General features: G+C 42.2%; 4 protein-coding genes across 13 annotated transcripts; all 4 read right to left on the bottom strand.

Moving 5' to 3' along the window:
* Positions 1 to 4,799: 4,799 nt before the first annotated feature.
* Positions 4,800 to 7,697, bottom strand: TAAR5 (trace amine associated receptor 5). Its single transcript, XM_030022787.1, is given in 6 exon segments — positions 4,800 to 4,874; positions 4,876 to 4,965; positions 4,967 to 5,525; positions 5,527 to 5,883; positions 7,308 to 7,390; positions 7,632 to 7,697. Coding segments are annotated over 6 exon segments (1,230 nt in total).
* An 8,513-nt stretch (positions 7,698 to 16,210) lies between these two features.
* Positions 16,211 to 17,314, bottom strand: TAAR2 (trace amine associated receptor 2). Its single transcript, XM_030023043.2, has one exon. The coding sequence runs from the start codon at positions 17,237 to 17,239 to the stop codon at positions 16,211 to 16,213; it is 1,029 nt and encodes a 342-aa protein (XP_029878903.1). The 5' UTR covers positions 17,240 to 17,314.
* A 9,203-nt stretch (positions 17,315 to 26,517) lies between these two features.
* Positions 26,518 to 35,459, bottom strand: TAAR1 (trace amine associated receptor 1). 2 transcript variants are annotated; one of them, XM_030023382.2, is made up of 2 exons: positions 35,360 to 35,459; positions 26,518 to 27,714 (listed from the first exon to the last, which is right to left on the bottom strand). In XM_030023382.2, exon 2 carries the CDS (start codon positions 27,677 to 27,679, stop codon positions 26,609 to 26,611), a length of 1,071 nt encoding a protein of 356 aa, XP_029879242.1. In that variant the 5' UTR covers positions 27,680 to 27,714; positions 35,360 to 35,459; the 3' UTR covers positions 26,518 to 26,608. The 2 variants fall into 2 exon arrangements, with proteins under 2 accessions (XP_029879242.1, XP_029879243.1); XM_030023383.2 differs by lacking the exon at positions 35,360 to 35,459 and adding an exon at positions 29,941 to 30,189.
* An 8,505-nt stretch (positions 35,460 to 43,964) lies between these two features.
* VNN1 (vanin 1) lies at positions 43,965 to 66,896 on the bottom strand. 9 transcript variants are annotated; one of them, XM_030021772.2, is made up of 8 exons: positions 52,422 to 53,716; positions 50,259 to 50,490; positions 50,024 to 50,154; positions 48,738 to 48,930; positions 47,852 to 48,143; positions 46,471 to 46,844; positions 46,130 to 46,300; positions 43,965 to 44,830 (listed from the first exon to the last, which is right to left on the bottom strand). In XM_030021772.2, the coding sequence occupies exons 2-8, from the start codon at positions 50,469 to 50,471 to the stop codon at positions 44,711 to 44,713; spliced, it is 1,494 nt and encodes a 497-aa protein (XP_029877632.1). In that variant the 5' UTR covers positions 50,472 to 50,490; positions 52,422 to 53,716; the 3' UTR covers positions 43,965 to 44,710. The 9 variants fall into 9 exon arrangements, with proteins under 9 accessions (XP_029877632.1, XP_029877629.1, XP_029877623.1 ...); XM_030021769.2 differs by lacking the exon at positions 52,422 to 53,716 and adding an exon at positions 50,868 to 51,665; XM_030021763.2 differs by lacking the exon at positions 52,422 to 53,716 and adding an exon at positions 51,382 to 51,665.
* Positions 66,897 to 67,942: the final 1,046 nt, after the last annotated feature.

Raw genomic sequence — 67,942 nt, 5'->3', positions numbered from 1 at the left:
TCTCTAAACGCATTTCATTGGCTTCTTTCTAGAGCTCCCACACCAGTGTTACCTGGGGACTGAGTTCAGAATCATGTGTTCACTTACCTTTCCTGTTGCTTTTGGAGAGTGATCAGATTTCAGTTGATTAAATGAAATGCGGAAAGCTCTGGGGAAAGAAAGGGGAAAACGCTGAGACCCTGCAATGCATAGGCACAGCGTACCGCAAAGGATGCTCTGGATCTTCACTGACTGAAGATCAGAGTATTTGCCAATTATATTCCTGTTATTTTGTGTAAAACTGAACTAAAAGCGGTGTCACTTCAAACACACACTGTTTGAGGATCCATACTCAGTATGGTGTCTGATGTTTGAAAGAGTTGGAAGTTAAATCGCACCAGCATAGTGCGATTTTGAAAGAGCACACCTTCCTCCTAGCCCAGTATCTGAATCTGCCCCACCTTCCTGTCTCTGTATTTCTGCCTCCCACCTCCTGCTCCTGTCCCGGCACCTAACTGGCAGGCATGCGGGCTCAGCGGGGTGGGTGGCACAAACATCGGGGCTGCCGGTGACACAGGAACGAGGCACTCATTTCCGTACAGCTCCCCATGCCTGCCCGATGCATGATGAAATGAAGGGGAAGCAGCCCAACCCTGGCCTCATATTCCTGATGAGTGTCCTCTTTCTAAGGCGTGAGCGGTGCCTAAGTGGTGTGTAATTTACCTTATGGGCAAATTTCATTCTCTGCTATCACAATCCACTTGCGCGCCTCTAACTTTAGATAGGAAGAGCAATGCCGCCAGTATTTGGTACTGATGGCAAACCGCCTGGCAGAGCTTACCAGGTGGTTGTTACTGATGCATTCTACCATCAGGAATTCCTGTTATTGTTGTCGTCATCACCGTTTGCTAATTTAATTAAAATACCCGCTCCAGAACCTGAAATGAGATTAAGTTCCTATTACACTCAGTGCTGTACAAAATTATGATGGGTGATGGTTTCCAGCCTGAACAAGCTTATGGGTTAATTACATTGCAGAATGGCCAGTAAAACCTATTTGTTTTAAAAAATATGTATTGGCCATTTGCTCTCCAGCAGCAGTAATTAACATGGTAGCATATGTTTTAAATAAACAGAAAAAGATTCTCTTCCCAATATTGATAATGTTTCCTTAAAAACAAGCAAAAAGTTTACTAGCAACTTATTTGCAAATCTTTCTTTGCCTTTCTGTTTAATTTTCAAAGACCATATTATACTTTCATCTGCAGTAGTGAAATGAGCTGACATTATTATTTCAAAGCCCAGACTTCAGTTAAGTAGTACCTGCAAATACATAATCTTTCTAACTTCAGCCAGACCATTTTGAAATGATAGAGTTATAAAGGGTACAAACTTAAATGGAAATGTTTTGTTCAGATAATGAAATACAAATCTACAGAAGGAAAGATACTAAAAATAAGAAAATCTATGGACTTTGTGGTCAGCAACTAGGTCTAATAGAATCCAATAGATTTTCATTTGTAAAATGAGGTCATTGTTGAGCAATCAGTCTTCAGTTTCAATCTTCATTTTACAGCTCCTCCTCCTTCTCATTTTACAATTCATAATTACCTTCATTGCTTTCTGAAACCGTGGAGAAGAAAAAAAAAAAACACGCAAGGGGATCCTGACAGAATTTGGCTAGGTAAACCAAACAGACATCAAAGGCAAGGGGGTAGAGGGGGAGTTTTAAGATGAGGAAAACATCATTAAATGATAGGTGCAAAATGCAGTGTCAGAAAATCAGGAAAACGATCCTGGCTACTCCCAGAGTTTTAGCAGCTTTTCCTTCTCACTTGTTTGCTGTGCCACTGTCACTGTACACATCAGTACTCTGGGTTCTGCTTTTCCCTCTCTCCATCATTTCAGCCTGCTGTTTAGCCAAAAGGAGATCTAGCAACAATCACCGATGTTATGGCGTAGTCCTTATATGGCGGCATAGACGGTGGTAATCCATCGATGGAATAAGGCTCATCAGCTTCCATAGAAGAAAAGAAAACCATAAAGACAGATTATGCAATGGGACTCACAAAAGAAGCGGCCAATTGAATGCATTTGTGGCATATACCCACTGTAATCTGTTGAGGACTGGTAGAATATATCTCAAAAACCAACTGGAAACTCAGTGGAAGTTCCCTTTCTCTATTGCTTTGGCTGCAGTGAGTTCAGAGCAAAAGGTGTCAATGAAAGATGTTGTTAAGATGGCCCTAGGACATCACCTAGTTTGAGACTTGCAGATTTCTACATAGCTAAATGTCTAAACTTCTATTATATGCCTTGCTTAAGCTTTATGCCCCACAGATGGGTATCTGGTGCCATTTTAGATGCCCAGATGTGTCCCACTTGGCTCTCAGCTGCTGCTTCATTGGTGCTGGATACTAGCCCTGTGTAAACATCTCAGGTTCCCTAAGGCACCTTAGGTGGCACTAGGCAAATGATTCATATCCTCTAAATATCCGCTGACTACAGCCTGAGCTTAAACAGCCATTCTGGCTGTAGCTATAATCAGTGCTTAGACATTTACCATAATTATAAACAACTAACCATACACATTAAAGAGTCTTAATCTTGAAACTTGTCCCACAGTCTAGGTCTTTCAAGATGTACCACATCTTTCCTATATATTTCTGTGGTAATTTGGCACCTGAATTTTTCTAAGAATCCGATTCTGCCTTTCACTCTTTAGCCTGGTCCTTTGGGTTTGGTACCCTTATTATAGAAAATCTACAGCTGTATGCAGTAGGGGTCAGGTTTTTGCCTTCTGCTACAGCATGAGTAGACAGAAGAACAGTAAAAGCAGCCTTGGCTTCTGTCCTAAGAAACAATGAAGATTAGTACAGCAAACTGGCAGGATATCAGACACTGGGAGAATGAAGTCAGATTGAATGACACTCCAACTCCAGGCATAAGGCTTTATAAATGCCTCAGTTTAAAAACACCAACATTTTATGGTCACTCTCTATTCAGGACATCCCTGAAAATAACACATAAGCCCTCTTTCTCTTCTCCTTCCTCCAGATATATGCTTTAGCTTTAAATATTTTGAATACTGGTATTTTTTCTGACCGAGGTCTTAGGATTATGGACAAAACCAAGAAGGGTTTGAGATAAACAGATGTCAGAACAGATTACAACATCCCAAAGCTGTAGCTCGTGTACTAATGGAGGAAACTGTTCTTGCCGTGCAAAAATCATAACAATAAGATAAAAAAGAGGGGAAAGAGTTTTACCATTTAGTTTATTGCATACATTAAAATATGCAGCTGCTGCACAATCACTGTATTGCACTGATTTCCTAGAGAATATCTGCAATTCCATTCTTTTATTCTTAAACATGTAGGGCCTCATTCAATTGCCTGCTGCATGTAGTGAAAAATTGGCCACTCTTCAGAAGGCTATGGGGCATCTGCTGGTCTTTTACTGTTAGTTACATGGTTTCTGTAGCTGTTTGTTCTTTTAGTGTTTGTCACTCAGAAAATATGCAGCTGACTATAGGAAGGAATGACTTTTTTTAGAAGGCACTAAAAATTTGAACAACCTTCAAATCTAATAATAGTTTTACAAACCATTAAGAGAAAAAGAAGACAACTTATTAGTTGTTATTTGGCTGCTTGTTAACTTTGTATAGAAGAGTTACTACTGCTTACTACAGTTTAATTTTTTTTCTGATAAAATGTTCATAATAGTGAGGTAGAAAATATCTCCCTTATGAATAGTACAAAATTTTACCATGCAGCTTGCTGCTGAACAGACATCTCAACTTACCAGCATCTACAGTTTTAAAATTGACCTCGTGAAAGCACATAACTGAAAAAAACAGACAACCTATGCTGACATTTTTTGCTCAGCCCAAGTATGTAAGCATATGTTACATCTGTAAGCAGACATACTCATTTCTTTGGAAACAAGCAAACAAAAGAGCATGTGGAATCTCAGGATTGTCAGGGAAAAGAAAATAAAAGAACAAGACATAAAACATCGTAACACCTATTGATATCCTGAGTTGGAGTACCCAGTGCGGTTCCTGTCCTCCATCTTCCCCCTTCTTCTAATTCCCTTTATGCAGCAGGAGTAGAAAAGATACAGAGCAAGGCAAAAAGGGCATTCAAAGGTATGGATCAGCCTCCTTGCACACACAGATCAAACAGGCAAAGATTCCACGGATTTCAGTGGGCACTGCTGAGGAATTCAGGATAGTATCTATCTCCCATATGTAGCGTTTGGCTCAGGGGCATGTCCCTGTGGGCTAGAAAAATAATGTAAAAAATATCGATACAACCTTGCTCTCTCCTCTACTGTTTGCTGCTAGCTTAGGCAGACGTTTGCTCTCACCTGTAGTTGCATCCTTATGCCTTTTTGTATTTAAATACTGACATACACCCTATGTAACTTTAAATCAGCACTACCTGCTTTGTGTAAAAATTAGGCAATTGCCTGTGAAGAAAGTCTCTTCAGAAACAGGCAGCAACTATTTCAGGATATCTGGGGAATAGTATGGACACGGTCCTCTTTGGAACTGATTACAGCCAATTTTCAAACTCTTGTCAGCATCACATAACAATCGCAAGACTTTAATAAGGTGTGTGTGCTGGGACAAATGTTGTGGAAGGTGAGTCACAGAATGGCATGTGTATTTAAACTGGGGATCTGCCCAAGCCAGCTGTTCGAAAAAATTAGAAAATAAGAAGAGAAATACCAGCTAAGTGGATGTTGAAGAATATTAATGAGAAATGTTATGATATAGTCTATAATATTTTCTACAGTGCACATGAAGGCTCTGGTCATTCCTGGTACAAGTCTACTGTAGGTGTCCTGGAACAAAAGATCCCACGAGTTAAGACTAGTTTCACAGCTTTTCCTGAACCAACGGTAGGAAAACACATAGATCAGGGGATTGCAGGCAGAACTGAAGTAAGCAAACCAAATTAGGTCAAACAGAACTGGGGCGGGTAATGAAATCCAGAAGACTGTCTACCATGGTGTCAATAGTAAAGGGCAACCAGCACAGGAGGTAGACTCCTACAGTTACCCCAAGAGTCCTTGCTGCTTTGGATGCTCCTACATGTAGCTGAGACCTGATACTCATACTCATGTTGTTTATTGGCCTGGCTTGCTTGTTAGCCACAGTAAATATTTTTACATACAGAACTACCATTACGAGGCAAGGGAAGAAGAATACTGGAAAGTTCAGCCACCCCCAGATCTTGTTGAACAGCAGCTGACAGCTACCAACACAAGGCAAGTCTTGCAAAAAACGGCCCGGTCCTTCTGCAGTCGCTTTAGTGTAGAGGAAGACAGAGGTATAAGCCACAGACACTGCCCACCCCACCCCAATGTAAATGCAGGCCACTCTTACGGTGAACTTGGTGGGGTAGAGCAAAGGGTCACAGATGGCACAGTGCCAATCAATGGAAATGAAACACAGGTGAAATATGGAGGTCAAGCAGAAGAGTGTGTCCAGAAAGGTGTGCGGCCTACAGAAGTCATCTCTAAAATACCAGCAGGTATAATACTCTAAGCCCCAGGAGGAGGTCGGCAAGGGCGAGGGAGAGGAGCAGGGGGTTGGTGGGCTTGTGCAGGGCTTTGAAATGGGAAACGACAATGACGACAAGCAGCTTCCCCAGCACTGTGATCAGCGTGCCCAAGGCACAAGCCAGATAAATGGCCAGCTGGACCCCGAAGGGGTGTAAGGTCCTGTAGCAGGAGCCGTTCGCCTTGTAGCACAAGGAGACAAGCATCCCCTTCTCAGCACTGGGAACCCAGGCTGAGCTCACGCCAAGCCTGCCCAGGTCCCACTGCCTACCCCGGCTCTGCCACAAGCCTGGAAAAGGATTCACCTTCCAGCAGAGGTGCCAAATCACTAACCTGAAAAAAAGGTAATAAAAAGGCAGGTTAGAGGGAGAGATGTCTTTTAATCAAGTACTTTTATTAAAGCCATCGGATAGTTTCCATATTTCAAGCGAAAAAATGAGCCTGATTTATCTGTTTTATATCTCTATTGAAATAAAACAGCTCTAGATCAGTGTATTCAATTTTCGTGGCATCACTTTTTATATTTTTTTGTTTTCTTTCAGCCAATACCACAAATAGTTCAGGAAATGCAGCAAGTCTAGAGGTGTGTGGGCAAGCAGTCAATAAAAAGAAGGTCTGCCTTAGAAGGCAAACCAGAGCTGAGTAAGAGGCATTGCAAGCCAAAGCTCCCTGAGGGATTTGAAAGCTGACTTTGGTATAATGGTACACTGGTTCCTGTGAATTTCCCTGGAAATGACGTTCCAATTTAGTTATGATTCTTTTTATTATGTAGAAGCTGTGAAGTGATTATTCTGAAACAAGTAATATCTGATTGCAAAGGAAAACCCCTCAGGGCAAGTTGCTCATTTTATAGTGTTCTGGCTATGGGGATATATATGGATATCCATTGTGTTGATGACAAAAGTATTCAGCAAGAAATATTGTTATATGCCCTAAAGATTGCTCCTGCTTTTTACTTATGAAATTGCTACTTAAGTTTTAGGTTACTTAATTTTTAATTTGAACTGTAAGAAATATACAATATTAATGGATTATAGTGCATTATTCCAGCAGTCTTTTTAATAAATTGGATAACTGAAAGGTATGATTTTTAACAGTAGGACAACTACAATTAAATACATGACATTCTTCTATATGTGTTTTTGTTCTTGAAATGACTGGTAAAATAGCTGGAAATTATTCCCACCTTTCCCATCCTTCCCAGCAGCAACAAAACATAATAGCAAATGTCTCTTAATTTTATTTCCAGAAACTTTTAAATCAGAAATACTTATGATAAAATATCTCTTTTCGTAGAATGGGAGCTGTACTGCAATGCACTGAAATCCTTTTCTAAGTACATGCCTACTGCCTGAGTGGAAAGCATGAGATGTTATATAAACCAGATGGAGAGAGAGTCCCTATAGGTGACTAATATACCCTAGGGGCATAGAGAGACTGTTGTGTATTTGGCAAAAATTGCCATTTTCTAAGAAGTTTAAATGCACACATGCTCAGTTGCTGTTGAATCAAAATTGCTGGGTATAGTCTAAAGCTGAACTTTTGTTGAATGTACTATGCAGCCTAGTAATCCACAGGAAAACACAAAAACCCCAGAAGGATAAGTGTGCTGATATGGTTCGATCTGCAGTGAACATGCATAGCCAATATCTTTTTTCACTGAAACTGCTGCATATAACGTCTAAGATCTAAATTCTTCTAAGTAACCTCTGAGTCTGAGTTCCTTAAAATAGAACAAGACAGTTTCAAAGGATTACGGACTTTCTAAGAGGGCCATCATCAGTGCCCCTGTGCCATGAAATTTTTCCTCACAGCTTCCAGGAGAGTCAGTCTGGGATCCCTAAAAAGAATATAATAGTATGAGAATGCTGTGGGCTTACTAAGTTGACCTATATTGAGCTAGTGAACCTAAACCTCAAATCTTCCGTCACATGTATTACAGCTGTATAGCCCATAGTGCAGCCTTTTGTTCTCCCTTGTACTAGTAAGCAGTTACCATCTCTGAAGAAGTCAGGGTCTCATATATGAGTGTTTTATCATTACTGCAGAGTGGCGGAAATGTTTACAGAGTAAATACTCACCCAGTCCAGCTTAAAATTCTGCCAGGTGTAGTGCACTCCACCTCCATGCAGACAGGGGGTCTCCATGGGGTGCGGTATGTATTTTTTCTTAATATTTTTTACACAAATAGCAATATTTGGCCTTCAGTTTTGTAACTATGGAAAATCCTTGTCCATAGCACTCACAAGAAATTGTTCCACCTGCTGTATCCCAGTTTTGTGTAACTTTTGCTTTTATGTTTTCCTGCTCTTTGTTACACTGGTCTGTGTTCTGTCCATTCAAGTGCTCATGTAGGACACACGTATATGAACAGTTTTAGAAACAGTACCTCTGTAAGTTAACTGTGCCAGCTTAAACTGTTAAAAGTGGAAGTGAAGATGGAGAGAGAAGAACTCACTGCTATTGACCCCATCTGTAGCATCTTTGTCCAAATTAGTCAGCTGAAGGATTACAACCAATGAGTCTGTGGATTAGAGAAGGAGTAAAAAATTATATTTTAGTTCAAGAAGTTAATAAAAAGAATTAAATCTGTTATCTTTGAAATTGAAAAATCATATATTTGTTTCAGTCTAGGATTGTCTTAACCCAATTTTTCTTTCAGTTTATTGATCTTGTTATCCTTTTATTGTCTCCTTTTTTCCATTTATGTCAAATTTGAAATTATTGATATCATAATAAAGTGAAAAATCCCAATACTTCATCATCTTCAAAACATTCCCTCTCATAATTTTTTTCTGTCTAAACTTTTTTCTGAATGTGAACCCAAAGTGCAGTTTTTAGCGAACTTAGTGTTTAGTGATGCAGCAGAGAAATTGTAAAAGGTATGGCAGAAAAAAGTCAAAATACACGCAGAAAAAAAGTTGAATGTGACATACTCTGGTTCAAGAGTTCTCTGCAGAAGAGTTCATTAATAACAGGTGTTAAAGGTAATCCCAAGACTGCAAAAGAGGGCTGCTGGTACAACCAATATAGCCCTTCCCCAGAGCTCCTGATTCCCTTTGCTGTTGTTTGCAGTGAGCAAAACACACGTCAAATGGGAATAATCTGACCGAAACAAGCAATATGTTAATAGAGCCTGTTAATTCACATTTCAGAAGAAAAATTAGAAACTTAAGATATTTTAAGCTGGTAAAAAAGGAAAGGAGAGGGAGAAGTAAGGTGGTGTACTGCACAGCACTGGCAGAACAAAATGAACAAAGAATTAATACTGAAATACAAGCCACCAAGTAGTCCAGCGTGTGAAAAGCATCAAATGGCCTTCAACCACCTGGATGTGGCTCACGCAAAGCTGCCTTTTTATACTGGGCAATTTTTTAGTGGCACAAAGTGGACAGAGGTGACCGAACTCCCCTGGGCAAGGAACAGGAGAGCACATGGCAGCTTAAAACAGACATCCCTATCACCCGTCTTCTGCTGATTCAAGGCACCTGCACAACACTGACCTGCAACCAGACCGCTGATCCCAGACTGGGCAGATATCACTCACTCCCTGCAATTTCCACCAAAGGAAACAGAAATGGCCAATATAATTGCCCACAATTTCTTGCCCAGCTGGTGTGGGGCCTGCAAGACTAGAGGGGATGTTCTGGTCCAGGGCTGCTCCATGGGCATCAAACATCACTTTCAAACCCTGTAGAATCACATTTTCTTCCTGTCTAACCTGGCAATGTTGCACTGCTGGTAGCGTTACTGGAATGAGATGCTGATTTCTGCTAAATTGTCACAACGAGGAATAAAAATCACTTTTTTGCCCAGAATAACATCGGACAAGCCAGATGCACTGGAATGTCCTGCATCACCAAACAGGAGCACGCTCCTTTTGTACTCACACAACACAGCAACTGCGTGGTAGCACCTGACCGTCACTTTGGTGTCCTGACTGTGGGGAAAGGGCACAGTGCAGTAACCACCGGGAAGACGGAACTGAAGATTTGCCCATGAAACCTTTGACAAATATGATGGGTTTTTTTAATTTATATTTGATTTACTCCCTTTTTAAAAATCTAACCTTTAATTCCTCTGAGGGAATGTACCCACCTTCATAGATGACTGTTTTGATGATCACTTATTTTCATTAGCAGTGCAGTGCAGCACATGGAGAGAGAGGCAGTTGTTCAGAGGCTAGACCATCATACCCTAAATCACCCACATTTAAGATATTTTTCAGCTACAGAATGAAAAATTATGTTTATAAAAGCAGGCTGAGGTTGGTTTACCAGCGCTTGTAAGACTGTGTCTGGAGTCCTATGAGTAGATAAAGATGACAGAGTGTTTTCAGCCGGAAAAAGTGTTTCGGCTCCATTCTGCTCCCCTGGTTCGTTTGGAAAGTTTGGCTAATAGATCGGGACGACTAGGGTCCTAATTTTCAGACAATGATATCTAAATAATTATGTCATGCGGCTTAAACATGAGAGTTCACACTGGCCCTTGGACACAATGGTTCTTCGGTGTTGTGGCCACGTTGCTTGTGTCTCTGTGCACACAGCAGAGAGTCTGGATGATGTATCCTGTATATGTTGTCAGTGTGCTGGTCCTTTCCTAGCATCCGGACACAACATTTCTTCAGATGTTGTATTACCTTGCTGAATCTAAGTCCACCCATAGGTTACCTGTTATTGTATTTTACAGTATATGCACATACTGTAAAGATAAAAGAACCATATAAATATTTGCAAAGTTTTCTGAAAGTAATTCCAGGAGTTGCTAATTCATTTATAAAGAATGTGACTAGTTAACCAAGTTTTTACAGGAAGGCAGTAGAGTACACTGAAAATAGCAGTCTGAATATTGCACCTGCAATGAACGTTTTCAAAGGTTTTTTGTAGCAGATGATAAACCCTAAGTGATGGGGCTGCAGGCAGAGCTGAAATAATCCAGCCAGCAGGTGGCATTGCACAAGCCCTTAAGTGCAGAGAAGTTAATAAAAAGATCAACTGTTAGGAGAAAGGCAGCCAAAACCAACAACAAACACAACCAACCAACCAACCAACCTCCCCCCCCCCCCCCCCCCCCCCCCCGCCAAATTTCCATGATTATGCATGGTGTTTCCATTACTTTGTTCTGGTTTTGAAGGAATTCTGATTCTTGTGACACAGAATTTTATTAAGTTTTCTGCAGTGTTTTCTTGCTACAGAAACTATGTGGACTTGCATCTCTACCATCACTGTGCCTGGAAAAGAGGAAGCAAACGGAGAAGCCAGCACTTCTCAGCATTTGTTAAGTATGAGAGAAACACAGAAACTGCTGCAGGAAATAGGTGCTGTATATTCTCCAATACTGTCAGTATTTAACCCTGAGAAAAACCATGCTAAAGGCAAACAAGAATAAAATTGACATGCTATCTAAGAAAATTACTTCTATCATAGGGATGGTCATTTTGGTGATGTAATGCTGTATTGGGTCTGGCACAAATGCAATGGGTCAAAGATGGTATAATTACAGCCGAGAGAGAGAAATCAGAGAGAATAGTGAGGTGCTACACACAACTGTCATCACAAGATGTGCAAAGTTTGCAGGAGAGATCCCCAAGGTACCAGCACAATTTGATGGAGCTGACTGCACTGTGGGGCATAACATGACACTGAGAAAAAGTCATTTTTGACCATGGAGCAGACCAGAAACTTGGTGGGAGAGTGGGTTGCTGGAGATGATGGATGGAAGCAGTCACAGATATATTTCCCTCTGTTTTGGACAGGACAGTTCCACCTGTGTACGTGTGCACAGCACAGGGGCAAAGCCCATGCCTTGCATTTCTAGGCCCTAAATTGTTAACTGTTTCTTGCATTTCTAACCCTAAAATCTTAACAAAGTCAAAGCAATACTACCCCAGCTGTGAGCCCCAGAGGCTAGATGAAGTCATGATTTGGCAGCATGAAGTATTCGCCAAAGTATTGCAAAACAACCAGTCCTGGGGCAGAAAACTAGGTGAAACAAAATTGCTTAAACATTGAAGAACAAGAACTGTAGGGGAAAGGGGTTTTTTGGGAAAAAGACATTCTTGAGCACGCAGTCCTTTCTTTGGGTCAAATCTTGCCTCTCCTGATTTATTTAAAACATATCTTTATATCTTCAGAAGCATCTTTAAACCATCATGATTACAGTGTCAGGTCTAGAGACAAATGCGACTGTCGCAAGTGCTGCGACTGTCATTTCTGTCACTCGGCATCTGAACTGAAGGATGAGGGGACAAAATCTGGCTCTTAGCTCCACTGGTGTCAGGTACCTGCAGCATCAGTGTACTTTGGCCATGCGCAGGCTCTGAAATTAAAGTGTCTGAGGGCAGGATCCCAAGCGCAGGATGGAGCTCAGGTGTCGCTAGCTGACTGGTATGAAAATGCTGATGGGGGCTGGTGGCACAGGCCAGCTGCCCACCTCCCGGCTGGCCTCGCCTGCGAGCTGCTGCAGCTGCAGCTTCTGCTTGCAGGCAGGGAGCAAGAGAAGGCTGCTCCCGGCCAGAGTCAAGCAAATATTTGCCTGTTTTCCTCTCCCCTCCTCCCTCAGAAGGCTCCCTTCCCCTGCCTTTCCATCTTGCTCCGGTCTACACCCCAGATCAATTTTTTTGTGTGTTTAAATATCCTTATTAAAATCCAAGGCTCCTTTGAGTGCTCTTTTTCTCCATCCTGCATTTTGGTGGAAATGTGCAAGTAAAAGCATGAGTGAAAGCACTCCTCCTTTCTTACAAGAAAAACTGGAATGTTCTTGGTTTATATATCGTTAAAAAGGTTCATGGCTGTCTCTTGAGAAAGTGCACATCCTTTTGTATGTGGGTTTTCTCTGTAATGCTTCATTGATGCTTTGTTGCTGCTGTAGCCATGAAGACTGACACGCAACTGATCCAGTGGGAAGATGATTTGATTAGGTTACATAAATGGAAGAATAAATAAATCAGTTTAATATATTACAGTTACAGCTGTATTCGCCCTTTCATCAGGAGTTTCTTGGAACAGTTACTTTCATTTACTTAATTTTCACTAAATCTGATTAAAATGTTGTGGATTTTTTTGTTAAAAAAACATTATAACTGAAAATTGGACGCTGACTATTGAGCATTAATTTACCTGAACTTATCTGACTTCTTTGGCGTATTTTCATTTTGAATAGAAAAATTAATGCCTGTAAACCAAAACCGTTAATTTAAATCTTGATTAATTTATTTTGGAAATGCTACTGCAGTGTCTCCAGATAATTGCCATTTGGATGTTTTATGTTATTGTTCACTTCCTTCACCTGCAAAACATGCCTGCCTTCAGAACCATGGTTATATCAGTGACTTCATGCTAAATACTTGTTAAGTGCTCTGCAGTATTAAGATATAAGATAAAAATCAGCACAGAGCTTGCAAAAATAAATCAATCTATTTCTCAAAAAGTTTTCAGCTGGTGTTGTTGCAACCCAAGGATTTAACTTTTTTTTTTTTTTACCCCTTTCTTAATAATAGATGTTGACTTTTTTCTTGAAAGCTGCCTTTGCCTGTGGACTCCACAAGGGGGTAGGAAATCCTTTCTCACAGTTTAGGCTGTGACAGAAATGACCAAAAGAAAAAAAAAAAAAAAAAAGTGCTGTCAGACTGAGGTCCCCACCTGGATGTGGGAGCTTGAACTCCCTTCTGAGTCCAGGATTGGAAATATATCCTCTGAGAGCAATGTTAGCTCTTGCTGGAATCATTAACAGTAAAAAAGATAGAAGAAGTCTTAACCCTTCTGGCTGCTGCCCTGTGGAGAAGAACATGGTCCGGATTTGATATAGACCAGAATTCAGGCTAAAACAGTTCACTGTGTAGCTTGGACCAACAGATTAATGGGTGAGCATGTGTTTCAGAAAAAAATAATACAAAACAATTTACCATGATATTTAAGGAGAGGAGGAAATGAAGAGATCTGCAGTGCTTGCATCTGAACATAAATGGTGTACCCCATTGAATTGGATGTGATTAATATGTTATAGCAAAACCCACAAGACACTCATGTTCTCCTGTGCACCAGCAGGTGTGGTCCACAAAAAAAAATCCCTGTTACTCTGATGCCCTAGGTTTTGTGCAAAGCAGTGCTTTGTTTAGCACCAGTATCAAGTTTAACAGCAGGTGGAACAGCATGACATGCCACAAAGTTGTTCAGGAACCAAATCCCACCATCTGACAGATCTGCAAGTCCCCTTGGCCAGAAGAACTACCGAAGAAGATGTAGGTGCAGGCTGCAAATTGGGTAGCAAGACTGACAAAGTAAGTAGATACTCCTTTAACATCCAAGGGCACACACTGGACACACACAAGGACATGACACATTGAAGCCTCACAGATAGCTCAAAATTATTCCCTGAAGATTTGCAGTCTGGAAGAAGTGTTGCCTTCGTAGGAGATGCCATGTACTGGGCTGACTCTAAATGATTTATGCTATGTGTTAATGAAGTAATTTAATCATTACTTAAAATGTCTCCAATTGCATCATGTGTTAACAGCTAGACATTTAATACATAGAAGAGTTTTCAGAAATGCCTAAATGTGGCCTTAGGGACTTAATTAGGCACCTAACATTAACTTATCACATTCTTGTGTAATGAACAGAAGGGATTAAAACTCACTTTGCAGAATATTTGAGTACAGTGGCAAATACTGCTGGCAGCAAACATTGTGAAGATGCTTAAAAAGGATCTGTAGTTGCCTCCAAGTCTAGCGTTATATCTAATTTTTTGGCCCATCATCAGACTCATGGCTTCACTGCTAGAAGAATGTCAGGGATATTTAGCATTTGTTAGCTTTCAGTAAAACCCCCTCATAGACTAGTTTTAACACAAAGACAGATCTGATGGCGCACAAGTTTCTCTGAAGAAGCCACACTGAGCCACATGCAGACATGACCTGGCACAGCTGGCTGCGACACCGTCTCTGCTGTGCTCCCCATCCCCTCACATGGAGCTCCCCTCTCCCTGCCAGCACCGGCCAACTGCAGGCTCTCCGTATCACCCCCGAACACCGTGTATTTCATGTGGCTGAGCTCCAGAAGGAGAAGCGGGAAGTTCCTGAGAGCATCCCAGATGGGACGCTGGCCAGGGAGGCGTCATGTGAAGTGTATGCAAAGGTTGCCCCCCACTTCACCAGAGCTTCCAGAGAGCTGGCCCCCAGGAAAGCACTGCAGGAGCAAAAACAGATAAGATGAGTCTAGACAAACCTGAGGCTCGGCTGGAAGCAACCTGCTGCTCAGTTTTCTCGCTCTCCCTGAGCCCCACTCCTGCTGCCCTCGTGTTTAATCTGGGGGTCTCCCTGGGCATGCTTTGAGCAACTATATGGGACAAAGTATTATCCAACTTCTAGGTGCCTAAAGTCTTTATTGCATCCAGCCCTGCTTTCTTCCCTGCTCTGGCTGTTCAGCTAGTGGCAACTGTGCACAGAGACAGTATTTGCAACAGCTTAAAGACCTTGGGGTTTATGTTTCTTTTTACGAAAGATGAGAGCCTTACACTTCAGCCCAGACAAATCTGTGACCTTCCAGCTCCTTTCTGTCTCAGATGTTTCAGGGTTAGGGTGAAATTGGGATTTTCCAGATTCCAAATAGAACGTGTTCATGTTATTACAAATCCATTAAAAAGTTTTCAGCAAAGAAAATGAGCAGCTATCACTGACATGACATCCTAATATAGATGCAATAAGCCAAGAAGTGAATAAACATGTGGGTGGCTTTTTGGTAGTCAGACTTTAATAAGGGTAGAGTATACACTGTATGCATACCACAAAAGGTAAGTCAGAGGTACAATTCACAATAAAAAGACTGCAGTATCTGGATTCAGTAACAACTCAGCCAACCTTATTTTAAGCGTGTAACTGATGTGGACCTGTCAGTGACTCTTACTGACTTCAGAGGGAGCTTAGCATGGGAAGGACCTCAGTGAGAGGCTCCAGTTCAGTGTGAAAGTGTGGTGGGGTGAATATGGGGTGGGCTGTCAGCAAGCATATTTTATAACATCTGGAGCCTGTCATCTAAACAAAGAAAGGACAAGCACGTACCTGAGTGTGAGCAGTACTCTTGTTCCTGAGTACTCCTCCCCAAGTACGAAGCACATGGAGGACAAGGGCTGAAAACCTGATTCTGTTGTCTTCAGGGAAAAAGATCATCTTCAAGCCAAAATTACACTTAAATTCTATTTGCTTGGGAATAACAGCGGAGTATATACTTCTGCTAATGCCCCAGTCACAAAAGGGTGACAAAGACTGTCACCATATTAGCCTGGGATGTATTCAGTTTAGGAGGTTATTTGGTGAACCTCAAGAAAGATTAGCTGCATGCATACAAGATTAGGTGAAATAGTGTTTATGGACTGTATGTAAATACTTTCTGAAATTAAAAAAACCCCAATACCTTAAGAGATTGTAGAAAGAAACTTCTGAAACACTATCAAGACATTAAGAGTGAACACAAGTGGTAAATAAGTATCATATGAAATGAGTCTGATTTTATTAAAGAAATATTTGATGGGATAATTCTGCAAGACTGACTCATAAATTTCATATTGCACATTTCAGGCTTTTACCGAACCATGAATATCCAGTAATCCACTCTTTCTTCTTCATTTCTAGAGCTGCTGTCAGTAGTAGAATCTATTACCATGATTAATCTTCAGATAAAATTTTTATTGTACGAAAATGTGGGTTAAATATTTTGCCTTTTAAAATATATTTAAATGTTTTCCAAAACCATGGATAGAAAAAGCCATATATTAATGGCTTGCAGAAAGAATTTAAATACCCAAGCCAGTTTAGAGCATCAAACAAAGGTAAAGGAGTAGAGAAATTTAAAAATGGATCAATTAACATTCCAAAAAACCAAGGAAACCAGCATATTAAGAAACCCAGCATAACTATACTCAAAGTCTTGGCAGCTTTCCTGTCTTTATTCTTAGAAAGCTCATTTTTCTTATCACTTTTTGTGTGCCTGTGCACCTGGCTCAACTCACATGTGTGCCTTTGGGAGACAGTAAAAATTTTAACATAAATCCCTATCATAATACAAGCAGGAGCAAATAAACCAACTGTAAATAAAACAGCTCCCCACAGTTTGTTGAACACAATAGGGCACAAGCTCGAGCGTTTAACCAGTGTTTCATAACCCTCAATTCCAGAAGCATAAGCTTCCGAGAAAACTACACCAAAAGCAAAAGCAGCAGGCACTGACCAGCACACTGCTATGATTTGTTTTATGGCCGCAACAGTCATGGTGCTGGCGTAATGCAGAGGGTGGCAGACTGCATAAAACCGATCCACGGCAATGGAACAAAGATGGAAAATGGAAGCTAAACAGAGCATCAGGTCAAAACTATAATTAACTTTGCAGAATGTCATCCCAAAATACCAGCAGTTCTCCACAGACCTCACCATGCTGTAAGGCATAATGGCAAAGCCCAGCAGGAAATCTGTGATGGCCATGTATAGGATGAGGAAATTGGTCAGAGAATGAAGCTGCTTGAAATACGAGGTGGAAACGATTATGGCCAGATTCCCTAAGATGGTGAGAATGAAGGCTGCTGTTATGGATAGATACATTACCCCTCGTACTCCTGCTGACCTCAAGCTCCCAGGACAGGATGTATTTCCAAACTCAGAGCAATCAGTCAAATCCCTCGAGATATTCGGAGAAAGCATAATCAATCTTTCATTGGACTTTTCTAATGGAGATGCAGTTCCATAGGCAGATTTAAGTTTCCAAAAGATTCCAAATCCTAACATGAGAATACAAGATAAAGTAAGGCAAGAACATGAACTCAATTACTAAGTGAAATGCAGAAATTCAGAAGCAGACTTTCTCTTGGGTTAAATAGGGACCAGTTGCTACCCATTATTTTTCTGAAATGGTACATGAAATCTGATAACTGGAAGCTATTATAAAATGCATTGCAAACAATATTTTTTTAAAAAGCAGTTGAAAGTAAACTTGATTATCTCTTAAATTAACTATATAATATGATAACATCATGTCCTAGTTTCAGCTGGGATAGAGTTAACTGTCTTCCTAGTAGCTGGTACGGTGCTATGTTTTGAGTTCAGTATGTGAAGAATGTTGATAACACTGATGTTTTCAGTTGCTGCTAGTAGTGTTTAGACTAAAGTCAAGGATTTTTCAGCTTCTCATCCCCAGCCAGCGAGAAAGCTGGAGGGGCACAAGAAGTTGGCACAGGACACAGCCAGGGCAGCTGACCCAAACTGGCCAACGGGGTATTCCATACCATGGGATGTCCCATCTAGTATAGGAACTGGGAAGTGGGGGTGGGGAATCGCCGCTCTGGGACTAGCTGGGTGCCAGTCGGCGGGTGGTGAGCAATTGCACTGCCCATCATTTGTACATTCCAATCCTTTCATTATTGCTGTTGTCATTTTATTAGTGTTATCATTATCATTATTCGTTTCTTCTTTTCTGTTCTATTAAACTGTTCTTATCTCAACCCGTGGGTTTTGCTTCTTTTTCCCGATTTTCTCCCCCATCCCACTGGGGGGGGGGGGGGGGAGTGAGTGAGCGGCTGCGTGGTGCTTAGTTGCTGGCTGGGGTTAAACCACGACACATCAATTTTAGTTTGTGCATTCTATCTGGAGCATTCTGTAAAATATGGTTCTTGTACTTTTTATACATCATAGTATTAGTAATTTTAAAGTGTTAGAAGAAAAAGATGCATAGACAAAGAAACCCCTCAAGTCACTTCAGTCTGTAAATACTATATAGGATTTCTTTTTGTCTTCAATCTTAGAATACTGATCTTTTTTCTATAGGAGAAATGTTATGCGAGCTGACATACCTCAGCTTTCTTGGAGATTTCAGTTAATGTGCTATTCACCTAAATGGTCATCTTAAGAGTCACAAATCAGCTGCCAAAACCCCTTTTTCCAAATTATTTATGATGCTAAACTCACCTGCTGTGGATTATGAAGTACTGGCAATGAATGCATCTGATGGAAATCGGTTGTAAAACTGGTGCGATAAGAAGTATTATTTTCTTTCCTACATAATGCACTTGTTTTCTATTCATTATAGTTCCACTAACTAAAAGGGAGTGGAGATAGGTCAAGTCTTGTCTCCTGTGATAGACTGAGTTCCAGCTGCAGTAGTTATAAATGAATATACGAGTGAATATTTTCAAGGGGTAAAAAATTCCCTTTGTTTATCTGGGGAGAACCAGACCCATTTCTTCCACCTCTTTTCCTGATAACTTTTTTTGGACAAAGAACAAATTTAGAAATAGGCACAGAAAGAGATACTCTCCTCCACAGCAATTTAACCCACTTAAAAGAAACTTGGGAAGCAGCTCAGTCCACTGACTTTTTCCAATAGGTATCACCCTGGAATGAAGAAAATACAGAAACAGATCATCACAAGATTAAAAAGAGTACTTGGTAGTTAGTTTTATAGGCTAGTCCTACCTGGTTCTCTTTTAATAATACCATCAATAGCTTCTCTAAGTAGACATTTTCCAGTTTTGTTTTTGTCTTGCAAAACTGCAATGTTGCTAAAAAGCAGACCCCCTCTGCATCTTGGCTCAGATTAATGAAAGGTGGGAATTTATTTTTCTTTTATGACATTACACTTAAGTCCCAGGAGATTCTGAGTGAAAAATATGTATATAATGTAGGGGTTTACATCAACAGGAGATAAACAAAGCCAAGTGTCTCTATTCCCAAGACCATTATTTTTGTTTGCTCTATTAATTCATCTACCCTTGTGTATAGAGGAGCTATTTTGGTGACTTAAGGTAGGTACAAGTTATATCAAAATGAGTCTCTGAAAGGAGAGGCTAAAGATAAAGGTGAAAGAAAGATGTTCTGGTTTTTATGTTTTAGTGGCTAATACATTCTTTCACATTTTTTAATGATTACCATTTCTAATGAAACTTAGAAATGAAATATTTAATAACCTTGAAGATTACCACCTTGTAATTTAATGGGCAGCAACAACACTTTCTCTCATGCTGGCTGTATCTGCAGCTTTCGCATAATATCCATTACAGAAACAGATAAAAAGAAGTGTAAATTTAGGTCAATCTATCATCTGTTATTGGACAATCTATTATTTATAAATAAATAAAAAGTAGGAAAGGTGGTATTTATTTTTTTACAAGAAAAGACAAAATTAATTCACTATTAATGTGAATAAGTGGAGTCCTCTGAGGTCAGAGGTGCCCTTATGCAGGTGTATTGAAGATGCATTACAAATCCAAGGGTAAATGACTGCTATTCAGGAGAAACTGCATTTTTATTGAATGCGATATGCAGTATGTTGTAAGAACAGGGCAGAAAATAAACATGTTTTTTAAAATGAATTAAGGGAAAAGTAAGAACATTTAAAGGAGTCTACCTTTATGGCAGCTGCTTTAAAGACAAACAAGGAAACATTTTGTTGGAAATAAAATGCAAACCTCTGGGATTATCTACAACAGAATCATTTACAGACTCCAAAAATAGTAAAATTTTGTCAGTGTGTATAGCAGAAATATTTTATCTTTGAGTTCTGTCAGTATTTTTGAGACAGGCATGTTTAGTAACTTTAAGTAATCAAGTGAGAGATATGCAAGATTCACACAGACAATCCTTTATTAAAAGAAGTTACTAAAACATAAATCTGTGCAGATATCTATGCAGACACAATTATATTAAATTTAAAAAAAAAATTTGTGGAAAGAGGCTACACTTGAAAAAGCATTACCTTCAGAAAGCAGTGTCCCATGTGTCTCACCATGGGTCCTCCTTTCAGCATGGGACAGAAGACAGTGGAGGAGGAACGGTTTGACACCTCACCTTTCAGAAATTAAATGTCTAAAACCTGCTAACAATTGTACAGGAATTGAAACCCTTATAAAAGAAACTCTTTGACTGGGTTAAAGCAAGACTACAGAAAGGACCTTAGAAATTGTCTCTGAGAATTAGTCATATGTGGCAATGCTCTACTGCAAAGGCAGTGTGGAGAGAAAATTGTTGTAGTCATAATTTTCACTGGTAAAACAGTTTAGTTTTATTACAGCCTACGAGTTTCCTTCATGTTGTACCTCATCGTTTCCATGTTGTTCTTAATTATTGATTGGAGAAAACTGTTTGGTTACTTATTACTAACTGCTGTTATTCCTCTGGGCTGGCTCCAGTAAAGCAGAAATCACAGCAGTAGAGAGCAAAAGACAAGCTCAAATTTTCTTAAAGAGCTGTCTTCTCCTGTTGGTAACTGAGAAAATCCAGAGGGTATAGGATGCACTCTGTATTCAGTGATCTCTCTTTAACTGACAGATGTCTTTTAGTCAGCATGTTGTGAGTACTCAGTATTTAAGGAGATGGACTTTTCCTGTACTTATGGGAATTAAGAAGTTGAGACACCTAGGAGTGGGTTATGGAGTTCCCACTGCCTAAGTTACCTGTGAATCCAGTCTCTTAGGAAATAAATTTGTTTTACAAAGGCTATTGCATAGTCATCACATATAAACATTTTCAACTACCCATGCAGTTGGTTGGATTTAAAATAGCAGCATGAAGGTGAAAATATCTTATTAAAACCCCTACAACGTAGGAAATTAAATTTAATTGGAATCTGATTATGCAAGACTACGTAACATTATGCAAGACTCAGTAAATATTATGGCAATTAAATTTCGTAGAATCACAGAATCACGGAATGATTGAGGTTGGAAGGGTACACTCTGCCCCATCATCCAGATCATTAATGAGATGTTGAACAGGATCGGACGCCGTATTAACCCCTGGGGTACACCACTAGTTGCTGGCCTCCAACTAGACTTTGTGCCAGTCATCACCACCCTCTGGGCCTGGCCGTTCAGCCGGTTTTCAACCCACTTCAGTGTCTGCTCATCCAGCCAATACTTCATTACCTTCTCTATGAAGATCTTATGGGAGACAGTGTCGAAAGCCCTGCTGAAGTCTAGGCAGACAATAACCACTGCTCTCTCCTTGTCTACCAGGGCAGTCATTTCATCATAGAAGTTTATAAAATTTAGGCTATGCGTAATGGAAACAGACTAGTCAAAAAGTGCTTACAGATAGGCATGGTCTTATTCCGAATTATGTCTTTAGATGCAGTAGTGTGGAAGTAGTGTTGCAGGTAACTAAGATGATCAGAAAAACTACAGAAGTAAAAGACTTTTTCAGAACACTAAGTATCTTATGTTTAACTGTATGTAGTATTTTCTTCCTTGTTGAATGGGTATTAATGCATTGTAGAGGACAGAGAGTGCACAGTGTGCACAACCTAGATGAGTTAATGATTTAAGGAAAGCCATACACTTTGCAATATTTACACAGTTTGAGAGCTCAATTTTTCTGTTTGAACACTGCACTAATGATTTTTTTATCTAGCAGTTTAGAATACTCCATTTTGGAGCGAGGCTTTCCTTGCGAGCCTTCTAGAAGGGTCCTGCTTGGACACTCAGTGCTCCTCCTCTTCCCCCATCCTGCTGCGTCTGCTGTCTGAGGGACAGACTGCAGGACTCAGCCACAGGTGGGACCGCCATGCATGAGGCCATAGCAGGTGGCAGCCCAGAAGCTGCAGCACCGTGTTACAACCACCCAAACACGAGCTACAGGCACTAAGGCAGAGGGGACAGGCAGCAGTCTACGACCCTGAAATGTACCGTCAGTTTTGTACAATGCATGAGAGGAAGGTGACATTGCAAATTGGGCTAGCTGGTGGCAAAATGAACAGACACAAGTTTACTGGTGAAACAGAGCCTTTCATCATGCTGGAGTAATTGCTTTGCACAAGTTTTCAGGGAAGTTAAAACATATGAAATCACCCACTGGAGACTCATTTGTTTTGAAAAAGGTAGCCATCTGGGAAGTGTTTAATAAGGTCACTAATTAAATGTGTTGATAAGGAATTTAACAATACCCTTTGCACTTCATTTACATGATAACACTTTGAGATTGCAGTAAGGTACATTCTCCTTCTCCAGACCTGACTCATAATCTGATCGGACAACAGCACGAAGCGTTTTTCTTGTGGTCTCCTAATTTATCAAAGTCTTGGGTTCAAACAGAGTCCTTGTGGCCTCATTAACATATCTCATTTGTACATCCCCTTCACAGTGAGAAATCGCTTTGCGCTGCCTGTGATTAGAGCTAAGGAGAGAAAGTAACCTGGGACTTCCTTAAAGTTGCTCTGCTGGAGAAGGCACTCTGTAAACAGAAGGCAAGGAGGCTCTTTGAGAAAGTGCCACCTTTAGGTAATAGGACACCAGAGGAAAAAGTTATTTCTGAAACTTTCTGAGCTGGACCGTGCACAAAGCTGACTTACATTGTAGGTTATTAAGAACAAGGAGGACTGCCTTCTAGGTGTGGGTGAAGGTCACCAGCAGTCTGTATGTGGAAGCCCCTTGTTACTTCTGCAGAGAATAAATACTGGTGACATCTTGGCTAGACTAGTTTGTGGGAGAGTTGTTGGTCTATGCACTGAAAATTTCTTCTTCCACTATTTCCATTTACACTAAATACATTGTGATCATCTTGGGCAGCCACAATGTTGGGATGCCCTCTCTACTGGTTTTGGCTGAGATATGGTTAATTTTCTTCATAGTAGCTTATATGGTGCTATGTTTTGGATTTGTGATGAAAACAGTGTTGATAAGCCCCCGTTGTTTTAGCTGTTGCTGAGCAGTGCTTCCACAGCCTCAAGGCCTTCTCTGCGGGTCGGCTGGGGGTGCACAAGAGGTTGGGAGGGGGCACAGCTGGGACAGCTGACCCCAACTGACCAAAGGGGTACCCCACACCATATGATGTCGTACTCAGCAGTAAAACCTTGGGGGAAGGAAGAAGGGGGACGTTTAGAGTTATGGTGTTCATCTTCGCAAGTAACCATTATGCGTGGTGGAGCCCTGCTTTCTTGGAAACTGCTGAAGATCTGCTTGCAGATGGGAAGTAGTGATGAATTCCTTAATTTGCTTTGCTTGTGCATGCAGCTTATTATTTTACCTATTAAACTGCCTTTATCTCAACCCACGAGTTTTATCACTTTTACCCTTCTGATTCTTTCCCCCATCCCACCGGGGCAGTGAATGAGGGTCTGTGTGGGGCTGAGCTGCCTACTGGGGTTAAACCACAACACCCTCCAAACTTCTGCACACCATGCACGGGATGGCTGAGGCTCCCCTGACCCAAGATGTCCCCTATCTGCCCTCCCTGGCAGGTCATCTCCTCCGGATGACCTACTGGCTGCTGAAAATTTTTGACCTGCTTCCCTCCTGATGTGCTCCAGGGCAGGACAAAGGGAACTGCATATGTGCCTCTGAGACTTCACAATCCACCATCATCTCCGAGCTGCAGCTATTCAGGGAAATCTTCAGTAGTAGCTCCATGGATCGCTGCCTAGATCCAAAATCTCATTTCAGGGCTCTTGCTAGTCAAGAGTTGGTCCTGAGAAGACATCTAACTGCTAGTTCCAGAAAACTGGCCTTTGATGCAAGCGTTTTTGGAGTCCAGGATCATCCCAACTTTTCCATAGTGTGGGATTCAGCTATGCTGAGTAAGCTTCATCTCAGCTACCTAAAAATTATATCTAAAATCATCAAAACATCTGTTCTAGTGACTGGAAGATCCCTGGTAGTAAGAGAAAGAATATCTGCAGGAACAATTCAACTTACCTAAAAACGGATAAGCTGGTGAGATAAAGCACCCTGTGAAGATGACTGTTTTTCTACAGTGAGTATAAAGAGAGCTACTAATGACTAGAGCAGATGTAGTGCCTAACTTTTAGATGTCTAAATTTAGACCAGATGGCTATCAGCCTTTAGGAGGGTGGGTATGATTTTTATGGTTTTACCTGGATTAGCTTTCCACTAGGGTCTAGGCACAGATTGCAGAGGCATGTGCTCTATTCGAATTGGAGGCTATCCTGCAAAGAAGCTGGGATCATATTCATTCACAAACTCCTCCTGCAACCAGAAAATAATGCCAGAAAGATGCCAAAACAAGTTATGAAGAGAGACCGACCAGTTGTGAACTCTGGTAGAGTTGAAATTCTCTGGAAACACAGTAACGTTTCCAGATTTTCAGGGAGATAGTGGATGAGGAGAAAGAAACTACTTCCCCGTTGACTTCCTGAAGGGACTATGTTAATATGTGCTGAACTTAGTAAATATATTCAAAAAGCCTCAGATGGGCACCAGTCCTCATAGGGAAAGATCACTTTCCTTCCATCTATAAGACCATCAGAAGAAAGGAGGTATCACCTGGCAGCACTTCTGAAACTGCTATTTTAAGAGAGATCAAGATGTCCAAGTGATCACACAGTTCATTTCAGAAGGTAACACTGAGCATGAGAGAATTAACTACATCAGGCCAGCTTCACTGGGCATGAAGGAAGAAGAGAATTACCCATTAATTTCTCAGAAAGATAGAGTTTTTTATCTTAACTTACTTTATTTCTCTGAGATAAAGTATTAAAGTAGTTATATTGTCACTAACAAGGATTACCTTCCACAGCGCAAGTGCTAGTGTGGTATATATTTCATTGCTCCTTTTTATGTCATTTTGGCGACTGCAAGCTTACAAGATGGCAATGAAACAGTAAAAGAGACTCTCTCAGATCCTGGTATTTTGCTCTGCTGAAATGTAGCATCATTCGACTTTTATGCCTGACAGCATAGAGTGCTTCAGTGCTCTACAAAGCACAGAAGAGAAAGGCAAGATACACATATGATATGCACTTATACAAGCAACATGAATGGAGGATATAATTTACTGACGAGCATAGCTCTTACTTCAGTACTGAGTCATCAAATTCTCTTCATAGTCTCTTCTCAGGTACTAATCCTTTGCTGTCCATTCCCAGGACTGGTCCTTCATAGTTCAACCGGATGTCACAGAATCAGGGCAGAGGTATTACTTCCATCTGTTTGGTAATATGTTAACTTTACAAAAGCCAGGTCATAGATTAAAAAATGACAGTCTGTGGGTCTTCTTCAGCTGGTGACCATGTGCTAGTTTTTGACTTACTTGCCTGCCCTTTGTGCCCCAGTCTGGGTGTCCTGAGAAGCTGCCCACAGATGAAACATTGACAGCCTGCTCACCCAGGTGCCTTCACCCCAAGCCATTCCTACAGCCCTTCTTCTGCTACTCCTCCTGGTGCTTCCACAGCCATCCTGCCCCATTCACCCTCCATTCAGGCCAACCATAGCATTTCTTCACGATTCTCTATATACTTTCCTCACCAGCTATCACAGCATTGCCATCAAAGTAACAGTATGTCCAAGCTAAGAAAAAGTTCTGTAATATGCAAATTGGCAAATATTTTACATTGAAACATTCATTAGACAAGCATCAGTTTCTGGCATTGTCAGGTTCAATGTTGCTTTTTGCTATTGTTTTTCATTCCATACATCACATTTTTCCTTGTCTTTGATCTCGTTAAACATGCTTTTGATCTCATTAAGCATCAAACCCTTTAAGTGACAGACTCATAAGTGACAAGCACTAGTTGAAATGGAAACAGAAGGAGCAGCATGGTTTTTCTCTGTCCCGTCTTCCCTCCATGGAGTGTGCTAGCGTGGCTTGTTATGGGCCTGTTTTGACCTCTGCACACATATTGAAGAGGAGGGACAAAACTTAAGAGCTTTGGGTTATTACTCAAAGATGTCTAGAAATTCAGAAGGAAAGTCTTTTCTGCTCTTTCTAGAGGACAATAAATAAACACAAATATTGTAATATAAACACATCTCGTTCAAGAAATTAATCTATTGTATCAGAATAATTTCTTAATGATTAAGAGCATGGATATAAACTGCTCTAAGTTTTTCTTTAACTTAAGTCTTGCTCTTCTGTGCATTGCATATAAATAGCTATAACCAAAACACCACATACAAATCCCAGTCTGGAATGAAAGAAGACGTAAAGCACAATAGTTGCTTATCTGCTTGAACCAGATTTGGTAAATGAGTAAACAAATAGGTGTTGCCTTCATTTTCAGCTCTTACATCCAGTAGTTCAGTCTCCAGGCAAAAATTCAAAGCCATGAATCCAACCATTTAAACCATGTTACTCTAAAAACAAATGAGTCCTGGAAGAGTCCTGTTGAAAAACTTTTCCAAACAGAATCATCTTTAATGCTCTGCGAAACCACATGTAAAAAAATGCATAAACAATTGGATTAAATGTAGAATTTAAGTAACCAAACCAAACCAAAGCATCAATGAGAATAGGAGGTATCGCATAATTCATAAATGGATTGGTTGCTGTAAAGAAGAAGAATGGACTCCAGCAGATGAGAAACACTCCCATTATTATGCCTAATGTCTTGGCAGCTTTCCTTTCTCTGCAGAATGAAATGTGGTGCTTCATTTCAAATCTCATCTTTTTTTGGCTAATTGCATCAATGGATCTTGCCTGCCTCTTGGCTATAGAGTATATCTTCCTATAGATGTACAGCATAACAAATCCAGGGATGTAAAAAGACACTATGGAGGCCACAACACCTGAAGTTTCACTAAAAATTACAAAGCATCCTCCTGCACAATGGATATGATTATAAATGTCTTCTGCCCCTCGCAAGTTTAGGTCTAGAAAGATCATCCCAAAAGCAAAAGCAGCAGGCACCATCCAACTTATGAATATCATGACCAGGATAACAAAAGTATTTATCTTTGATTTGTATCTTAGAGGGTCACACACAGCATAGTAACGGTCGATGGATATGAAGGAAAGATGGAAGATGGAAGCTGTGCTCAGCATAATGTCCGTGCTTGTGTGGATCTTGCAGAAGAGCTCCCCAAAATACCAGCAGTGCTCAACAGAGCGCACCATGCTGCAAGGCATGATGAGGAATCCCAGCAGAAAATCTACCGTAGCCATAGAAAGTATCAGGAAATTGGTAGGCGTATGGAGCTGCTTGAAATGTGATATGGAGATGATAACCGTCAAATTTCCAACCACTGTGGCCAGAATAATGCAAATCATGAAGATATACATGGAAACACGGATACTGTTTGACCAGCTGCTCCTTATGCAAGAGCCATTTACGGATTCACAGCACAGTTGCATCCTTACTGAGGTCTCAAATCTACGTGGGTATGCAGCACAGGTACTGTTTTTCCTAATGCTGATATACATTTACAACTGTTTTTTTCTCTTCTATAGAGGGAGAGCTGCAGGAAGGAAAAAAAAAGGCAATTGTAAACACCTTCATTTATTTGGATGTGTAGGACATTCACATTTCATTATTTATGAAGGATGAAACTATTTTGTAATTTTGCTTTTAACAGAATGACACTTCTATCATTAGACTTCCCTTGAAATGGGAATCTCATCTGATGAAATAAACTGTATAATGAGGTGTCATCACACCAGAACAGCAGTGGCTCCTAGAGGCCTGCACTGGGCAATGTCTTGTCTAGTAGGCAGATGAGAAGTCCTTTTCATTATTTTCTGTTTAAACAGTACTAGTCTTCATCAAAATTGCTTGGAGTCCTGTATCTTTGCTCTTGAAAATCAGGAATTTTAGATTCTGAAGCTCCCTCAACTTATTTTTTGATACATAAATCCAAGATCTACAAGTCTAAAACAGAAGGCTAAAGCTGAGGAGCCCATGCTTGGTGTCTCCTCCAGCCCTGTCCTGATAGCGATAACTGAACCCACTGTGAAGGCTGGCAAAACCAGAAAGTTTCCACAAGCCCTTGGTTTTTAGGCAGATGGCACTGACTCACCAGATCGGGTCTTACTGCAAAAGTCTTGTAGGCTCTAGCTGTAAATAGAGATGTAAGGAAAAGATCTAAGAAGGAAAAAAAAATTTCTGCCTTTTTGCTGCCAAATTATAATGGAAGAGCCTGACTAATCTGAAGCATTAGCTGCTGTATAAGCAAATCTCTTTTCTGTCAGGCTTTAGTTTATTTCAGTGCTAGTACTTTAGCATTGTTATGTGTATTTATTATGCTAATACTATTTTTAGCCAAGGCACAAACATGGAGAGAAACATTTTCTGAACATTGGTTTAGTCTGCATCTGAGGACAAAAATATTGCTGTCCTTCCCTTGTGTATGCAGTAGCATCTCCCATTTGCAAGTCTCTTTTTACAACAGCATTTAATGAAAGTACTTAAGCACTTGGCAAGCAATATTCATTGTTGAAAGATCTGGATTTCCTTTAATTAACAGAAAAATAGTATTATTATGATAAATAAGGAACATTAGCATATAACATGGTTGTTTAAGTCAGAAAAATACTGACGGCAATTCAGCCAGTACTACTTTATCCTATTTGCTTTGGGGCTTTGCTGTGTCTGGTTATTCTCAGCAGAACACGCAGAAGAATTAATTTCTTCCTATATCAAAACAAATGCTATTACAAGCACACCATGCTATTAGAAGCTAAATGGAAGCTGAATATAGATGATACAGATGATAAACTATAGCCTGTGAAACCCTGGCAGGTACCACTAACAGCCTGTGTTATACAGAGGGATTTTCAAGTAGTGCCAGGCAGTGGCACCTGCGTGCCAGGGACAAGGTACATCCAGAGGCACTCTCAGAAAAACAGGATACATGGAATCCAAGTATATTTATTTACTGTTTGGGGTGCCTCTTGCTATCCCTTTTTTCTGCCTACTAATGTTTAACAACACCTCTGCTCTTTTCCACCTCACTTTAACTATCACTTCATATATTTTTTCCTTCACTTTTGGTCCATCTCTTCATGTTTCTTTTCCTGCCTATCATTTCTTCTTTCGGCACATTTACACCCAAGATAGAGAAAGCACAGCCAGCTGGATCTTTATTAACCCGTTTTCAATTTTCACAGCAGAAAGAATTAAACAGCAATTTAACTGTATATACTGGACATAATGATAAAAGTTTTAAGCTCATTCAGGTTATAAATGTGTCACATAGATTTTGATCTTAATTTGTTTTATGTGTAAATTAATTAAACAAATACGGTAAAACAGGCTATAAAGACAACCAAAAAGAATTAAGGTGCTATCTCTAGTTTTCTGTTTAAAAGATGAATAACTAACTTCCCTATTGTTCTCTGACAGAGAAACTGTTTAAGCTAAAGAAGTATGATCTCCCTTGGAAACTGTTTTTCTTTTAAAAAAATTAATCTTATTTTCAGACGATTTTGTTTTTTCATTAAACAGAAAGAAGAAACTCCAACCTCCAACCAAAAGATTGAGCAAACTGAGATCAAGTATGTGGCTTTGCCTGATACGGAAAGAAAATACACCAAAACTTATGTAGCAAACTGTTCAAATGAGTGGAACACTGAAGAATTTTTCAACAAGAAAGCAGAACACTTCTCCTCCATAATTAATTACAAAGTTCAAAATTCAATAAAATGGAAATACGAAGAAGCATCCTTTTAAAAACCTGTCCTCCTACCTTTCTCCCCTCACACTGGGTAGAAGTCTGCTCTTGACGGTCATTTGTTTTCTGCTGAGTGAGTGGCACCCCTTCCTTTTAAAGACCATCTCAAAAGACAGCTGAGCCTCTTCTTCACCATTGTAACAGTTCTGGATAACACAAATTTTGAGAGGACAGGCACTTAATCCACAGCTGGAGCAGTCTCCAGTAGCCTTGGCACATTGCTGGAGCGTGTTGGGTGCAATGAGTAGCATTCCTAGCCCCTCGTCTGAGAAGCAGCTGTTAATGTGAATAGTAGCTCAAACTGTTTATTCTGTCACCCACTTGAGAACAAAATCATGGCTGTAACACTCACATTTGTTTAACATGCCTTATTTATAGGTAAATTTAACTCATTTGAAGTATGTTTACTTGTTCGATTAAACATTGTGGTCACACTGTGAGCAGCCCGAGATCATCTAGGCGCAGAACAAAAAACACCATGTAGTCACCCTTCTGTAAGCTTCTAAAATATACCAAATACGTAAGTATAGGTAGTTTATAGCAGTGTGTAAGATTTCCTTGAAAAGGTATATTGTGTACAGAGTGACATGATGTGTATTTACCAGCCTAGTTCTGATTACTCTACTGAACAAATGGGTTTAATCTAACAGCCTAATCAGTTAACAGCTATTTGCAAGATACAGCTACTAAAAAGGTGTTTAAAGTAAACACCTATTATTGGCTGTATTGGCGTCACAGATGAGGAGCATCAATTTTTTGCTCAACAAAGGACCATGCAGACCTTTAAAACAGTGATAATACTGAACATAAAGACTGTTAATATGGTGACCATCAGCTAAAGCCCAGTTATGCTGGGTACCTCAAGGACATATGCAACAAGGTAGATTAAGATACTACAACTTGCAAACTCTGCTGCATGACCTGGGTTAACTGCTTCATTGTATTATGTGCACAAAAATCGAAATGCACGCAAACAACTCAATTCTTTTATTTTTCTTGAGGCAGCACTCATGAAGGGACTGGCGTGTTGCAATGCAAGGTTCCCCTTGCTATGGGAAGACCGTTTGCCAACTAAAAAAGTGCAGAAACAACCATCAAGCTCAGTGAGAAACCACTTGAGGTAGTCAAAGAGGATATGTCAAGGAGAGGAGTCAGGTCCAATTGCTCAGAGTTGTGGAAATGTCAAAGCGATGTTAGGCACCCAAATACTGGTCTCTGAGAGAGGCCTTCACCCTTTTGAGATTCACAGCTGTGGGCCTTCCTTAGAGCCAGGTACTTCTGTTTGAGGCACGAAGGTTTAGGCCTTGGTAATTACCATCCTGACACATACATATTATAGGAAGGTAAAGTTTAGGGGAACAAATCCATGTTGCCTTACTCTGTACAAAACTCATAAAGAAGTCTGGCAGCCAGCTCATTATGGGGACTTAGTCAAAGGACATCCATGCACGCACACACACTGCTCTCCTGCCGCCCTTCTCCTTCGAGTGATGCAGTGGCCAAAACTCAAGGGGATGATCTGGAAAGGCAGCTCTGCTTGAAGTGTTTGTTTCAGAAGCAGCTACCTGGCAGCAACCAGCCAAAGCCCTGGGGGACCCTCAGGGGCTGGGGACCCTTTCCCTGCCCTGAGCAGCTCTGCTCCTCTACAGGCAGGGAGGCAGCAGCCAGCTGTGAAGTCTGGGTTTTTGCTCTGCCTCCTTTCACGACCAGATTTTGAGTCCGGTCAGAAAGCGTTTTCCTCCAGTTTCCGCCTTGCAATAAAATGCAAGAACAACTTGCCATTCTTCCTCTCATGTGTGACATTTCTCCAGAAGGCAATCTGCTTCTTTTTAAACCTGCTGAGGACTTTGGAAGGGTTAGGAGTCCTCAGGGAGATGAAATAAACTGAAGAGTCAAAACCCAACGATGCAAAATGATATGTTGTAGGGTTATAATATTTATCAGTGTCCTGGTTTCAGCTGGGATAGAGTTAATTGTCTTCCTAGTAGCTGGTACAGTGCTGTGTTTTGAGTTCAGTATGCAAAGAATGTTGATAACACTGATGTTTTCAGTTGTTGCTAAGTAGTGTTTAGTCTAAAGTCAAGGATTTTTCAGCTTCTCATCCCCAGCCAGCGAGAAAGCTGGAGGGGCACAAGAAGTTGGCACAGGACACAGCCAGGGCAGCTGACCCAAACTGGCCAACGGGGTATTCCATACCATGGGACGTCACATCTAGTGTATAAACTGGGGGGACTGGGGGAGGGGGATTGCTGCTGGGGGACTAGCTGGGTGTCGATCAGCGGGTGGTGAGCAATTGCACTGCGCATCATTTGTACATTCCAATCCTTTCATTATTGCTGTTGTCATTTTGTTAGTGTTATCGTTATCATTATTAGTTTCTTCTTTTCTGTTCCATTAAACCGGTCTTATCTCAACCCACGAGTTTTACTTCTTTTCCCGATTTTCTCCCCCATCCCACTGGGGGGGAGGGGAGTGAGTGAGCAGCTGCCTGGTGCTTAGTTGCTGGCTGGGGTTAAACCACGACAATCAGATGGCTGTATGACAGCCATATCTTGTCTACCTGCACTTTGCCTGCAGTGTGTACTTGTTGCTGGAATATGCTGGTGGAGGGGAAGTTCAAATGACAAATGTGAGAGCAGCCGGTTCGAGTGCAGGTCCCTGGGACAGGCCATGTTTGCTCTCTAGCTGACTACCAGCATCACCTATATACTTTAAAATAATTAAATGTATTTTAAAAAGAAAAAATGCAAAGAAATGGGCTTGGTGACACTAAACCTGAATTTTGTTCCTGATACCAGTGCAGCTGGGCTCTCACCTTGTCTTCCTGCTCAGGGCCAAGGACTGCAAAACACCTACCATGTACTTTGCAAAGCGTAGGGGAGAGAGTGGGCTGAGGGTGGTTGGTGAGCATGACTGCCCATGGCAGGGATGAGACCGGTGTGGGGTCCAGCAGTTGCCTTCAGCAGCCCCACAGCAACAGGAGGCTGCCCATGGCCGGAGCCACTGGAGGGCACAGCAGGATGTCTCTGTATAGACTATCTTTGGAGATGTCCTTCACTCTTCTACCAAACACCAACCTGTGGGCATAGCACTTAGCATTCATTATCTCTGAATGCACCAGCTTGTACTGCAAGACCCATACGCATCGGAAAGGAAGGAACCACAGACTGAGAGGAAGCTGCGAGCATGGGGAGGGTGGTACTTAATGGTATGTTTACTGAAACGAATGTAAAGTGGCAGTTTATAAGATATCAAGATAATTAAGTAATTAAGCAGGCCAAATTGTCAATTGATTTAGAGCCACAAGGAACACTTTGCTAACAAGCTTTCATGGTGTTGGGGCAGATGCTTCAAACAGGCATTTTCTTGCAGCTTAATGCTGATGTGAATCATGAAAATATTCTCAAACTTGCTATTTATAATATCAAAGAGAAATAGGTCAAGCTTTGTTTTTGGGAGGCCTCAGAGCACTTATAAACAGTCAGTGTTCAACAGTCTTTTGAGACTGTAATATAGTAAAGCAGTTATACATCAAAATTCAAAGTAAAAACTTGTCTACAAAATTGTTGCTGTGGCTTTCTTTTCTGCAAAATTTATATTTCTGCAATAATTAGTTTTCAAATTTTTGGAAAAGCAAGAAAAAGAGATATTGTCACACTGTCTAGCATGACGTGGCTCATCTACACTTCTTGTTTGTTTGTTTTTAAAACATAAAATAATTAAAATGGAAAACAGCATGGAAGGGACTGGAAATAGTACTTTTGCCAGATACCAAACCCATTGGAACAATGTGTTAAAAAATTATTCTGTCCTTCCGAGGCAAGACTGTGGAAGAGACACTGGAAATGGGAAGGAACAGAACAGGGCTTGGGAATGAGAACTGTTACCATGAAAAGAAATGAAAGGCAGGACAGCATTGATTTCTACTGTGATTCTTTCAGCTTGCATTTCTATGGGCACAGTTTGGTCATTTGGCAGAAAATATCATTTTAGACATATATATTAGACAGAGGAAATATATTACACAGAGGAAAGTTTCTCATTTTCATATAGTTCATTTTAAAAACTGTCTTTCTGCGAGGGGAACCATGGATTTAAAACTACTGGAGGCTCTAAGGTGGTCCCATGGTTGGAGAGGAGTTATGAAAGCATATAACTCCACTCACCGTTTATACGGTGCTCAGGAAAAAAAGCACAGCATTACAAAAAATTATCTTCTTAAGTTTCCATTCATATGTTTGAAATCTGAGGGAAAATGCACAAATTCCCAATGAGCTACCCGTTCAAAATAAATATTTCATTATATTGGTTAAATGAGAAGATGTGCAAACCGCTAATCTGAATGCTATTGCCACAAACCTGGGGCAATTCCACTGAAGACAACCTGAAATTAGCCCAGATTTATATCAGAGAATTTAAAGAAGAGCGGATGAGATGATTGACCTCTAGATCTTTTCCCATGGTTTATATTCTTACTCTTCCGTGGAAACCATCACTTTTCCTTGCCAAGTAAAAATAGCTGTTTATACAGAGTAATGTGATGTTTGTGCTCTTTCTCAAAGTGTAGTGCTTAGGATCAGGACTATAAATCCAAACCCCAAGATAAATGCAAATTTCTGAAATGCACAGAGGAATAAGAGATTCCAAGAAAATCATCTTTTTACAGCAAAGCAAAACACATCCATCCAAAGCCAAGAAACTATCTCTGCGCAGGGTGGGGGTTCTACATATTTGGTAGCCCTGCTAAGTAATGCCATAAGACAGTCCATTGCTCCCGCTCGGTAGCAAAAGCTGCTGGGGCAGAGAGCAGTGCCAGGGCTCCCCGGAGGGCAGGAGCAGCCCCTCGCCTCTCTCCTCGGCAGGGCGAGAGAACCCCCCCGATGCGGTGTGGGTGCAGAACAGAGGCACCCACGCAGCGGGGCAGGTCCCTTGTGCCTCTCTGGTGCTCCCATGCACCCACCAATCCCATGGGAGTGAATTGAGGACTGTGGCTGGTTTGTAGATATTTGGCAGCCTCCGAACACCACCTCCAACACGAAGGCGAACACGGAGGAAGAGGGCAGTGAGCAGTGAGCAGGTACGGTCCCAGCTTTGTCATTCCGCATCCTCATGGCCCTGGAATAACTTCACAGGAAGTAAAGAGCCTTACTCTGAATTCATAGCTGTGCCTGAAAAGAGTTGTGCCCCCTCGCTATGTTTTCCTTCAGCTATTGGGAATGAATTGCTTTTTAAATCATGCTCTCAGCCACCATCAAAACCTCATTGCTGTTGGTATTACTGCTGTTTGTTACAGAAAGAACGCAGTAATCTGTGCAGAATAACAATTATTACCTTCAGCGCTAACCATAGAAGATTCATCTCTGAAACAAAATAATATCCCAGACTAGCATATTAGCAGCTCACTGTATTTCGAACTGCGCGACGGAGACAGTACCTGCTCAGGAGTTATGTCCTCATCACGAACCAGCGCAGCCTGCGGATACAGCACGATAGTGGCTCATCCCACAGCTGAGCGGCTGCACGCTTGGTCTGACTGGTTTACAGCCTGCTGGAAAAATCTCATCAACAGGATGACGTAAATATTAAATATTCAGAAAAGATAAGCATGTAATAAATCTATTCTGACACAAGCCACTAGCATATGCAAAGATGAATCCCTCTGAATTAAGTTAAAGCCAGGCTCATGGAAAGAAGCATACAAAATAAAGACAAATGTTTATTATGGTCAAGGTACAGATGGAGCTAACAGCACTGAACTGTTTTTAAGATAGCCCGACGTTTCTCGCCCTCCTTTCAATTTTGTGTAACGTTGACAAATGTTAGCAATTTCAGTTATCTTTGAAAATTTGATTTGTCTATCCCAGACTGGATATTTTCAAAAAAATCCAACCACAATACTTCAACAGTATCTGAGAACAAGATCGATTAAAAAGATATTGTTTCCTCCTAATGAAAAAATTCTGCTTGTCTTTTATGTACAACGCTCTGGTGTTTATATGCTTTGTAGCAGGGACTTAAGAGGTGTTGATTGCCTATTTATATATCTTTTACCATACCAGAGGAACTATACCTAAATATGGCCAAATTACAAATCAGCAGTGACCAAACTGCAACTTGTTGTTTTTTAAAGCACAGCTCATTGACACGCATCCACATCTTCAAACAGTAAGAGATTTAGTATTGCTGTGGAACCCAAGGAGGACAGTCCTTCCAGAAAGAAGCAATCCCAGGGAGAAGAACTGACCCACTTCGGGTCAGTTTGTGTGCATTGGCTGGTGGGCTGTGCTGGTGGACAGCCATGTCTTCCAGCTCCTGCTCCCCTGAGGTTTCTCTGAGCCCTGAGCAGGACCTGTGGGGCTCAGGTTGCAGCTTCTCCTTGGGGATTTGGGATTGGGGCGGGGTTAGGGGGATAGGAAAGTATGGCCCTGGCAAGGTGGCACAGGAGACTTGAGACTGAACATGAGGGACAACTCTTGGTGAAATGAAGGTCTTGAAAATTCATGTTCTGATCTGGAAGTGTGGCTACTCTACTGGAAGCCACTGAAACCTAAAATTGCCAGTGAAGACTTATATGTCAGCAAGCAATACCCTGGAGCCTCCATTCTCATGGACCACTCCCTGTTGCCTTTTACAAATGCTGGATTTGACTACAGTAGACACACGTTGTTTTCCTAGAAATATTGAACAAGGTCGATTGTTTCTAATTGTCCATTTGCAAGCCCAACAGACTGCAGATGCCAGTCCTGCTGCGCTGTGGGCCATTTTTAAGGGGGGGACCTGCTGGTGTCATCCTTTGCTTCCACAGTTGTTTGCCGCTGCAGGAAGCAGCAATGCTGTGCATGAGCATCGCTGGTATTGTGGCACCGCAGGAACAGCAACTCAAGTAGTGCAGAAACTACCAGTGTCAGAGGCTGTGCCCTTCTGTGCCCACCCTCTGCTGCCCAGCCTCAGGAAGACTTGCACGGGCAGCCTGATTTTTCACCAGAAGAGCTTCATTTATCTTCTCAGTAGCTGCTGTACGTCATTTGAATATGCTTTTTGGATCACTGAAGAAGAGGTAAGGGTGCACTGGAGTCAGTTTGAATTTGCTCTATTACTTGTTATCAAGTTCCTGCTTGCTAGCCATCTCCTGCCCGATACCCATGAGACTGAGAGGGAACAGATGGCAGCAACAGGAGGTTTACCATTTAAATGTGCCTCTACCAGCTTGCATAACTTTTTGTTCTTGCAGGTTAGAGTTGGTGAAGAGAAAGTAAATATCTCTTTCTCTTCTTCCCCCCTCCGCCCCCCCCCGGCTCTTTCCCCCCCCCCCTGTAGTCCATTTTGTTCTTCTCTGCAATTGTTACCACTTCTTCCTTCTGTGCCTTGCAAGCCTTGTTGCCCCAGCTGCACATGTGGACTAATGCCTTAAATGGACCCTTGTACAGGTCCCTTTCCTCCTTTCCCTCCTTTCTAACATGCTCTATATTCATCTGTTACCACATGATATTAGGTGGGTCATTTCATACCACAGGTTTTGAAGCTTTCACTGAACATGTGTTCCTCATTTTCTGGATACCTACCAGGAGCTGATTTTCAGGTAGTCAGCACTTGCAGCTGAAGCCAATGACAATCATGTTTTGACTATATACAGTATTTTTGTAATATGAATTATTCTGGCATCTCAAGTTTGCTGCCTAAATTAGTGTCTACTATAAACATCAGTTTCTTTGCACTTCATCTCCTCCTCTACATTATAGGATAAAAATTACTTCTAGCTTCATGGAAGTGCTGTGATTGCAAATGTTTGTAAGACATGAAGATATTATCTAATGATGAGCCTTAGCAAATCGAGGAGGGGTACAGGTCACATCCTTGGTGACAGAAGAGCAACAATCTGTAAGAAAAGACTTAGCAGAAAACAACTGGTATTGTAAGACTCCCTTGGCAAAACACAAGAGTGGTTACATTAAGTGTTGCATGACCCTCAAATGTGAGAGGTTTCGTGCCTGCTTTTTGTTTAGTCCAACGCTGAACTTATCCTGCAAACAGAGGCTAATGTTAACATGAATAAACAATCTATCTAAAATGCCTAGTGTAACATTAAAGATAGGCTCAGAAAGTCTTCAACACAATAAATGTTTAAGCCTGTTGCTAGGTAATGATGACTGATCAAACTTCAGCTTTTTTTTTTTTTTTATAGCTCTGGTGCTTATACATACAGCCATCTGATACTCTTTAGGTATAGCTAACTGACATCTGTTATGACAGGCACCACACATGTGTTTTTACCCACACCTGCCAAAGGCTTTGTCTTTCAGTCTAGCTACCAGAAAGTACATCACTGTCCATTAATGGCCGCATTTTCACAGCTTGCTCTTCCCTTTTATATCTCAGTGTCAGATATATTTGATTTCTACTTAGGCAAGCATAATTCTTCTTTTGAACAGTAAGTTTCCATGAATGAATTATAATTTGTTTTCACAGTTTTTTTATGTTAGCTATTGCAGCCAACTCAGTGTAAGGACACCTCTGAGAAAACTGGAGAAGACAACTACTAACCAAGTAGGGGATGGAAAGACAAAAAAGGTTTATACATTTTTGATCAATTTTTGTACAGTTTGTCAGCTGGGTGACAAACCAAGATACTGGGGATTTTACAGGGCCACTGCACCTAACTTCTGCTGGGGTGGAAGCTATATGGATCACCGTCTCTATGAACTCTCCTAGGCAGAGCTGATGACTTCCAGCTCCAACCAAACCCAGTCAAGTGATGTGAGAGCCTCCATGCAGGGTGCACTGAAAAAAACACAGAATACAACTGAATTCACAACTAAATGCAGAACATCTCTGTCTCTGCAGATGAACAATCAGCAGCTGTAAACTGATGTATCATGACTGATTTTAGTAGTAGTATAGCAAACTCACTGCCCCCATTTGACTTTATTGGACCTCAATGAAAAAAGCATTACATCAATATTTCTGGCTCTTAGTGGAGACAAAATGACAAAAAGAAAAGAGAGAGCTTTAGGTATTAGGTAGCAGCACTTAGCCAGCACAGTAATAAATGCTATATGGAAAGCTTAGAAAGGTCTCTAACAACTATGGGGGAGTTTATCCTGAAGAGCCTGTAAATAACCTAGCAATGGCATAGGCCTGACGTTCACTGTACTCTCTTTGCTCAACTTAATGGAACTGATGCTAAGGCATTAAAACTGCTTGTCACTATTATATTTTGCCTAAGATTTTCATAAATGTTGCAGAATGAGGTTTAGATTTTTCCAAAACCATTCATAAATTTGACATGAATTACTAAGAAAGTTTTGCCTGAAAAAAACAACGTCTTTTCCTTAAAGAACCCCAAAACTATAACTGTATAGTCCTTTTTCTGTGTCCAAAAAGCAATCTCAAATTGCCGGAAAACACAGCAAGGTGAGTTGCAGAATAGAAAAATAACCATCCTATAAAAACTGACCTTAATGTTTCCATGTATTTGACTTCAATAAATTCATGTATGTCTCATACTCCTAACACTCATTTAGAAGTAAATGTTCAAATATTTCTGTTACAGAAGTCATGATTTGATCTTGATGACTATCTCTAAGGTACTCTATTTTGGGTTTTTTATGTTTTACGTTATTCTGTTTTGCAGTACGTGAACTGGGCAACCAACTGTATGCAAATACTTGTTCTCCTTTTTTTCTGCAAAGGGTTTTCCTAAAGATTGACTATTTTTTCCAACACTAAAAGATATCATTGCTTCCTACACTCCTTGCTGCTCTTACATCCTGACAGCATCACAGCTACCAGACTATGAGTTCATCAAAATTAACTTTAACATTAGAAGCAGCAAATGAAGTTGGATAGGCAAAGTTAAAATCATGTAGTTACAATGCATTTCTTATATTGTACATATTTGCAGGGAACGTTCACTGCTGCCATGAGAATATCTGAACAGACAATGGAGTATTTCACTTACAACTTTATAGTAATGAATAGCTACAGGAAACATTTTAATACTTTCACAGATGGAGGTTACAAGTGCTTCTGCTAATTCTTAATTCTTTTCTAAACTAAAAGAGAAATTAACATATAGTTGTCAATATGCTAAGTGTCTGTTTCACCAAGACTGATCATTTCTAGCAGTGTCTGATCCACAGGTAGACAACACTGGGTAATGCTGTTATGCTCATCCGTGTCTTCAGTAGGAGGTGCTGTTTGTTAATTTTTAGAAGGTATACAGGAATTATTTCTCTGTTGGGCTCCATGACATCTCATAGTGCATCACAAGCCACTGAGAACCACTACTGTATTAGCTGTGGTAAGCCTTATAATAATTGCTGCTGTCTTTATTGACCCGTGTAAGTTATTTCCTTTTTCAGCTTTCCTGCCCTGATGGTGGATGGTGACATTGCAAACACTGTCTACATGAGGCAGGTTTATAATAATTTGGTTCTTGGTTAATTAGAAATGTATGAATTCTTCAATTCAAACTCAGGTCATGGGCATTCTGTCTATCATTCACTATATCTGCACTGATTCTCTGTACCTAGGAACAGTGGCCCATACTGCCAGTAATTCACCTATGATAACATGCGCTGTTCATAAACATTTAGTATCGTATTACTAAGTCTAACAGTTGCACAACCTCTGATTGCTGTTGCAAGTTATTTAATGGATAACTCGAGGTTATGATGACTAAAGTATGCATACAAGGACACGGCTGTAGCGTCCTGTTCTCTTTAAAAAAACCCCAGATTATTAAAATTCTGTCACTCTATTTTTGCTCAAGGTCTGCTTGCTTTAATTCAATATATACAATAAAGTACATTAGATTTTACTCAGAGTTAAATTTTCCCTAAAGTTGTTACCAGTCTTACTTAAGTCAGCTGTAAGGTTTGGATCACACTTGCTTTAACACAGTATTTTTCTACTTTCATCTGAAGCCTTGCATCAATAAAATCTATTAAGGACTTGTTTTTCTCTCTGTGCGATCAGAAACACCATGGACAGGTGGGTCTTGTTTGCTTTGGCCAGCATCAAGGTATAAGGAAGAAATATTGACGTGTGAAGAGCAGGCTTTTCCAGCCTAGAAAAGGATGGGCCTCATTAGGATACCATCTGGAGTAGCTTTTGAGGTGGAGTTAATTTGATTCTTCTCCTCTGGCATACCTGTCCCAGAGTCAGTAAACACTCCTGTTCTTTCAGAAACTCAAATTCTGTCCCATAAGGAAACTGTAGGAGAGGCTTCCCCCCCCCCCCCAGAGATGAGCTAATGTTCTCTCTTTCCTAACTCCCACCTAGCAGGTAAGAAAGTAAGTGCATAGCCAGCTAACTTTCTGTGAATTCAACAGAAACTGTTCTAGATGAATGTGATTTGTTGCTTTGGCTGTTCATTATCTCTCTGCTCCTGTATTCTGAATGTTTCTGTAATTTGCATCATTTGAAACTGGTCTTTATTACAAAACCTCACATTTCCTAAAATTGAACTTCATCTAGTCACTGTGACCACTAAGTTCCTCAGATCTGGTTGGTTTTTGCACTCCTTCCAGGGAATGCTTACGCAAAAGCAGGGTTCATGGTTCTTAAAATGATGGAGATATTCTGAGACTGCTGCAATGGTCCATTAACTTCATCCTCTGCATGGTTAAATTCTTGCTTTATCATCAGAAATGAGAAAGGGATTAATAAAATCCTCAGTGGTCCATTGTGTAGCACCCTTGTTACCCTCTCAGGGAGAGGAAATCTGTGCAGCAAATCTTGAAAATTACAGGTCAACCATTCCTCAATCTTGGTTTTAGTGTCATTTTCAAAGAATCCTGGACTTCTGCATCCCTAACGGATGAGGTTCGAGAGTCCTTTCCTGATATCCTCTAAGCCACTTAACTAGAAATATCAATTGTATCCTACCCATTTCCAGCTCTCACAAGCTGAGACAGTCAGCTCTGCACCTATCTGGGAAGTACTCCATACTTCAGAAATGCCACCAAGCAATATGTGAGAGATTTTTATGTTCAATTATCACAGCCTGAATAGTGACAAGGGAGCAGAACATGGCAGAAAACCTACCCTTGAATAAAAGAAAAATATTTCTTTAAAATTTACTTATCTCCCCAGGGGCCCAATTTCACTAACACTAATGAACTCTCACTGACTCCACTGCTACAGATATTTTTGGGAAGTTTAACCTGATAGGAGAAAGATAAACCTAGTAATAATAAACTGAATGTCTACAATTCTGTGCAATCCAGGTCTCCCAACTGTATTCCTCTTCAGTTTCAGAAAGATTTTTATAAATTCCACATCCATTTGGAGTACATGAAATACTTAGGATTTAAAGTACCAGCAACCTGCAAAGTATTTGTTCGTTTCAAGAGTGCCACTGATGCATCTGTGAGGCATTTCTCCCTAAACTTACCCCAGATTTTCCTTTTTTGTGGGTTAGCATGTAAAGCTATTGATGCCAACCAGTGAAAAAAGATTTTAGTCAAGTGATTTGACTGCAACAACAAAAAACAGAAGTCAAACTGCATTCACGTGCCACTCCAGTAGCAGTTCCTCTTTTTTTTTTTCCTTTCCACATAGCAATTCTAGGCCAGGTAATAAAAGCGTGTTTCCCCTGAAGGGCAGCCAAGGGGGAGATGGAGGCGAGCGGCAGGCGCCTGAGAAGGAGGTGCGGCGCTGGCTCCGCACCCGAGGTTGCAGCGGCTGCGAGGTCGGAGGGCGGCAGGAGGCAGCGGCCTTCCCCCCAGGCTGGGCTCCCTCCTTCTTCCAGCCCTACCCTGCTGGAGCCAAGGCCTGAGCCCGCTCACGGAGTGACCAGGACTGGAACAGAAAGGTATCGGAGGTACCTCCTCCGGGGTAGAGAGGGAAAAAGCAAGGCTCGAGAGCAACAGAGAGAATTAAGTTTTCAAGTTACAAAACCGTTTGAGGATCTTCTTCAGTACCGGAGTTTACAAGTCAGGCTAGCTCTTGCCTTTCTCAGAGCACTTCCTTGAGCTCTCCCAGGGCAGACGGCTGAGCGAGCAGCACTGAGGGTGGATGGGGAAGCACCACCGCGGGGACCAGGCCCAGGGCAAAGCTCCTGGCTGCTCCGCTGCAGAGACACCTTCCACCCTATGTGCCTGACCCCAGTGCAAACCAATGGACCGGTGCGGTCGACAGGATGACCCTGCAGACCTTCATAACCAGCATGCTCAGCCTCGTTTGCCCTTCCCAAACTGTTGCCTGTTATGGACAAGATGAGGGGCTCCTAGAGTGTACCAGACTGGCTTGGGGAGCGGGTCAGCTCCCACCCTGCAGTGCTGGCCGTCTGCATCTTGAAATTCCGGACCCCACACAGGCTACACACCCAACAGTCACGGGGCATTAGTACCGCCACAGGTCGGTTATAACCTCTCTTGAGCAAAACCTCCTCTGTTTAACGAAAGACTAGCCTGGGTTACAACCACAAGTCAGGTGAGGAAAGGGTGAGGTGCTGGACAAGGCACCAGCAAGCACGACCTCGAGGCCCTGCCTGTGTTGGATAACTGCTCCCAAGCGGTACAGTCCCTCCCCTGAGTACGAGCTCAGCTGTTTTATTTCCAGGATGAAATAAGTCCTGGAAGGAGCCTCCAAGTTGTGTGCTGAGAGGCAGCAGCACATGCAAAACCAGAAATCATGTGATTTCAACAGCTTCTGGATAACACACGTTGGTGTGCGTGGGGTGGGAAGCCAGAGTGTTTCATATGATGTGCCACATTTAGTGCAGCTCAGTGCTAAGCACGGTGCAGGCTGTAAGCCAGTGATGCGAAGGGCAGTAGAAGCAAAAGACTGTGGGATAAGCGTTGAGGCAGGGACCACTCCAAGGTGTATGTGGTGCAAATGAGGCCCATTTGCTGCAGAACATGATAGACAGAAATCAGGCCCAGGACTGCCAAGTTTTACATATCATTCCTAAAAGTCCCAAATAACGCCCATTTCTCACACTGCATGGTAAAATGTGTTTCAGGCACTAAAATGTTGCCTATTGCCTGTGTTTTCACAGTTTTGAAGAAATTTTCCAGATACACAGGAGAAAGTGTTGGCATACTATGTTTATGTGGTAAGTCTGATCTGAAATGCATTGGACCCAGCATGCATCCGCCATGCACAAAGCGGTGCAAGCTCAGAGGGACTGCAGAATAGAAGGTGCTTTACGGAGCGCAGCCAGACTCAGTCCCTGCATGGGTTATGGAGGACCACTTTCTCTCTCTCTAAGGTTGCGCCTAAAACCATTTCAAATCTGGTTTTCTCTTCATTGCACAGTCCCTTGGTCAGAATGGGGCCAAGGCCCTTTGAGTATTAGGGAGGCCCTATTGATTGGTGTGTAAGGCTAAGAAACACGAACACTTAGTGCTTATACAGTCTGAAAAACAGAAAGGGGCAAAAGGGGGAGAAAGACTTCCTTGGAGAAGATTTGTTCTGCAGCAAACTGGCAAACTTCGCATTTCACACATTTCAGTATCAGTCTTGTTTCTAGTGTTATTCTGGCAATCTACATGATATCTTTGAGAAAAAAAAAATTCTAATTAAAGATTTTGTGTAACAGAGCATTCATACTAAAAAATAATTGCACTGGCTCAAGTGCTATTAAAAAGGTATACACAACAGAATGATCACATCACTTTCTCCTAAATAAACCCAACCGCCACTGCTGCTGAAAAAGAAGTGCAAGACTGTAGAACAGGAATAATACAGGATAACTGCCATGGCTCATGAGGAGGTGGATCACTGTAGGAAATTCCCCTCCTGTCTATGGTGACTGTGTAACACCTAAGGAGTTACATTACGAGGAGGTTCGCAGAGGATGTGGCAGGTCCTTTTCATAAAGCCTTCCAAAAAGTGTTGCTGTTATGAGCGGTTTCGATGTGCCATGCTTACTTTTCAAACGTCCGTCACGTAGCACCTAGTTGAAAAGAGAAAGAATGACACTAATAGTCCACTAACAGAGCAGCGATATTGCATCGTACAGAAAGGATAGGCCTTAGATGTTGAATAATTTAATGCAGCACTTCTTTCAAAAGACAGTCGTGAGCATGAAAGAAACCAGAATTCTCTCTGGCTCTGCCATAGCCTTCCCACATTTCCTTGGACCTGAAGGTCTTTAAAACTTCCTCCAGCTCCATCTTTGGAAGAAAAAAGATAATCTTCTCCACCTCATAAGAAGGTGAGAGTGAGAATAACTGGTTTGTTAGGTTCTCCTTTGTTACTCATACATGGCGATGAAAGTTATATACATATCTAGGACAGTAATTTGAAATATTTTTTGATTTGTAGACCCCAAAACAGTTTCCAGATGGAAGTAGAGAATTTCAAGCTACTGGCCATATGTTGCTTTCCTTAGTTACTTTTTGCAGATCGATTTGAAATCACTGTTGTTCATAGACGGTGAACACCTGCAAATTTTTAAGAGCCTCTGTGACAACAAATAAGCATGTGTTCGTTAAGAAAATATAAAATTTTTTTTTTAATTAGACCATATTTTAGCATACCAGTAAATCCTTTGATGTGTATGTTTTTACAAAAGTCCTATTCAGAATGAATATTCAGATGAGCAATGCTTTTCCATTCTCTGCCTTGTAAAAAAATCACCTTTTTTTCCCCTAAAACTTTCCAAGTCTTTTTCACTGTCTTCATTGTCTCTTGTAAGCTATTAAATACCTCTTCCAAATCAATTAAGATTTCATCTAGCCTCTTACATAAACATAAATTAAGGTTTATGAATGAAAATATGTTTTGGCAAAAATATACAACGAAGTTTCACATAAAAAAAAAACCTACAAAACCATCAAAAATTCCTTTTAACTTTTTTAACTGCATGGTATCTCTGCTCTTATGCATGATAGCAATTAGGAATTTTTCTTGCTTGGACAATTTCTCAGAGTATTTGATTTCTTTGTCTCCTAAAATGCCCATCAGCAGAAACCTGTAGAAAAGAGCTCCTTGAAAGCTGCTATTTATAGATCTGGGACCTGAAGTGGGAAGGCATGTTTGCTAAAGAAAACACTGAAGAGATTCTCGGCCTTAGCATTTATATGTTATCATCAGTAAGGATTAATTCAATCCATCTGTTTAAATGTCCCCTTGAGTTACAGTCTGCAGAACCAAAGAAAGTGGTTCTTGGATAGGACTTTGCTGCTGTATTGGTTTCCAGCACCACAGTCTGGAAAATCTTGTGTCAAACAGCTCCAGGGTGTCCCATTACCTCAAACTCCCCGGGGGCCAGCTGCACCCCACTGTACAAGACTTCTGGAAAGACGTAGTTGGTGCCAAATGTGCCGCTGAGGGAGAACATCTCAAACTTGGTCTGAGCCGTTTCCACCGGCTGCCCGCACGTGTTCAGGTCTGTGCTCTTGCACTTGAGCAGCGTGCATATCTGCGGGGAGGAGAAGGATACAGAAAGGCAAAATACCATTAAGCTTTCAACAGTCAAGAGCTGGATTTGATAGCAAGAAAAGTTCTTATGATGCAGTAATGGACAAGTGTTTTGGGGTGGTTGGTATGTAGGCATATACAACCCACACTCACCCCTACAAAACCAATTACCTGCCAGTGGTACTTTATGAGAGAACCATGAAGCCCATCAAATGCACCCAGGACATAAACTTCATCTTTGCTCTTGTTTGACATCCGATAGATCAAATGACAGCAGAGGTCTCCTTGGCAAACCGTGTAATTTCCAGTTTTGTGCCCGAGTTCACTGAAAGTGAATATATCTCGCCGGACAGCTCCCAAAAAAGTGTCTTTTCCTCCTGGAAATCTCTTGATGCTTGTGGCATATGAGCTCCAGTTGACAGCCGGGGGGTAGGTGGGGGAAAGACGAGGGCGTGCGCTCAGCTCTGCTAGCAGGAGACATCCCTCCTCAGTCCCACTGTCGTAATGGTAGGCGGTGGGTCCCTCCGGCGTGAACAGCCCGCTGCCTGCCGAGGACACCCACGAGCCCTCCATCAGCTGGCACCCTGGAGCATGGCTTGGCAAGGGGGCCAGCTGACCCCCATGCCACACCGGCAGCCTTTTTCGGTGAGGCTATTTTCAGTCAACATGTTGCAGAGAGTTTTGGAAGAATTTTAAAGTGCAGAACTGCTAAAATACCCATCCTAGTGTAAAAACATGACCTCAACTTCAAAGGTTTTGTGCTTCGCTGGATCTCGAATTTTAGCCTTCAATGACAATTTGACACACAACCATCCTTTTTTTTTTTTTAGAAATTAGGTTCATTTAAATATAAATCAGAGCTCTAAGAGTGGCATATTAGTCAAAGCAGAAAACCATGGGGGTAATTACGTTTCACAGAAGGAAACCCAGGGCTGTGGCCTAAAGTCAGCTCAGTCTATTTAGGGCAGGCAAAAACATTTCTTTGTGGCTTTCACTTCAGCTTCAGGGGAGAATTACAGATGCAGCTACAGCAACATTTTCTTAGTTTACAGAAAAAGAAAAATGGCAGTAAATATCTATTAAGATCAAAACAAAACATAAATATCTGTAATTCTTCAGCAGCCACAAAAACCTGAAAATGTTTTGTTTAAGATACAAGAGGAATCCTCCTTTTGGTTTTAGGTTATTAAGTTCAGTTTAAAACATTTTTTTCTCCTTTTAACTGTTGATGGAATTTTAAAAAATAAATGCTGCATCTAAATAAGAGGCTGATAATTTAAGTGAAACTTTGTACTACTTTTGAAATAAAATTTCACTTTCAAATTATAAAAATTTAATGTAACAGAATTTCTAATTTTACTGGTCCCAGAACATTCAACATTTTTTTACCTGAAGCTGTTTACTACATTTAATACAACATCAAGAAGATTTTTAGTCTGACTGAAACACTATTTTCCAGAGACTTCAAGACTTCGCTATTTGTAAAATATTTCTGCTTGCTTCTGAATCCAGTAGTCTGAAGACAACTTCCCTTTTCCCAAATGCAACTCACCTGTCATTGCCAAACTGATGTTGTGAGTATTTGCTGAAAGTAAATTAACACCCATGCCAATAGCCCAGGCAGAGTGAAACTCAACTGCAGTCAGAAACGGCAGGACGTTCATCCAAGCTGTTGGGAAGAGCACGGTGTCCACCTGCAACTCGCTCACCAGGACCACGGCAGGCTCGTGGAAAAGGATGTCGAAGCAAGTGAAAATGCCAAACTTCCCAAAGGGGGTCTCAAAAGTGATGGCTTCTGGCTCTTTTGGGTAATTAAACTGAGTTTCTCTTCTAAACAGGTTGTACTGCAGATGAAGAAAATGGCATATTAGAAACTAAAAATAAGGCAAGATTATCAGCAGCTATTTTTGCATCTAAGATAGTCTTTAAGGCGAAGCTGGGGGTTGAGATACCTAAGCTGGCCAGCACACTGCTTTTGCATCCATCCAGCCGATGCTCTCCCCCAGCAAAATGGGGTGGCTGTGCCCCAGCTGCCTCCTGGAAGCAATGCCCAGCCAATATTAACTGCTAAACCCTGCCAAGATGTCACCTGCAAAAGCTCCATCTGGCTTGGCTAAAACTGTACCGAGGACCAGCTAACATTTACTGTGTATGGAAAACTCTGTCACTGCTTCTTTCCCATATACTATCATAAATGTAGCCCTTAGGTGTTTGGTATCCAGCATGCACTCTGCAGCTCTGTGCTCATGGGCACCTGATCAATCAAGCACTTGCCTACTTTTCTTTCTGGCCATAAGATCCTTGCATCAGATCACCCTAGATTGGTTGTTGCTTTACCATAACATAAAATTATTGTATAAACCAGCTGAAATTGGTGCCAGAGAAATTAAAAATATACTGATAATCAATTACAGGGTGATGCTGAAGCACCTCCTTACCTTGTGGTAACGAGCCACCAGTTTCCCCTCTGGGTCAAAGACGACATCAGTGTTGTACTGATAGCGGCCGTCACTGGGGCAGCCGGGATCACTGGAGTTACACAGCTTCTTGTCCCCCATGTTTGCAACCACATAGATGGAGTTATTCCTGGCCATGCAGCTGAGTCGTTCCTGCACTGGAGCAGGAGCAAATCTAATGCATTTTTGGCAAAAATAAGAAAACAAAAAATTTTACAAGTTTAAGTTCAGATGTGGAAGAAATGCATTCAAAGTTACTATTCCACTAACCAACTGCACATCCCCAGGTGCTGAAAAAAAGGATAGATCAAATCATAGTTTCTGTTCATTTTCTTCTCTGTTCATAGCATCATTTTAAATTGGTGGTCTCTTTTACCTTTAAAAAATGGCCTCCCTGTGTTCTTCTTTCCTGTACCCTTAGCAATGCTATTTTCTGTGTGGATATAATTCCCAGCTAACACACATAAAAAGATATGGACAGCTTCAGAAAACAAGGGAGACAATAAATCGGTATGCAGACATAAACTTAAAATAACTTCCAAATAAATTTTCAGGCAGATCTAAACCTTGATTTCGAAAGACTATTTTAGCCTTTTTTAAGACTCTTCGTTCTGTTTAAGGCAGCTGCCCTTAAGCCTTTAGTAAAAAGTGGCCACAGCATTTACAGAGATGAGGACTTCTGAAATCTAGCGTCATAAAGCCTTAGAAGAGAAGAATAAAAAAGCTTAGCCTAGACACGAACTTGGTCCTCTTGGTGTCCACTGCTGACACACATTCAGAGCAACCCTGTGTAACACAGGAGACTCTGCAAGTGGTTGGATTTCTAAAAGGCACTTCTTTCAGATCTAGATAAATGTATTGTGAAATTTGATTTAGAAATCACCCAGCCACATGAGCTGAGGACTGAATCACCTTGTCTAACCTATGCATCTGACATGATAATAAACTAGCTTATACTTACAGAAGATTTTCACAATTGATCTGAAGTGATAAAGTATTAAATGTTTTAAAAATAATGAACTTGACAAAAATTTCCTCATTTTCCCCTTTTAGCAATTTTTAGAAGTGAAACAATCTCAATGCTTTTTACCTTGCATATTCCCATTACCATTTGATTAAGAGTTCTTTTTGATGCAACTCATTTCTATGGTATTTGGGATGTTTAAAGCATGAAAAAAAATAGCAGTTCTTAGGCATTTATTGGGAGCAGCTCGTGACTCCACGAGGCACTAGTTTGAAACCACATAAATCACTGCAGAAGAAATCACCTTGTGGGGTCGGTGCAAGGAATCCAGTTCGCTGCCGGATCAGGGATATCCTCCAGGTAGGGGTAGATGGCTTCTCTCGTGAAATGCCAGCCATAAATGCCGTCTTCAGGAGTCACAATGATGTGGGCACCCTGACACAACAGGCTCCGTTAAGAATTCACCCATCAACAGATAACCCGGAGGCTCAGCAGGAGAAGAAAACACTAATTAACAAGGCTCACGATACACCTAGTACCTGCTGGGCGGCTTCCTTGATGGCCCCTTCCAAGACATCCATGTTTTTGTTCATCAGGGCCAAAGCGTCGTCGGGAGAAACGGGCTCGTCAGTGACATCTGGCAGGATGACCGCGTGCTCGTAGACGGCTGCAATGAAGGTGTCGGAGGCAAGGGCCTGAAGGACTGCGAGTGCAAACACCGCAGCGTGCAGGAGAGGCTGGGAAGGGAGCATGGCTGGTGCCTCGCAGCTCCTGGATCGGGCATGGGGAATATAAACAGGATAGCAAGAGGAGGAGTAAAGACATAATGAGTTTGCTTTGGAAATAATTTTCTGGTGAGTAGTCTGGGAAGGTACAGGATAGTTCTGCCAACAGTCAGGACATTTATTTATAACGAGAAGTCAAACAAACACTTCTAGGAATTGGATCTTGTTTCCAATTCAAAATGCTGTAAATGAAAGGTGAACAAAAGGCTAGGAGACCACGTCAGAAGCAATGCTGATCTACGAAGGGCTCTGTGGAAGGAGGACTTGCGCACTCCGTTTGTACATCCCTCTCCAGGCTTCCAAACCCATCTCGGGGCGAGCCCAGGCTCCCCTGGTTAGGGCACACTACTCCATATAACTTACCGCGTGCGGCTGCCGCTGGTTAAGAATTCAGCCGGTGCTGCAGGCAGACCACCTGCGTGAAGTACAGCCCTCACGCTTCAGAGTGTAGCTGATTCATCCACGCTTATGAGACACACGGTCCTGCCATGCCTCTTGCCTTGGGCCACTGGCTTATTATAGTTGTAGCAGGTGCCCTGAGAGTGTCCTGCCTCCCGGGCTCATACTGCAATACAAACTAACCCTTGAACTGTGCTGATCTCTCTGCCTAGAGCCAACATACTCGCTCGCTTTGTGAGAAAGAATTAAACAACACAGAAAGATTTCCTTTTTACTATTTTTGTTACAGAAGGCCTGTTTTTGCACAACAAGCGATTTGAAATTACTCAGAAAAAGCAGTTTTTTCTCACGGAAAGCAATTTTTGCACAGCATTTTGGAAATAGAATATTACCACTAAAGTTTCAGGTGCTTTGTAAAAACACCTTTGTTAGAACCTGCGGTATGTCTGTAAAGGTAAAGGAACAGAACCTGGCTAATCATTTACCGCTCAGCAAGAAGCCAAGGAAAATATGCTTCATCCTGACAACATCTTCCTCTTTGCTATGGAGTTTCACCCAGAAGTCTTATTTTTGTCCATCAGCACCAAGGCCTCCTCAGGAGAAACTGGCACTGCAGCCCGTTCCGACTAGACCATGCTGTGCTCGTAGACGGCTGCGATGTCTCTGTCCAGGGCACAGGCCTCCGGAGCAGACAGCACCAATAGCACGGCAGAGGCACGAGCTTTAGGAAGCCGCATGCCTGGAGCCTGGAAGTGGCCCAAGAGGAGGCTGGGGGCAAGCAAAGAGAGGGGGCTTTAAAAGGAGAACTCTTGCACAAAATCCGGGAATTCCCCAAACTGGCAGGAAGCGGACACCAGGAGATGCAAGCACCCTGCCCGGAAAGTCTCCCAACGTCACAGGCAAGAGAGCTGCCAGCATTGAGCAACTCTGCCTTATCCCACCTGTAGTGAAGTCACCACTGTGCTGCAGCTGAAGAAACACATCCCCTGCCAGATCTGCGAACGATTCAGGCGTGGCATTGCTGTAGTAATGCAGTTCAAGGCAAGCCCGGGTCGCAGCAGGAAAACAAGCCAGAGTTTGGGAAATCTCAGCAAGGACCAGCACGGACGCATTCCTGGCCAAACTCGAGGGCGCGGGGCGCAGGCAGGGCTGCAGGAGGCAGGCGGCCGGTCCCCGGCTCAGAGCTGCCCCACGGCCACCACCTGTGCCACCCCAGCTCGGCACAGCACCGGCTCAGAGTCGCGGGGCTTTTGGGGGCTGCCCCACATCGCAGGGGGCCGCCAGGCACGCTGCTTGTGTGGGCAAACCCGTCAGCACATCACTCAGTGACTGAGCTCTGAAGATCTCTGGTCCCCAAAGGTCTCTGTTGGAAGAGCATCGTGAATGGGAGCCACGATTTCTACATTTTGCCTATTGCAACCTGCTTTCTTACGTCTCCAGAACACTCCAGCAGAAATCTTGAAGCCAAAGTTGCACAGGCACAAAAATCACTTGTCGCAGGTTGCCCAAGTTTCTTACCTTCTTTGGTTCTGACTCAGCTGTCAGGCAACAAAACGCTTTTTAGCTGCACGTCCATCGAAGAAGTGTTTATTGTTACTGGTGGTTACACGCAGCCTTGTCTTTTTACAGACTGAGTTGGTACGTGGATCACGGGCACATTTGCATAGGATTACTTTCTGTATGCTTGACTTACACAATAACACATTTCACAACGATAAATGTTAACACAATCTTTGTAGCAAAAAGAATTTAGTGCCACGATGGCTTATGCCAGTCTTCTATCGGAAAATATTCAACATACAAACATGCCTAAACCAAACCACAATGGCCTTGACCCAAATCCTGAATTCAAGATACTCACGAGGTTCAGGGCCGGGATCATGTACTACTTGCACAGACGTTCCCCTAGCCAGAGGACTGGTATCAGCAGTGAACAAACCTGAGGAGCCACCTCTCAGCTCTGAGACCAGCCACACGCTCCCGCTGAATCCCTTCGGCATTGCAAGATGAGACCTTCTTGCGTGCCATAGCCTCCCTTAAATCCAGATCCTTTCCCTGGGAGAGAGCTGAGGTATCACCCACCAGGTTCCCGGGGGACAAGTACAGTGTCTGCCCTGAGTCTGTACCCATGGGAAGAGGATCACACTGGATAATCCCTTGCTGGACTGAGATCAGGCTGTGGTCAGACAGGAACTGACTCCAACAGTGAACAAGGTTTTAAGAGAGCATGGCACTAGCAGCAGTGATGTTGAGCTTCCATGAGTCAGAGTACATTGTCTGGCCCTTTTGATAAACATGTCATTATGTTAGACATGACACTGTGTTATGTCACATGTGAGTATCTATTCTCATTGTAAAACTAAAAAGGTCATATGGTGCACAGCAGTGATAATCAGTGCTGGAGGGTGGATAGTATTTGCACTCCCAATGTCTCACCAGCTCCATAACAGAAGTACTTGGGACTGAGGACCTTGAGACCACCATGCTGAGACCAGGAATGGTGCCAGTGTAGGGAAAAGGAAGGAGAAATTAGACTGATAAAGGTCTCTGACCACTCTTAAAGACACAGCCACAGAACATGCACATCTTTATATGTTGATATGCTGAAAGAAGGTCACTAGGGTCCAGCAGCAGCAACAAAGCACAGGTCACGGGGGCAGAAAAGGAAGCAAAGATGTGAAGAGTGCCTTCTGACCAAAAAGCAGTGGCAGGTTTTGTTTCAGGGTTGGCTCTTTGACTGGAGTCCTTGCTCAGCCTCCGTGATGCACTATTCTGTGCTACCATGTTGTCCTGGTTTCAGCTGGGATAGAATTAATTTTCTTTCTAGTAGCTGGTATAGTGTTATGTTTGGGGTTCATTATGAGAAGAATGTTAATAACACACTGATGTTTTCAGTTGTTGCTAAGTAGTGGTTTTACTAAGTCAAGGATTTTTCAGCTTCTCATGCCCAGCCAGCAGGAAGGCTGGAGGGGCACAAGAAGTTGGGAGGGGACACAGCCAGGACAGCTGACCCAAACTGGCCAAATGGGTATTCCATGCCATGTGACATCATGCCCAGTATATAAGCTGGGGGGAGTTGGCCTGGGGGGATCGCTGCTCAGGTACTAACTGGGCATTGGTCGGCAAGTGGTGAGCAATTGCATTGTGCATCACTTGCTTTGTATATTCCAGTTCTTATACTATTGTTATTGTCTTTTTTTTTTTCTTCCTTTCTGTCCTATTAAACTGTCTTTATCTCAACCCATGAGTTTTACTTTTTTTTGATTCTCTCCCCATCCCACTGGGAGCGGGAAGGAGTGAGCGAGCGGCTGCATGGTGCTTGGTTGCTGGCTGGGGTTAAACCACAACACATGTGCCACACAATGTGCACCAATGACATAAGGGCAATAAAACCAATACAACACAAATAGGAAAAAAAAGTATAAGTGCGGTAAAAGAGCAGACTTGCATAGGTCAGCATAAGTAGTTGTGTATCAGAGAAAAAGCATTATTGAGCTTTTTTGTAGAGAGCTGCCGCAAATCACATCTTCTACTGTTTTATTTACTGGTCCCATAATAATATGCAATTATGAAATATGCAATGCTGTTTTAATAAGAATGTATCCTCTGGCCCACAATACAGATTTCCTGAGGGCTTGAAAAATAGAAATCGAGAAAACAGAGAGAGAAACACAACTGCTGTTTTGCACTAATAAAAGATTAATAATCTTATAATATAGAAATAGATAGTTCTCAATAAATGGTAGCAATAAAATAATATTGCTGCATTATTACTAAACAAAGCACACTGATAAGAAATTTGTGCCACTGGAAATAAGAAACATAATTGGGATTGTTGTAGTAGAGGATGCTGTATCTCATTTGGACGTGAGATTAATGGTGTACAGCTTCATTTATGGTATTATCACGGGAAGGCTGGTGGTTGTGGGTCTTGTTTCAGATGATCCTTTTCATACCAGCGTCCAAAAAGCGTAACAGTAATGACTGGTTTTGTTGTTCTTGTCTTACTTATCAAGCGCCCATCATTCAATACCTGATTGAAAAACGTAAGAGAAGGACATGACTAAACCAGTACCCATATGAACATGCTAAGAGCTCAGAAAGATGCGACAAAACAGGAGGAAGGAACGTCAGACCATATCTCTTACTGAAACTAGTGACTTCATTAAAAGGTATTTAATAGATCTGATTATTCACTATAAGCAAGTTCACTTTGGCTGTTTTGAGACAGTTTATTCCATTCCTATCCCACAGAGAATCTAGCATGACACAGCTCCAGGATGTCCCATTACCTCAAACTCCCCGGGGGCCAGCTGCACCCCACTGTACAAGACTTCTGGAAAGACGTAGTTGGTGCCAAATGTGCCGCTGAGGGAGAACATCTCAAACTTGGTCTGAGCCGTCTCCACTGGCTGCCCGCACGTGTTCAGGTCTGTGCTCTTGCACTTGAGCAGCGTGCATATCTGTGGGGAGGAGAAGACAACAACATATATAGCCAGATGGAAACACTCTGGTGGAAAAGCCTTGCGTCATCAAAGCTAGCATGTGTCGGAGCATGTGACCATCACAGGATCTCCTTCATAATTTTTAAGCAACTCCTTTTTAGTTGTAGGTTATTTTTTTCAACCCTTGATCTGATTGGGAGTATTCCAGACCTGCATTGTCTTAGTAGTTAGAAATAACCTGCTTCGATGTAAGTGCTGCCAGAGCACCTTATTTCATTCCTGAAGCCCAATCCTGTCACTTCCACTAATTCTTCCAATTGCCGTTCTCTTGTTTGAAGGTTGCTTTCTCACGTGTTTTAGTAAGATGAATTTGTGAATGGAGATTTTAGGCAAATGAAACCAAGTCCTCCTCATGGGTACATTGTGCAACTGTACACACAGGTCCTCTTACTGGTATTTGCACATGTTGCTAATGATGATTCATTAGATGGGCTGGTAGTCCATGGGAAATATGAATTTGATGTTCTCCATCCAACTCCTGGTGAATATATGTCAAGGTGATGAAGTTAGCATCCTCTGTCACAGTTTTCTGTTAGGAGTTGCAGCACATAGAGGAAAGTAGGAATGGCAATGTTTTCCTTTTGTCCTGAGAGTTAATTTTCCAGCTGATAAATATTTATGGACAACATGAAAAAATATGAAATAGGGCTAGCACTCCTGTGAAGATTCAAAGGATGTTGGCTGGTTTTGCTGACAGGTGATGGAGTTTTTCTATTTGTGTCAGATATTGGGGGATAGAAGAAGCATATTTGCAAACATCAGAAGTATTATTCATCAGCAAATATGGTTTTGTGTTGAAATGCAAATAAGCAGAGAAATAAAGAATAAAATTCTCTCAGTATGTTCTGAGGAAATGACAAAGAAACTGAGGGAAAAAGGAAGAGTAGAAATTCCTGTCTTCTCTAGAAAATTTAGTACTGGTAGAGATCATCTGGCAGCTTCCACAATCACTGAAATAAATTTTCCAAGCAAGCTCGCCAAGAACTGAATTTATTCAAGCTACCTTCTTAAATGTATTAGATGAGCTGTTTGCTGGCTAAGACCTCCCCCCATATCCTGGAGTCTGTACCAGCTGATATGCAAAGGCCATGTTGACAGACACAAGTAACTAACTAAAAAAGGAATAATCTGCTGGCACAATAACTTAATTATGAAGGCAAAGAAGGTTTTCTAACATGGCTTTAAGCAAATTCAACCAGGATGTAACACACTGTCTTCCCAAACATTTGATTAAAAGAGAGGAAGAGTGCACATTTCCAGTAAAAGTCATATGCCATTTCAATAAATTTTACTGCTATGATTTGAGTAATGACAAAAAATTAACATCTCTGTGACCCTAAGTTATCAGCGTCTCATAAAGATAGATATGATCAACTGATTTTTTAACAGCAACTCTTTGATGATGATTACAGAGGAGATTCAGAACACTTACTGCAGATAGTCACAAAAGAGGACCTAAATTCAGCCAATATTGCATGCTTAAAAAAATAGTGAGCACGCTCTGGGAACTTAAAAGAGGTTTAGAGATCTCTCCACTGCATTTGTTGGATTTAAAGGTAAGCGGGCTTGGCCGTTTTTGCAACTACTTCCCATTGCTAACAAATAGGATGTCAGGACTCCAGCATACAAGAAAGTAATTGTCTTTTTCCTCCACAGAGGTGAAGGTTTCTCCCTGTGAAGAAGCTTCCTAAAATAAGTACCCCCCCCCTCCAAAGAATCATTACCTGCAGATAGTATTGTCCTTCAACAACATGAAGCCCATCAAAAGCACCCAGCACATAAACTTCATCTTCTTGTTTCCCTGCCATCTTGTAGCTCAAGTGACAGCAGAGGTCTTTCTGGCAAACAGTGAGATTCCCCTCAGGCTTAGTGAGCTCAGTGAAAGTGAACTGGTCATGGAAGATGAGTCCGCTGAAATCATGGTCATTCGGTGAGAATCTTTCGACACTTGAAGCATATGAGCTCCAGCTGACAGCAGGTGGGGAGGCAGGAGAAAGGCGAGGGTGTGAATCTAGTTCAGCAATGAGGAGGCGACCATCTTCATTTTTCATATTGTAGTAGTATGTTCTGGCTCCGTCTGGTGCATAAATACCACTCCCTGAGGACAGCACAATAGTCGGTCCAAAAAGAATAAAAAATTTTGTATTGCCCTTTCAACTGTCTCTACTGCTAGCTTATCCACTATTTTATAAATACTACAGAAATTTTAGTGTCACCAAAGGTGACCATTAGCAACTCGGTACATAGAGCTCATGCTTTAGCAAAGAATAGCATTTATCTTCCTGCGTGAGGTCTGCTCAGTGTTCCCAAAGGCAGAGGATGTTATGATGTTATGTTATGGTTGTGTTTATGGCCTCCCCAGTTCTCTTTTCTCCTGTAGGCAACAATGTTGCTTGAGAATTCCTTTATTCTCAGATAATTGATGTAAAAGGACCATCTACCAATTGAGACCATCCAAAACACAACGCAGGTGAGTATCACAGGCACGTCCTGGTGAACAAAGAAGGAGATAGCAGCTGTCCAGTCCTGTTTACACTGGCTGAGGACTCCTCCCCACATGGGGAATTAACACCTGACCAGTGCCAAGTGACAGAGGAAAAACAAAGATCTGTCATACCCATCACTGCCGAAGAGCCACATAAAATGGACCACAATCAGTAGTCTGTCAGGCATTTCAAATGAGAAGCCCCAAGCCAATACTGTGGTTTCACAGCTCAGCAAAGATACTGGTCTAGCTGAAATATACTATCCCATAAGCTATGCTCTAGAAAACCAGTGCTACAATCTTAAAAGAAAATGTAGACTTCTTAGCAGCGTTACTGCAACAGGTCTGAAAATTTTTTTTTAACACTTTTCCACAACTGTGTTAAATACAGCTATAAGTAAGTCTTTCATTTGGCCAGAATAAATGGAGCCAGGTATGTGGTTTACAAGTATATTTAGAGTTTGGCATTCAATTACAGACTTAGAGGTGGAGAGGAAAAGAGCCTAAGTTTCAGAAGTTTCTACTCAGGTAGAAAGGGCAGTAACTTACTACTTGTTCAGAGGCATTAAAATAAAGAAAGGAAAATCCTAAGAAGCTAGGGAGAAGAAAAGAAAACACCACAAGTCTTGCTGTACCTTGTATGGCATCAGTAGGGATGGGATTTGTCAGTTTTAAAATTTGGTGACTAGACTCTTCACCTTCCAGATAAATACACTATATTTCTCTGCAAAATCACCTTGCAGAACAGGGAATAAAGGTTCACGGTTATAAAGGTTTTTCAGACAGAGTGACAATTAATTACCTGTCATAGATATGCTGGTGTAGTGTGTATTGGCAGCTAGGAAGTTGACACCCATGCCAATAGCCCAGGCAGAGTGAAACTCAATCGCAGTCAGAAACGGCAGGACGTTCATCCAAGCCGTCGGGAAGAGCACGGTGTCCACCTGCAACTCGCTCACCAGGACCACAGCAGGCTCATGGAAAAGGATGTCGAAGCAAGTGAAAATGCCAAACTTCCCAAAGGGGGTCTCAAAAGTGACGGCTTCTGGCTCTTTTGGGTAATTAAACTGAGTTTCTGACATAAAGAGATTATACTGTAGGGGAAGGAAAAAAGAGAAACCGGTTAAAGGCGCTTACTGCAATATCCTGGAGTCATTCCCTAAAATGGTTCAGAATGACTAGAGAATTTTTTTGACCCGTGTTTAAAGCCTTCACATGTAGGAAGTAAGGCTAAAATTGTATGATCACCATAGTGCCCAAAAGGTGGATATGGGGAGATATATACTGCCCTGGCATCTAACTAGGAAAGCAACCAGCTATCTGCAAGTCTGTTGCTGTCAGTCACCTACAACTCCCATAAAAATAATCTCTCCACTCTCCTCACCTAGTTTATAATTGTGGTGACACAAAAGACACACAGAAGACAAATAATAATGGAAGAGGAGCATGGACGATCTGGTGCCAAGAGACAGGATTGGTGACCTTGGTGTGGAGATGCACAGAAGGACTGGAAGCACACAGCACCAGCAGGAAGCATAAGACAGTACTGGGAGACTGCAGAGCGGAGAAGAAAACAAAGGCTGCGGTGATGGGGGAAAGGCAGATGATCTCAGCCAATAGAAAAATCCAAGTTTGCGACATTCTCATCTTTCCAAAATTTTCCTTCTTCCTTCACATTCATGTTTACTAAAAGAATCCCTTAATCTCCAGGTGGTCTGGACAATAAAGAGGTGCACCAAGCCAGAAAAGAGGTTCAAGTTTACTGAACTTGTAACTCAGCACCTGGGCCATGCCAGACTGGCACAGGGGGAACCAGACTCACTTTATCAGCGTCCCCCTCACCTAGTTTTCTCACAAAGAAATATCTTGGCAACGTCTCTGAAGAACCAGGTGAAATACTGGGCCCAAAATACATTAAATAAACAACTGACTTCAGTCTAGCCACGTTGGCATGATATCTGGCACGCAGTTCCCAAACAACTTTGATGAAACTTGCAGGTAGGCACATAAAACTGGAAGAAAATACTTTCATTGGGTGCAAATGTTTCAATGCCCTCATCTCTTTTAACAACCAGCTTAGGTCCCTGGTTTTGTCCAGATAATTCGCATTATGCAAAAACTGTGCTGAAACATCATCAGGAAAAAAAATTATAGGAAAGGACCTATCTTCCTTAAATCAGACTACTCATCTAAGATGAGATGCAGAAGAACATTTTAAAATCCTGGAATGTGAAGGGGTAGTCTGGTGAAAACCTGGCACTGAAAACTAAAGGTGCTTAAGCAGCAGGATTTCCAGTAATAGGGAGTTAATGAACTGAGGAAGTCAACCAAAACCATATGCCACTAAATTGGACCTGAGCAATCATTTTTCATTCTAGTCTGTTTTGATAAACATGACAGCAAATGCAAATTTGGAGTCAACACTTCACAGCAAGAGAGAGATTCTTTTAAATTATAAACAGAAGCAAAAATCTGCCATGGGACAATGACTGGCATTTAATTCTCTTGCCTAATAGAGACATTTTGCAAGTAGTGGAAAAATAGCTCCTGACTTTCCAAGGCCACTTTACCTTGTGGTAACGAGCCACCAGTTTCCCCTCTGGGTCAAAGACGACATCAGTGTTGTACTGATAGCGGCCGTCACTGGGGCAGCCGGGATCACTGGAGTTACACAGCTTCTTGTCCCCCATGTTTGCAACCACATAGATGGAGTTATTCCTGGCCATGCAGCTGAGTCGTTCCTGCACTGGAGCAGGAGCAAATCTAATGCATTTTTGGCAAAAATAAGAAAACAAAAAATTTTACAAGTTTAAGTTCAGATGTGGAAGAAATGCATTCAAAGTTACTATTCCACTAACCAACTGCACATCCCCAGGTGCTGAAAAAAAGGATAGATCAAATCATAGTTTCTGTTCATTTTCTTCTCTGTTCATAGCATCATTTTAAATTGGTGGTCTCTTTTACCTTTAAAAAATGGCCTCCCTGTGTTCTTCTTTCCTGTACCCTTAGCAATGCTATTTTCTGTGTGGATATAATTCCCAGCTAACACACATAAAAAGATATGGACAGCTTCAGAAAACAAGGGAGACAATAAATCGGTATGCAGACATAAACTTAAAATAACTTCCAAATAAATTTTCAGGCAGATCTAAACCTTGATTTCGAAAGACTATTTTAGCCTTTTTTAAGACTCTTCGTTCTGTTTAAGGCAGCTGCCCTTAAGCCTTTAGTAAAAAGTGGCCACAGCATTTACAGAGATGAGGACTTCTGAAATCTAGCGTCATAAAGCCTTAGAAGAGAAGAATAAAAAAGCTTAGCCTAGACACGAACTTGGTCCTCTTGGTGTCCACTGCTGACACACATTCAGAGCAACCCTGTGTAACACAGGAGACTCTGCAAGTGGTTGGATTTCTAAAAGGCACTTCTTTCAGATCTAGATAAATGTATTGTGAAATTTGATTTAGAAATCACCCAGCCACATGAGCTGAGGACTGAATCACCTTGTCTAACCTATGCATCTGACATGATAATAAACTAGCTTATACTTACAGAAGATTTTCACAATTGATCTGAAGTGATAAAGTATTAAATGTTTTAAAAATAATGAACTTGACAAAAATTTCCTCATTTTCCCCTTTTAGCAATTTTTAGAAGTGAAACAATCTCAATGCTTTTTACCTTGCATATTCCCATTACCATTTGATTAAGAGTTCTTTTTGATGCAACTCATTTCTATGGTATTTGGGATGTTTAAAGCATGAAAAAAAATAGCAGTTCTTAGGCATTTATTGGGAGCAGCTCGTGACTCCACGAGGCACTAGTTTGAAACCACATAAATCACTGCAGAAGAAATCACCTTGTGGGGTCGGTGCAAGGAATCCAGTTCGCTGCCGGATCAGGGATATCCTCCAGGTAGGGGTAGATGGCTTCTCTCGTGAAATGCCAGCCATAAATGCCGTCTTCAGGAGTCACAATGATGTGGGCACCCTGACACAACAGGCTCCGTTAAGAATTCACCCATCAACAGATAACCCGGAGGCTCAGCAGGAGAAGAAAACACTAATTAACAAGGCTCACGATACACCTAGTACCTGCTGGGCGGCTTCCTTGATGGCCCCTTCCAAGACATCCATGTTTTTGTTCATCAGGGCCAAAGCGTCGTCGGGAGAAACGGGCTCGTCAGTGACATCTGGCAGGATGACCGCGTGCTCGTAGACGGCTGCAATGAAGGTGTCGGAGGCAAGGGCCTGAAGGACTGCGAGTGCAAACACCGCAGCGTGCAGGAGAGGCTGGGAAGGGAGCATGGCTGGTGCCTCGCAGCTCCTGGATCGGGCATGGGGAATATAAACAGGATAGCAAGAGGAGGAGTAAAGACATAATGAGTTTGCTTTGGAAATAATTTTCTGGTGAGTAGTCTGGGAAGGTACAGGATAGTTCTGCCAACAGTCAGGACATTTATTTATAACGAGAAGTCAAACAAACACTTCTAGGAATTGGATCTTGTTTCCAATTCAAAATGCTGTAAATGAAAGGTGAACAAAAGGCTAGGAGACCACGTCAGAAGCAATGCTGATCTACGAAGGGCTCTGTGGAAGGAGGACTTGCGCACTCCGTTTGTACATCCCTCTCCAGGCTTCCAAACCCATCTCGGGGCGAGCCCAGGCTCCCCTGGTTAGGGCACACTACTCCATATAACTTACCGCGTGCGGCTGCCGCTGGTTAAGAATTCAGCCGGTGCTGCAGGCAGACCACCTGCGTGAAGTACAGCCCTCACGCTTCAGAGTGTAGCTGATTCATCCACGCTTATGAGACACACGGTCCTGCCATGCCTCTTGCCTTGGGCCACTGGCTTATTATAGTTGTAGCAGGTGCCCTGAGAGTGTCCTGCCTCCCGGGCTCATACTGCAATACAAACTAACCCTTGAACTGTGCTGATCTCTCTGCCTAGAGCCAACATACTCGCTCGCTTTGTGAGAAAGAATTAAACAACACAGAAAGATTTCCTTTTTACTATTTTTGTTACAGAAGGCCTGTTTTTGCACAACAAGCGATTTGAAATTACTCAGAAAAAGCAGTTTTTTCTCACGGAAAGCAATTTTTGCACAGCATTTTGGAAATAGAATATTACCACTAAAGTTTCAGGTGCTTTGTAAAAACACCTTTGTTAGAACCTGCGGTATGTCTGTAAAGGTAAAGGAACAGAACCTGGCTAATCATTTACCGCTCAGCAAGAAGCCAAGGAAAATATGCTTCATCCTGACAACATCTTCCTCTTTGCTATGGAGTTTCACCCAGAAGTCTTATTTTTGTCCATCAGCACCAAGGCCTCCTCAGGAGAAACTGGCACTGCAGCCCGTTCCGACTAGACCATGCTGTGCTCGTAGACGGCTGCGATGTCTCTGTCCAGGGCACAGGCCTCCGGAGCAGACAGCACCAATAGCACGGCAGAGGCACGAGCTTTAGGAAGCCGCATGCCTGGAGCCTGGAAGTGGCCCAAGAGGAGGCTGGGGGCAAGCAAAGAGAGGGGGCTTTAAAAGGAGAACTCTTGCACAAAATCCGGGAATTCCCCAAACTGGCAGGAAGCGGACACCAGGAGATGCAAGCACCCTGCCCGGAAAGTCTCCCAACGTCACAGGCAAGAGAGCTGCCAGCATTGAGCAACTCTGCCTTATCCCACCTGTAGTGAAGTCACCACTGTGCTGCAGCTGAAGAAACACATCCCCTGCCAGATCTGCGAACGATTCAGGCGTGGCATTGCTGTAGTAATGCAGTTCAAGGCAAGCCCGGGTCGCAGCAGGAAAACAAGCCAGAGTTTGGGAAATCTCAGCAAGGACCAGCACGGACGCATTCCTGGCCAAACTCGAGGGCGCGGGGCGCAGGCAGGGCTGCAGGAGGCAGGCGGCCGGTCCCCGGCTCAGAGCTGCCCCACGGCCACCACCTGTGCCACCCCAGCTCGGCACAGCACCGGCTCAGAGTCGCGGGGCTTTTGGGGGCTGCCCCACATCGCAGGGGGCCGCCAGGCACGCTGCTTGTGTGGGCAAACCCGTCAGCACATCACTCAGTGACTGAGCTCTGAAGATCTCTGGTCCCCAAAGGTCTCTGTTGGAAGAGCATCGTGAATGGGAGCCACGATTTCTACATTTTGCCTATTGCAACCTGCTTTCTTACGTCTCCAGAACACTCCAGCAGAAATCTTGAAGCCAAAGTTGCACAGGCACAAAAATCACTTGTCGCAGGTTGCCCAAGTTTCTTACCTTCTTTGGTTCTGACTCAGCTGTCAGGCAACAAAACGCTTTTTAGCTGCACGTCCATCGAAGAAGTGTTTATTGTTACTGGTGGTTACACGCAGCCTTGTCTTTTTACAGACTGAGTTGGTACGTGGATCACGGGCACATTTGCATAGGATTACTTTCTGTATGCTTGACTTACACAATAACACATTTCACAACGATAAATGTTAACACAATCTTTGTAGCAAAAAGAATTTAGTGCCACGATGGCTTATGCCAGTCTTCTATCGGAAAATATTCAACATACAAACATGCCTAAACCAAACCACAATGGCCTTGACCCAAATCCTGAATTCAAGATACTCACGAGGTTCAGGGCCGGGATCATGTACTACTTGCACAGACGTTCCCCTAGCCAGAGGACTGGTATCAGCAGTGAACAAACCTGAGGAGCCGCCTCTCAGCTCTGAGACCAGCCACACGCTCCCGCTGAATCCCTTCGGCATTGCAAGATGAGACCTTCTTGCGTGCCATAGCCTCCCTTAAATCCAGATCCTTTCCCTGGGAGAGAGCTGAGGTATCACCCACCAGGTTCCCGGGGGACAAGTACAGTGTCTGCCCTGAGTCTGTACCCATGGGAAGAGGATCACACTGGATAATCCCTTGCTGGACTGAGATCAGGCTGTGGTCAGACAGGAACTGACTCCAACAGTGAACAAGGTTTTAAGAGAGCATGGCACTAGCAGCGGTGATGTTGAGCTTCCATGAGTCAAGAGCACATTGTGGAGCAAGGCTCATGCCTTGCAGCTTTTAGAATGGTCTGAGTCATGGAAAAACAGTGCAAAAGGAGCATGCATAGAAAAGAAAAGAGGGACAAAGTTTAACTTTGAAGGAGGGAGGAAGTGCTGGTCTGTTAAAGCATTACCTTGGAAACAAGCGTCGCTGGTGACTAACAGGAAAGTATAACAGTACACAGTAAGGATGTCGCAAGTCAATGAGACTAAAAAACTGTGCAGTGCTAAGACTAATTGTGCCAATATAAAAATAAGTCATTAAACACATGGCTAGAAAGAACAGTCCAATTTTTGTTGTTATACTTTTCTCTGTCATTGATTGCAAGAGCCTTTTGCTATCTATGTTGGCTCAACTCTGATACCCAGGTGAAAGGTGGATGTGTCACCCCTGGAGCTAGTCTTCTGTGAAGTCTGAGTGGCAAAACTGAGGGTCTTAAAAACTGCTTTATTCTAGTGTCTTCATATTCCACAATTCCTGTGCTATTTGTCAGTATGTGCAGCTTGCTTCCCTGAGCTTCTTTAGACCAAAGTCATTACCTTAGCATCTCACTGTACTGAGGTGTAATGCACTTAACATGGTGGCAACAGAACTGTCCCTTGTGTTTATCACAGTGGCTCTCCCAGTCGCTTCTGTTTAGCTGTACATCACTTTCCAACAGCCTTCTACCAGAAAATATGCATCTGGAGGGAATGTTTTCCTCTGAAATCAGGCAGGTAAGTGCCTCATTGGCTGGCTGCCACTAGCCTGAAGCAGAAGAGCATGCTAGTTCACCGGTGCAGTGGCATGCTTGCTCCTCTGCTCACCCTTCCTGTGCCCAGGAAGATGCTGTGTATTGAGAGGCCTTCATTTTTAATCTTCAATTCAGTTCAAATGCATTTTTTTGCTATGACATTTTCTATTTTTTTACTTTCTAGTAGTAGCAGTATTCTCATTTGGAAAAGGTTTTCTGAATAGTGGGAAGAAGAACAGGCTGCCTGCCCTCAGCTACAGCAGACTGTCATTGTAGAGCTGAATCAGAAAAGACAGAAATGGGGGTGAATGCAAGCACCAGAGAGTTCTCTGCAAGAGTAATGCTGACTGAGGGTTTCAACCATTGGGAACATTGATTTGCATCTGGTAACATTCACCTCTAAGTACTTCTCTACATACATTACTAGATACAGCATGCTCATTCAGGAGACTTAAATATGAGCCTTTAAAAGGCTGCAATAGAGATTTCTGTGATAATTGACGTAATGTAGCTTCGAAGCCTTTTTCCCCCACCCTGTTTTTCTCACCAAATGAAATATGGATTGAGTCACATTAACCATAATCAGACATAAGTCTGAAGGAGGAAGCAGTAAATGCTCCCTTGTTTAGCAACAGCTAGGACAACAGCCAGCCCAGAAAGGTGACTACCCAGGCAGGGCTCAGCAGAAAAAGTTACAAGTGCAGGGCTGGAGTACTGCCCCACATTTCAAGTCCCACTGCCAGGACAGGGGGGGTTCTGTAGTACGGAAGGATGGAGGCATCCCTGTCTGCCTCTACCAGCAGGCACCACCCGCCTACTGCCTGCAGAGCTGGGAGCTCAGCCAGGAACATAATGCCAGTTAAACAAATCAACCCACTGAGCCCCCTGAATAAAAACTTAACAAAACTACAGCGGTCCAGGCTATACATGGCTATGGGCAATGTAAGAGGAAGCTTATCCTAGAGCACCCTCGGCTTTTCACACCTCCATCCTCCCAATCCACTCTCCCCACCCCTGTACTGCTCTATGCCCCATCTCTGCTACTGCCCGAGGGTGGCGGTTATCTGAGGACTTACTTTTGTGAAACAGGATGCAATCTGATGCTGAATCAGCTTAGCTGTAGAGGTAGTCTGTCTTCAGAGTGTGGTCCTGCTCCTTTACTTGTGCTAAGAGAGACAGCGTGGAAGACTCCTCATTCGAAGCATTAATCTTGCTGTGGAGAAGCCCCTGTGAAAGGTCACGCCTGCAACCATGCAATCACTGCCAAGCAGTGAGGAAATGCGGGCGGGGTGAGGAAATCGGCAGCCACTCAGTGTAGCAACAGCACACACTTATGTTGCTTCGCTGTAACAGGACACCATGTCGTAGGGCACAGATATAAATGTAGAGATCCTGTACTTTTTCTCCACAAACAAGCAGAGTGTTTTCCATTACTTCCATTATATGAATTGCAGATGGTTACAATTTAATACATTTACAGACTAAAATCTTGTTTTTACAATATTCACTTTGTTCAAAACCAATGAATTTTGCATCCTGCAAGTCTATTTTTTATGACGGTCAGCTTAAATGTGAGCAATGTTTTTATTTCAAAACAAACCTGCAGAATGAACAATAGAATTAACCACGCATAGAAATCTTAGCTGCCCCACACAGAGTAATCCAGTCCACATGCTCAGAAAGTACAGTTTGCAGGGCCTGCACCCGCACACATGCCGGTGCGTTCAATCTGTTCAAGCTGTTCACTAGCCTTTCCCAACACCTGCCTGCACAGTCCTGCCTCTCCCTCGCACCAGCATGAGCAACCATTTCATGGGAAGACAGATAACGCACCTGCAAAATTGCTCTTTTTGAGGATTTTTGATATGGACCCACCTGACTGCTTGAAAAAGGTGACACAGTTATCATATATCAATAATTTTGTGGAAAAGAAGTTTTCCACACCCTAAACTGTGGCCAGAAAGATTGAAGTAGACTCTTCCAACTGTAAGTTAGAGCATGGCATGAGAACACATTACACTGTGTGCTGAGTTGAATGACTGTTTTTGAAGCAATGGTGTTTCAAGGCTTGTTTTCTTTTTCAAAGTAAATGATAAAAGTTCAACCATCGGCCTTCGAAGGTTCTGTTAGCCTCTTAGAAAAGTGTGTGTTCAGAAAAGTGTGTGTTCAGAGATGGGACAGAACAGTGTTGTGGAAATGACTTCTAATACTCCTCCAAAAATTTCAAAGAATTAAAAATAAGTTGTTATTGGGCCACAACCCACTTCTATGTGCCTGAATCCTACACCACTAAA

The sequence above is a fragment of the Aquila chrysaetos genome, chromosome 8 (assembly GCF_900496995.4).
Source record: "Aquila chrysaetos chrysaetos chromosome 8, bAquChr1.4, whole genome shotgun sequence".
Taxonomy (NCBI): Eukaryota; Metazoa; Chordata; class Aves; order Accipitriformes; family Accipitridae; genus Aquila; species Aquila chrysaetos.
This window is presented reverse-complemented; position numbering and strand designations above follow the sequence as displayed.

What these genes read in the sequence shown, in the direction of transcription:
- TAAR2 (XM_030023043.2), bottom strand. Translation starts at nt 17,239, where the DNA reads ATGCTTTCTCCGAATATCTCGAGGGATTTGACTGATTGCTCTGAGTTT.
- TAAR1 (XM_030023382.2), bottom strand. Translation starts at nt 27,679, where the DNA reads ATGTATATCAGCATTAGGAAAAACAGTACCTGTGCTGCATACCCACGT.
- VNN1 (XM_041125263.1), bottom strand. Translation starts at nt 63,148, where the DNA reads ATGAAGCATATTTTCCTTGGCTTCTTGCTGAGCGGTAAATG. An exon ending in TTCTTGCTGAGCGGTAAATG is followed by an intron (nt 62,217 to 63,107) that starts ATTAGCCAGGTT and finishes TGCCCGATCCAG; the next exon opens with GAGCTGCGAGGCACCAGCCA. An exon ending in CCTTGCACCGACCCCACAAG is followed by an intron (nt 60,657 to 61,749) that starts GTGATTTCTTCT and finishes AAAATGCATTAG; the next exon opens with ATTTGCTCCTGCTCCAGTGC.